Genomic DNA, 72,089 nt, shown 5'->3' with positions numbered 1-72,089 from the left:
TCGACTTCCACATCCACAATTGTCTTTTTTTTTTTTTTGATACCAGAAACGGAAGAAATACAAACAGTAACATATGAGGCCAACAAACATGAGTTGGCACATTGGTAGCCTGACTAGCTAAGTGGTATACAATTTCAAGGACAACCTTGGATAAAAAATCAGCTTAAACACTACACCAGCTTGTTGTATGCAGCTAAGATCTGCGCCATCATTGTTCTTTCTCTCCAATCAGGCTTAGCACACCCATTAAAGAGAAGGACTAACTTTCTGCAGTTGCTGAGAACCAAAACTTGCTGAAAACCAAGGGTCCTTGCCTGGATAGAGGCTTCCACCAGAGCTTCATACAATGCCCCAGCAGCTGAGCTTGCTACACAGCTTCTGACCCCCCAAAACACCACTTCACCTTGTCTGTTCTTAGCCTCATAAGCAAAAGCACTACCAAAATGACCCTTCCTTCTTGCTCCTGCTAGTTTAAGAACTATTTGCCACTGATCCCCAGCAGGATTGGGATCACTTGAGTGTTTGTACTCCTTGAATTGTTGAGACTCTTCCTTGCTAAAAGCTTCCTGGTACCTGCAAGACAGAGTTTGAGCCATTGTCTTTAATTTTAAAGCAGACTAGAGCAGGTCAGTCCTATATTTTAATGGGCCTCATGTGAAATGAATTCCCAGCTTTTTATTTTATTTTATTTATTAGAATAGTAGAATTTTTTTATATGATTTAAAAAAAAATAATACGAAATCCGTGTATTACATGCATTTGGACAATCTCCCTTAACCCAAGAGGCGTTTCATCAATCCACATCCTATCTTCAGCAACAGCTTATTAATGACAACTTGGCCAGCTATTAACTGAAATGCTAGAATTAGACAAATTTTACTAAATTAGGTTTAAAAATTGATATTGAAATAAATATAGTTGATGGATTTCAAAAACTTTCATTTATTTATTTATTATTATTATGATTTATTAGTAGCACATAAATTTGTTTGTATTCTAGCATTCTAGCATCACAATTTTTTAATTCTTGAGCGTTTTATAGTGGAAAATGATGTGTTTTACTTTCTAGAAAAAAATAGTTTCAAATCCAAGACATGGGTTAGTTAAGGTTAATGTTTTTCTGTCAAGAGCACTCCATTGGATTAGTCAAAAGGTTCAAAAATTAATTATAGAAATCATATATATATTTTACTAATATTTAACTACTTACTCCCCAGATATACTTTACAACAACTTTTCTATTTTTTCTTCTCTACCCTATTACAATATTTGTTTCAAAAATGGGTATATATATATATATATATATATATATGTATATCGTAAGGTTGAATTTATTCAATCATGTGTTAGCTTTATTTTGTGCCAAATTTACTTGCAATTTAGGAAATAGATACTCGTATTTAGGTGGGAATTATGTAAGGGTTGTGTGTGAGATAGTATGAAGAAAACTCAAGATGTGTGTACTTAAAGGAGTCTTGAGACTGGATCTCACGATTGGTAAGTCGCCAAAGTGGCACACATGTGAAGCATGCATGGAGTTGAAGGGTCATGACAGCTGGAGCACTACAAAACAAAAAGTATAGTCTGGCTAAACAGTTATCTCTTGACTTAGACTCGCGACTAGTTCTAGTCGCGAGGCCGAGTCGCCAGAATGCCCTGTTTGAATGAAAAATGTCTTTTCACATTCCTCACGTACCCTACTATAAATACCCTTATACCCACGAAATGTACAGAGCTTCCAAAGAGAACTTTGAGAGAGAAACCTTAGAGAAAAACAAGATTGACTCATCCACAATCTTAATTTTTTGATTCTCCAAATTCCTATTCTCTCACCCTTTCCATTGACATACCCTTGAAAGATTTATTAGCCAAATCCTTATCTCACCATACCCATATCAGTGAAGAGATGTTTTGGTGCTTGGGAAGCAGTTCAGAGAGGATTAATTTGTTTGGTTGATGCAATGGGCTTATTGTGGGATCCAGTAAGCTAGAAAAGACAAGATTCGATGTAACCCTATTGGAACAAGAAGCTTGGAGGGCTTAGGTGTATTGGGTAGATTAGGCTTGGAGGGTCTATTGCTATTCATATATCCCAACTTAATTCTCTAGTGGATTATTTGACCACTTAGAGGGCAACGGAGAGGTTTTTCGCCGACTACTTGGGTTTCCTCTTCGATAGCACATCGCCGTGTTATTTTTGTGTTTATATCTCTCTTTCCTTACTCTTTATAGTTTAATTGCTGCTGTGTTTGTGATTAATTTTGGTTTAGAGTGTTTTACCAATTTGGGTTTAGTTTATATTCATCATTCCTCACATATATTGTTTGTGTATAAGTTTGTGTTGGTAATTTTGTTATTGGGGGTCTAACCGTTTATTGGTGTTTTATATGCTAATTGAACTTTCATGTATATATATATATATATATATAACGCTGTATAAATGTAACCCTTTTCCTTCCCCTAAATCTTCTCGCATATCAAGATCTCTATCAATACAAAAGGTCATCGATAGCCACCCAAATTTCCATGAACCCTAATTGTTGCTACACTCATCACCACCACCCAATTGTTCCCTAAATTCATTACAAAACAAATCCACTCAATACATCGACCATGACCTATTGGGTTATAGATTGACTCCGGTTAATTAATTCAATTACCCAAGTTGATTACTTAAGTTAAATTACATGCAAATCATGGAGGCATAAATAAATCACCAAATAAACTAAAGTGTTGTGGAAATTAAATTGACACAGTGATTTGTTAACTAATGAGAAAAACCTCTCGCAAGGTAAAAACCTCCACCGGGTGATTTTTAGGTCATCAGTCCCAAGAATCCACTAATCAATAATCAATCAATTACAAGTATATGAAATTTTACCACTATTCTAGCCTATCCTAAAATACCAACCTACAATTGAACTTTCACTCCAATACCCAATTGGACTTGATATTGTAAAGACTTCTTCCTATATGCTCGGATCCTAGTATCTGTTTGACTTTGCAGCAACTGATATTTGTTGTTGGATACAAAGTTCTTCACTTTAAAGCTCGTTGAAGATTTGGAAGCACTTGGTTACAAAACCCTAAAGCGCATAATAACATAGTAGCTTCTCTAAAAGTATATGAGTTTTCTAATCCGTGTCTCTGCATCTTTAAGGACTATAAAGTTATAATGGGCTGAAATTCTGAATTGAGAATTCTGGATCTGCATAGCTCGATAGGTCGAGAGGCATTGATCTAGTGTCAAGATTTCTTCATTAAGTCTCGATAGATGTTGTGTCAAGCTTGTGTTAAGACTAGTGTTGAGCTTCATTATTTTAGCTTTTTTTTCACTTGTTTCTTGGTTCAATTTTCATGTCTTCAATGATATCACTTGTTCTGATTCATCAACACACTTATTGATATTCTAAACACATCTACATCTTAGATCTACCAAATTACAAGTAAATTGCAGTTTGTTAAAGAATATGCCAACACATAACAAATATGACCCTAACATGACCAAAAAAAACCCATCTAATGGACCAACATAATTAAACACTAAAATACATCATCAACAAATCCATATTACCATTAAGATCATCATGTAATATTAAAACCACCATCTTTCGTTGTCCCTACATTAATGGCCATGATAGTACCAAATTCCTCCAAAATATCCTCAAATTCATCCACTACCATTTGAGCTGACAAAGGACAACTCAAAGCTAAGTACATTGCTCATATAAGCGACAGACACAAGGTGAAACTAACACCCCCCTTAAGCATAAGGTGAAACTAACTCCCAGGATGAATGATGGACATGATGGTGTAGGCTAGGAGAAGAACCAATTGACTAATGGGGTGACATAAAAACTTATATATTCTATTGAAGAAACTCAAAACGAAGGCAATCGAGTGGTTTAGTGAAAATATTTTAACGAGTTGGTGTTCAATATGAATGTACTTAAGAGACAAGACCTAGTTTGATACAACAAGATCCCTAATAAATATTACAAGAATGTTTGATAGGGCTCCTAACCTCTTTGAGATGTTAATAGCACTTATATTTGTTAAAATCAATCATGGGGCCTTGAGTAATGCTAGTCTTGGAGCAAAAATTTTCATCCTAAGAAGTTGAGTACAACAACTTCTAATAGCAGTGTATTTTGTTTCAACAAGTATAAAATTATATTGCTTTTTCTATTATTTCTTTAGATTTGGTGAAAAATTATTGATGAGTCCAAAAACTTGGAACCTTCTCACATTCATTGGCGAAGCTAAGGTACATTAAACATTTATTAAAAGCATTCAAGCCAAAAAGTAACGCATGAAGCAACGGTAACAAAATTATATCCATCAAGACATCAACTTGTAACGAACTAGCCGTTGCAAAGTGAATACAGAGACCTGTTGCTCATCAATGTGGAATTAGCTATAAAACGAGAGAAAGATCCAAGCATTAAGGTACACACAAAATTCCACCCAAAAACTACTCCTAAGCCAAACCTTTTCTTTGAACTCCTTTTCTAACTTAATCATCAGAGGTTTTTGGCAAACACCACACCGGTGTACTTCATTTCTAGTTTGAATCTTATTGTAGGTTTCTACGTTAGAGACAGGCTTAACTACTTTTTCTATCAACATAGACGAGGAACTCAATTGCTAATTTCCACATCATTCAAGCCATTTTCCTTTCCTAAGAGACAAAAGAGATCCTTATAATATGAGATGGACCTCGAATAGGTTGCAAAACAGATTTAGGCTCTTGTAGCCTATGTGGAGGAATTGACTCGCTAGAATGATGAATTGTGTAGGGCAGCTGAATCCCAGAATAGGGATCGATAGCGGACTATTGAGAACCAGAATGAAGAAGAACAACCTCGAAGAATCGAAGGAAATAACAATAAGGAAGAATCAAATAGCTAGATCAACAAGAGGACGAAGGTGTTAAAAGAGAACTCGTCCAAGACGGAGAACAAACTCTGTATCATAAGGAGGGAAATTGACGAACTCAAGAATGCAGTGAAGGAAAAAGCTATGGAAAACTTTAATGGAATCATTCGAAGAACAGATTCGCCATTTACCACTGAGGTGTTAAATCGTCCTCTCCCACCGAAATTTTGCCTTCCCTAGCTAGAGTCATATGACGGTTCAAGGGATCCTTTGGACCACATTGAACCATTCAAAACTTTAATGCTCTTGCAGATGAGCTCAAATGAAGTAATGTGGAGGGCCTTCCCAATAACACTAAAGGGTGCATCTAGAGTTTGGTTTGGCAAAGTATCCCCAGGCACCATTGCCAACTTTGAGCAACTTAGCAAGGGCTTCGTCCGTCATTTCATTGGAGGACAGAGACAAAAGAATCCAATTGGGCATCTTCTCAACATCTGTCAAGCGGAAGGAGAGTCGCTAAGATAGTACGTGACTCATTTAAATAGAGAGTTGCTGCAAATGGACAAAGCAGAGGATCAGGTCATCTTGACAACCCTCCAAGTAGGGCTACTACTCGGAGATTTCTTCTTCTCAATCACCAATAGCCCACTAAGGATAGTGGCGGAGCTACTCCATAAAGTTCAAAAGTATATGAATGTAGAAGATGTAGTGACCGCGAAAGAGATGACAAGTAAAAGGAAGAGAGACAAAGGAACCTGCGGCAAGCCCAACAAAAAGAAAGAAACACGAAGCACAAGGCATACCACAGATAAGAAGAAAAACCTCCTGGAATGAAGATCAAAGTTTACCAACTTCATTCCGCTAGTAATGCCCATTGAACAGGTACTGATGCAGATAAAAGATGAAACTTCCTTACAATGGCCAAAGCCTATTTATGCTCCAACAGAAGTAAGGGATAAGAACAAGTATTGCAGATTTCACCAAGACCACGAACATCACATTGTCAAGGAAAAACTACAAAAGTTTATACAAAAGACGGAGCCATATAGACAACAACAAAAACAGAAGAAAGATAAAGAACAAGAGATGGGTGGCAACAAAGAAATAAGGATGATAGCAGGAGGACTGGTAATAAGAGGATCTTCCAAGTCACTAGAGAAGGCATACGTAAGAGAAGTGAACAACGTTCATTTATGATTCTTATCTTCAAAGATGCCAAGGAGAAACGAGCCAGACATTGTTTTCTTAGAAAGAGATGCCTGCGACATTAGGCAACCTCATGACGATCCCTTAGTGATAATGCTAAGAATGGATGAATTCAACATTCACAGAGTATTGGTTGACAATGGGAGTTCAGTAGACATCATCTATCTACCCGCATTTCAACAGATGAAGTTGAGTCAAGAGAGGCTTCGACCTTTCACTTATCCTTTGGTGAGTTTTGTTGGAGATAGGATCCCTCCTAAAGGCGTCATCAAATTGACTATGACTACAGGGATGTGTTCAGCCCAAGTCTCCAAAGAGATTGATCTCCTTGTGGTAGATTGTGTTGGAGTTTATTCCTTAAAATCCAATTTTTTGGTATGTCATAAATAATTAAATTGTTAATTATATGAGACTATTTGCAAATGAACTAATGGTACATTATTATAGTCCATGAGATGCATTGTATGTGATTTATGTCATTTAGTTACAGAAGATATAAATCACAAGTTTCTTGTAAACTCAAAACGTAGTTCGTAGTCGGTGATAAAATTGGGCGTTTCATCTGTGAAGACTATAACACATCAACTAAGATGGTTTGTCTTGATCATGGAAGTGGAGACTTCTAGTTGATGTGTTGATGTGTCTTAAGTGTCTTAAGTGTTAAGACATATTGAACTGGACCGCTGTGAGATTAATTATTCAATCAACAACTGTCACCTGAATGATTAATCTCAAGACTTCTAATTTCATAGACTCTCAATCTTGAGAGGACATGAACCCGATTATGAAATGTAGGTTACTTTGATATATCAGGAGTGAGATCTAATATTGACGGTCAAAACCTTAGTATGTTGGGTAATCACACATAGTGTTGAGGGAACACATATTCTCAAGATGGAATCCATAATCTCTTTTTATAGAGACACGAAATATCCCATTAAGATAAGTTTAATGAGAACTGTTTATTCAGGGTACCCACTTTAGTAAAGAGTTACTAAAGTTTATATTTATTGAAATCGGATTTCAATAAATATGAATGACTAAAATATTAAACCGGGTATTCAAGGATAAAATAGTTGTTTACATAGTGACAGTTCATTATGACTTTGTTCACTATGGATATTTCATGGAGGGGTCAAATGATATCATTAGAGTCTTGGGATATAATTTATTAATAAGACTTAGAGTGTAATTATATTTATATAGTGGTATTAAATATAATTAATGGTAATTTTGGACTTGTCAAGAGTTAACAGATAAGCCCAAGATCTATTGGAGCTAGAATCTTATTTGTTCCCTTTGGTCCCATCTCAAGCCACAAACTAAAGCCCAATTGGGCAGGCCTAAAAGGCTAACCCAATTAGATAATCATTTTTTATTTAATAAGAGTTATTAAATAAAGTAACTACCAAGACAGTTAAAACGTACGTATGATTAAAAGAAGAGAAAATAGTTTTTCTTTACAGATTTATGGGAATACACTTTTCCAAAGGAAAATCACTGTACATAAAGACTGATTGAGAGACCTCTCTTCTCGAGCACCATGTGGAATTTAGATGTTTATTGAAGGTATTCTCAAGTCTTGGTTTTGAATTTCACTACATCAAGGTACGCTTGCTATTCTTTGTTTTGGAATTCAAGGTTATATGTTATCTCTCATGAATGAAGTAGATCCGTGTTTTTTGCTTCCGTTGTGTGTTTTGTATGAGATGAAAAACCAGATTTTCCAACAATTGGTATCAAAGCCAGATTTTCAATATCATGCTTGTATAACATGTGATTGAGTTTTAGAATTAAAGATAAATCATTTTCTTGGTGTTCTAGTTTTCTGCAGTAAAGTTTCCGCATATTTTTGATGTTATTGTGATCTACGATGTGGATATCTTTAGATATTCATAGCATCAGTTTTAAAGTCTTAAATAAAACTGGTATATATATCAAATGTGAGCATTACGGTTTTGCACCGTTTGGATGTTTTGCATCGCTTGGATATAGTAGGCAATTGGGTATAGTTGTTGCATTTTATTCAATAACTATTGTTGATGCTATTAACGTGTTAACATTTGTTTCCTTGGCCATCTTTGTTTTCGTTATTTAAGGATAATGATAATAAGACTATTTAACGTTAATGCTTGTTGGCCATCTTATAAGCATGTGTTAATTTCCTTGGATCCGTATGTTAATTTTGATGTGTGTTTCATATGTTGCAAATTATATGGAGATACACATATATTGAAATCTTTTAAAGAGATCCATTCTTAATGAGATTAGGATATTATTTTCAAGTGTTTTAAGCATATTATTATGGTTCTTCATCTTGATATTGAAAACCCTAATGTTTGATTTGTAAATCTTTGTTGATAAAATAAAAAAAGTGTTTTTGATGGAAGAACAATGAATATGTCAAAAATGGTTACCTGAAAATTTTGGAAAAATTCATTTTTGCGAGTTTCGATTGATCGAGAATCCCTTTCGATCGATCAAATGTTCTTTTCGATTGATCGAAGAGGAATCAGGAACTGATCGATTTAGGCAGAAACTCTATGATGAAATTCTACATTGTCTCGATCGATCGAGAATCCCTTTCGATCGATTGAGCAGGAATCGAGAATTGATCGAACGAGGCAGTGGCTTGGTGATGAATTTCCTTATTTTTTCGACCGATTGAAGCCACTGAATTTTGAATTTTTCACTTGTTTTTGACAAAGTGTTAAAACTTTGATATAAGGAAATATAATGTGTGATGCGATTACACATGGTTCTATATAAAGTGATCAATTTTTATGGTCCTTAAAAGTTAAGAACATTTATTAATCATTATCTAACTAAAAGACCTAATGAGATCAAAGATATTAGTTAAATAGAACTCTTATTCCTAAATTGTTTAGGACTCATCTTTTAAGAAACATTCTAATGAGATTGTAATTGTTGTATGATTAAAAGTCCTTAATATATTTTAATTAGACGTTTTAATGAGATTAAAGCTTTAATTAAAAAGTATATAGTTTCTAATGAGGTTAGAATATTTTATTTAGTAAATTAAGGATAGAGTTCTTCATAACTAATTTTGATCCATTAGAGTCTAAGGAATCCTAAATAGTTTAGAACTTCCATTTTAGTTAGTGATTCTAATGAGATTAGAGTTTTCAACAAGTGCAAGGTTATTAGTTGTGATGGGATCACAATTATTTAAAGAAAAACCTAAATAACGAGTAGGAGTGCTGAAATAACCATTTTGTTAAGTTTATTGTAATGTGAGTAGGTACCTTGTCTTGGCCTTGAGCCTTGCATTCCATGCGGAGGTTATTTGCTTCATGGATTACAAGGTTAAACTTCTTTGTGATTACGTGAATGTTTGTTATGCTTTTGTGACGTGACTTAGAAAGATCACATCTAATTTAAACAATTAAACACATTTGATGTGTAGGGTTAAAATTGTGATGAGATCACAATGATTTCAAGACAATTCACTTGTTTTAAAATTTCTAGTGGGAGAGAGATTCAAGGGTTGGATCTCACAGCCTCCATTATTGATTCATAGTGGTGTGGGGTAAACATCTCGTCTTAGCCTCGAGCCTTGTGTTCCATGCGGAGGGTGTTTATTTCATGGTACTACAAGATTGAATTTCTTGGTTTATAGTGGTGTGGGCAAGCATCTCGTCTTAGCCTTAAGCCTTGCATTTCATGCAGAGTGTGTTTTGCATCATGGTACTACAAGATTAAACCTTACAATGGTAGATTATTGGGATTCATGCCCTAAAATCCAATTTATTAGCATGTCATAAATATTAAATTGTTAATTATATGAGACTATTTGCAAGTGAACTAATGAGACATTATTATAGTTCATGAGATACATTGTATGTGATTTAGTCATAGAAGATATAAATCACAAGTTCCTTGTAAACTCAAAACATAGTTCGTAGTCGGTGATGAAATTAGGCATTTCATCTGCAAAGACTATAACACATCAACTAAGATGGTTTGTCTAAATCATGGAAGTGGAAACTTCTAGTTGATGTGTTGATGTGTCTTAAATGTTAAGACATATTGAAATGGACTGCTGTGAGATTAATTATTCAATCAACAACTCCTGAATGATTAATCTCACAATTTCTAATTTCATAGACTCTCAATTTGAGAGGATAGTGAACCCGATTATGAAATGTAGGTTACTTTGATATATCAGGAGTGAGATCTAATATTGATGGTCAAAATTGCAGTATGTTGGGTAACCACACGTAGTGTTGAGGGAGCACATATTCTCAAGATGGAATCCATACTCTCTTTTTATAGAGACACGAAATATCCACTTGAGATAAGTTTAATGGGAACTAATTATTTAGGGCGCCTACTTTAGTAAGGAGTTACTAAAGTTTTTATTTATTGAAATCAAATTTCAATAAATATGAATGACTAAAAGATTAAACTAGGTTCTCAAGGAAACAATAGCTGTTTATAAAGTGACAGTTCATTATAACTTTGTTCACTATGGATATTTCATGGATGAGTTAAATGATATCATTAGAGTCTTGGGATATAATTTATTAATAAGGCCTAGAGTGCAATTATATTTATATAGTGTTATTAAATATAATTAATGGTAACTTTGAACTTGTTAAGAGTTGACAAATAAGCTCAAGGCCCATTGGAGCTAGAGTCTTATTTGTTCCCTTAGGTCCCATCTCAAGCCATAAACTAAAGCCCAATCGAGTAGGCCCAAAAGGCAAATGATTAAAAGAAGAGAAAATAGTTTTTCTCTACAGATTTTTGGGAATACACTTTTCCAAAGGAAAATCAACGTACATAAAGACTGATTGAGAGACCACTCTTCTCGTGCACCATGTGGAATTGGGATGTTGATTAGAGGTGTTCTCAAGTCTTGGTTTTGAATTTCATTGCATCAAGGTATGCTTGCTATTCTTTGTTCTAGAATTTAAGGTTACATGTTATCTCTCATGAATGAAGTAGATCTGTGTTTGTTGCTTCCGCTATGTGTTTTGTATGAGATGCAAAACCAGATTTTCCAACAGATTGCCCATCGACATACAACATCATCCTAGGGCGAACAACACTCAACAAGTTGAAAGTGGCAACATCGACATACTACATAAAGGCAAAATTCCCTACAGCCCATGGTATAGGAGAAATTCAAGGAGATCTAGTCTTCGCAAGGGAGTGTTACCAGGCCGCCCCAACGTCAAGGAGAAAATGATACATAAATGATAGATAAGCTGAAGCCTATTTTTGAACCATCAGAAGTGTCACATGACATCAAAGTCGTCCTAGGAGATCCATCCAGAGTTCTAAAGATAGGGTTAGCTCTTTTAGCTGTAGAGGAGATGAAGATAACTGCCTTTCTAAGAGAAAACTAGGATGTTTTCGCTTGGAAACACGAGGACATGCCAGGAATTGATAGGGAGATCATTCAGCATCATCTCAGCGTAAATCCAGAGTGCAAGCCGGTGCAACAAAGACGAAGGATATTTGCACCAGAATGCAATAAGGAAGTGACAGAAGTGGTGGAGAAGCTTCTAGAAGTAGGCTTTATAAGGGAGATTTTTTTTACCCAGATTGGCTAGAGAATGTAGTGATGGTGAGGAAGAACAATGGCAAATAAAGGATGTGCGTCGACTTCATGGTCCTCAACAAGGCTTGCTTGAAGGACATCTTCCCCTTACCTAGGATCGACTAGTTGATGGATTCAACTATTGAACATAAGCAATTTAGTTTCAGGGATGCTTTCTCCAGCTACAACTAGATCCTAATGGACGAAGAGGATTAAGAGAAGACCGCGGTTACAAAGTAATGCCCTTTAGACTGAAGAACGCAAGGGCCACATACCAAAGGTTGGTGAATAGTATGTTCTCTTAGCAGTTGGGAAAAAAATGTGAAAGTATATGTAGACGATATGCTAGTGAAGAGTAGAGACAAAGTGGGTCATTTGGATGACCTAAAGAAAACTTTGACACACTACATAAGTACAAAATGAATTTGAACCCAACAAAATGTGTTTTTGCTGTCTCCTTAAGAAAATTATTAGGTTTCATGGTACCTCAATGGGGCATAAAGGCAAATCTTGATAAGGTAAAGGCAATAATGGAGATAAAATCTCCAAAAACTGTGAAGGAGGTACAGAGTTTGACAGGAGAAGTGGCGGCCCTAAACAGGTTCGTCTCAAGAGCAATAGACAAGCGCTTAACATTCTTCAAAGTCCTTAAGAAGGCCTTCCAGTGGATTAATGAGTGCGAAGATGCATTGACGAAGCTGAAGTTATACTTGGCACGACCACCATTGCTGAGTCCATCAATAATGGGGGAAAAGCTATTTCTCTATTTAGCAATATCTAATATAGTGGTAAGCTCGACACTAATCAGAGAAGAAAGAGAAATACAGAAGCCAGTGTATTACACCAGCCAAGCTTTTCAAAGAGCTGAAGCTAATTATCCAAGACTAGAGAAGATTGCCTTGTCCCTAGTAGTCGCCTCCAGAAAACTCTGCCCCTGCTTTTAGGCACACTCTATCATTGTCATGACAGACCAACCAATAAGAAAGACAATGAACAAGATAGACGCAACAGGACGACTCATCTAATGGGCCATAGAGCTGGGTTATTTCGATATAGAATTCTTGCCTCGGGTGGGGATCAAAGCCCAAGTCCTAGAAAATTTCATTGTAGAGTTCATTTACACCCAAGGCCCAAGAGAACTTGGATGGCTTAAACGGACGGGTTCGCCACCAAGAAAGTTGGAGAAGTAGGTGTGGTCCTTATATCATCAGAAGGAGAGATCTTGAAATACGCAATCAAATTGTAGTTCCTGGCAATAAACAACGAAGATGAGTATGAAGTGCTCCTAATAGGCTTAAAACTAGCAAAAGTATTAGAAGCAAAATCTCTTATCGTCCAAGTGGATTCTCAGCTTGTAAGTGGTCAAGTAAGAGGAGCCTACGAAGCAAAGGAAGAAAGGATGCAGACGTATCTAAATATCGTCCAGCAGCTTCTGCCGCACTTTGATAGTGTCGATTTCCAGTAAAGTCCCTGAGAAAAAAATGCAGAAGCTGATTTCCTAGCATGACTAGCTTCGTGGGATGACCATAACATATCCCCTGCGTTATGAATGGAAAGAAGGGAATAACCTGGCACAAAAGGAGAACAAGTACTGACGGTACAAAAGCAGGATGATTGGATGACCCCTATCGTCCATTTTCTGAAAGAAGGATGGCTCTTAGAGAACAAGATAGAAGCATGAAAGGTCCAGAGCAGAGCTGCTCGCTTCGTCATTATTGATGATGTCTTATACCGACGGGAACACTCCCTCCCATATCTCCGTTGTGCTAACTCAAAAGAAGCCAACCATGTATTATGGGAAATCCACAAAGGGATCTGTGGTAACCACACAAGAACAAGATCTTTGGCAAGAAAAACACTTAGAGCAAGTTACTATTGGCCAACACTGCAGAAGGATGCACATGACCTCGTTAGAACATGCAATAGATGCCAATGTTTTGCGACTGTTTAGACACAACCAAGAGAGCCAATGACACCAATAAACGTGCCTTGGCCACTCGCCCAATGGGGGATTATAGACATCACATTTTGCACACCTTATAACTCGAGCCCTCGTTACTAAATGATGCTGAATTCTAAGACCCAAGGTTGATTTAGAGCCCAATCAGAAGTTAAATTGACTTGAGAAGTGTTAAAATGAAAAATATAACTTTTAATGAGCAAATAAATCAATTTTTCAAAAATAAGACCAAAGGAAACCCTCGCTATGCACACGCATGAATCAGCTTGCGCATGCAGGCCCAATCTTGCGCATGCATAGCGATTTCCAAAATACTATACAAGGGAAGTTTTCTGCATTTATGTTGAGGTTTGGAACAAATCCCACATCGTCTAGGGATCATTCCAATCCCCTTTTTTCACACTATAAAAAGCCTTACATGGTAATTTTCAAAAAACAAAGAAATCCCACGTAAAAACACTAAGATTCATTAGAAATAATCAAATAATGAATCAAAGAGGGAATTTTTTCACTAAACACTCTCAAGTCAATTTTCTTTTGATTAGGGCATTTTCTAGCCTTGATCTTTGAGTTTAAGATTACTAATCACTATTTTATTGAATTGTGAATAGATTTGACTAAGGTAAACGGTTAAAAATCAAGCTTGAAGAGCTTTTATTTGAGGTATTAAGTTTAAACCTTTTATTTATTTTCTACTTTAAATCTTCTTGATTGCTTGATATAATATGTTTTCATATTTTTATCTAGGTTAGGTTTATGTAGTTGTATGTTTTAAATGTATGTTAGGTTGTTAGAATTCCCGTCTTAAGGTTTCGCCCTGTTTTTGTGTTTTTAGGGTTTTCAAGGCAAGACTTGCGTATGCATAATCTTGCTTGCGCACACATGCTTGTTCTTGCGCAAGTAAGCCGCTGCCTAGAAATCCGAATTTTTTATTTTGTTTGTTTTGCTTCTACTTTCATATGTTTGTTTGTTTAGCTTCTTTTCCCATGCTTTTATTGTTTCAATGTCTATGTTTCACATGTTTAATTGCTTGGTTTGTCTCACATGTTAGAATTAGGGCTTACTTGGTGTTTCATTGTTTCAATTCCATGATCATGTATTCACATGCTCATGCATAATGCCATAGGTGTTGAGTTGCTGCAAGGTATGTAAAGATAAATCATGCATTCAAATGAACATTGATGGTAAATTTAGACCCCGGTTAAAAGAATTAACAAGTTTTCAACCCAAGTTGTTAATTAGATTTATTATGAATAAAACTTGTTAAAACAAACAAACATCAATATCGTGTCACAAATAATATGCAGCGGAAAAATAAATAAGACAAGATATAATGACCCAGGAAAATTAATGAAACCAACAAGTTTCACAATAAAAAACTTGGGGGGGAAACCTTCCCAAAAAGCAATTCACTATAGTAAAGAGAAGTTTAAGATCTAGTACAAGACCTTTGTCCCTAGACTTTACAATCTCCGTAGATGAACTTACAGCAGAAACCTTCTACTGCTTCAGAACCTCTGAACTCTTCAATATATGAACGCCACCCTTTGATGCACGGATCCCAGTCACTCCTTTGCACGAATCCCAGTACGTGACTCACTCACCAACTTGAGAAAGAAGAATGTTGGCTGCAAAGTTCTTCACTTCATCAACAATGAAGATCAAGAAGCACTTGGTTACAAAACCCTAAGGCGCAAAGACGCAGTAGCTTGTTTTTGAGAGAATAAGGCTTCGGTCACCTTTTGCATATGTTCTCCTTATATTCTCTTATGTGACGGCCTCTAGAATAAGCCTTATATATGTCTAGGATTGTGAGAAAAGAAACCCTACACAAATACAAAAGCTTGGCCCAAAAATCAGATATGAAAATTCTGATTTCCGTAACCTCGATAGATACCTCGATAGATAACAGGTATCGAGCCTCATTAAACCTTGATAGATAGCTATCTGTCGAGCAGCTGTCCACTAGGTGTCCAGCTATCTGTCTGCAGGTGTCCACAGGTGTCCAACTATTTGTCCGCAGCTGTACACAGGTGTCCAGCTATCTGTCTAGCTTTAGTAAACACCTTTTCTTCACTTGTTTCTTGGTCTAATCTTCATGGCTTTAATACTAGACTTGAACAACATGTTCTTTGAAGTATTAAACACATCCTAGATCTACCTAAATACAAGTAAAGTGCATTTTGTCAAAGGATTAGCCAACTACATAAAATATGTCCTTAATAATCTCCGCCTTTGGCAATCCGTGACAAAACCACAACAAACAAATGAACATATGAGAGAAGTCATAAATCACTCAACTCATACTCACTTGTTGAATACAATAAAATCTATCCTAACACAAACTCTTGAAAAACTTTGCAAGAAGAGAGTTCATGGCATGGAAGACTTTGACAACCTGTATTTCTGAAACACTTTAAATAAAACACATCAAGGCATATTTGTGTGAAGCAGAAATAATAGATTGCATACAAATAAAGAAACATGTTTATAAAGAGAGAAAAGAAACAACATATGTAGAGATAGGTGAAGAAAACATACATCATCACATATACCACTTGATAAGCATCATGTATGTAAGAATGGTCACAAGACCTAAGGTACAAGAGCAAGAAGCTAAAAATAGCTTCTACAACAACAAGGAGGTAAACACTCCCCCTAACAAGATGAAACGCATCTCCCCCTTACAAGGAATGTATTTCTCCCCCTAACTTGAAGAATCTTAAAGAAAGAAACCACAAATTCTCCAATTTCTCTCCCTTTTTGTCACGATTGATAGAGGGTACAAGAAGCTATAAAGCTTTACCCGAGAAACATAAAGATGATCAAGAATGATCAAGGGGATACAAAGAATCCATAAAAATGCATGAATGTAATGAAACAAGATTCTATGGATAACAAGATCAGAGAAACATGCAATACATGTGAAAAACAATGCATGCAAAGGATCTTGATGGGTCAAGAGGTGTCGAGTCATCTGTCGAGGAATGTGTCGAGAAAAAAAACGTCGATAGATAGAGCTATCGAGAAGGTGTCGAGGAACAAAGCAAAGACACGAGAACAGAAGCTCGATCGATCCACCAGGTGTCGAGAAGCTATCGAGAGGACAGAAGTTTTCTCAATCGATCCACCAAGTGTCGAGAAGATGTTGAGATTGCGATAAGAAAAAGCTAAGAAGCTCGACAGACAGCCAGGTATCGAGAAGGTGTTGAGGAGGTGTCGAGCCAGCTTTTAAAAGTAGTTTTTCGAGAAGGGAAAAACACAGACATGAATGCAATCATGCATGCAACTCAACCAATAATCCAATCAACATATTAGACTCTCAAAATCATCTCTCAACAACAATTTTGAGCACATGGATCCCAAAACACACACACACATACACACACTAAACAAGTCTAACCGATTTTATATTTTAAAAACAAGTCAAGATAGTTTAATGAGTATACATCAACACATGTAAACCTTGTGATGACCAAATCACATTGTGCCTGCACATGTATCAAAAGTAGCAAAGAATATTGCATGTTGTGTGTGAAAACATCGCAAGAATGCATAAGTGTCTCTATGTTATGACAATTTGAGATATGAGAAAATCACTTTAACTCACACACAATCATAACTTTTTGATGGGGACTATCACCTTCGAGGTACATCCTATAACTCCTACATCTCCTAGAAAACACGCTTGCAATCATGTTTTAAAGCACTTTGTTCTTTTTGCTTTTATTTTCTTTGCATATTTTCTTTTATTAAGCAAACCATGCATGGGTATGCAAGAGAGAGAAAAGAAATACTCAATTATGTTAAGCTTTGACATTGCACTTTTGCTATGCCGAAGCATACAGATGTCATTGACATTGCACTTTTGCTATGCCGAAGCATATATATGTCATATTATGATTGGCGGGTAACAGTGGTGAGATGGTTATTTATGCATTTCTCTTAGGATTTTCTAGTCATTCCCGTCAAAAAGAGTGATACGAGTGTTAAGTACAAGAGATCACTTAACCTTACTCATCACAAACAAAGAGCCACAAGCTCACTTGCTTAGTTGTGCATAGAGATGCTAATCTAAGATACAAGAGATACAAAGTTTAGAAAACTCTGTTTCAATAGCCATTTTAAGGTTCACAAGAACTGATGTACACAAACACACACTGTTTTTGTATTTTTCTGATTTTTCCTTTTTATTTTTATTTTGAAAACAAACAAAATAAAAACTAAACAACCAACCAAAAACAGACAAACAACATGAAAGCATGAAATAAAGATGCAAATGCATGAAGGCATGATAGAAAGAAGCAGATGCATGAAAACAAGCAATGAGAGTCCTACTTTAGAGAGAAAGAATTAAAGCAGAGGACAAACAGAAAGACATTTAAGTCCTAGGCTCCTTTTTCACCCACACAGCACGTGTCTTTGGCTGGGAAGATGAAAAGACACGTGCCCTAATATCACTACTAAAGGACATAGAGGAATTAAAATTCCCCTGAAATTGAGTTAAAAAGCTCAAAAATTTTAATAACTCACCAAAAGTTTCCATGACAATGGGGGTCAAGGATCACACTCAGGAAATTAATCTAATCAGAGTGTACCCGCTCTAATACCACTTGATGAGAAATTTAGACCCCGGTTGATAGAATTAACAAGTTTTAAACCCAAGTTGTTAATTAGATTTATTATGAATAAAACTTGTTAAAAAAAAAATATCAATATCATGTCACAAATAATATGCAGCGGAAAAATAAATAAGACAAGATATGACGACTTAGGAAAACTAATGAAACCAACCAGTTTCACAGTAAAAAACCTGGAGGGAAACCTTCCCGAAAAGCAATTCACTATAGTAAAGAGAAGTTTCAGATCTAGTACAAAACCTTTGTCCCTAGACTCTACAATCTCCGTAGATGAACTTACAGCAGAAACCTTCTACCGCTTTAGAACCTCTGAACTCTTCAATATATGAACGTCACCCTTTGATGCATGGATCCCAGTACGTGACTCACTCCTTTGCACAAATTCCAGTACGTGACTCACTCACCAACTTGAGAAAAAAGAATGTTGGCTGCAAAGTTCTTCACTTCATCAACAATGAAGATCAAGAAGCACTTGGTTACAAAACCCTAAGGCGCAAAGACGCAGTAGCTTCTTTTTGAGAGAATAAGGCTTCGGTCACCTTTTGCATATGTTCTCCTTGTATTCTCTTATGTGACGACCTCTAGAATAAGCCTTATATATGTTTAGGGTTGTGAGAAAAGAAACCCTACACAAATACAAAAGCTTGGCCCAAAAATCAAATTTGAAAATTCTGATTTCCGTAACCTCGATAGATAGCAGGTGTCAAGCCTCATTAAACCTCGATAAATAGCTATCTGTCGAGCAGGTGTCCAGCAGGTGTCCAGCTATCTGTCCGCAGGTGTCTACAGGTGTCCAGCTTTAGTAAATACATTTTCTTCACTTGTTTCTTGGTCCAATCTTCATGGCTTTAATACTAGACTTGAACAACATGTTCTTTGAAGTATTAAACACATCCTAGATCTACTTAAAAATAAGTAAAGTGCGTTTTGTCAAAGGATTAGCTAACTACATAAAATATGTCCTTATCAAACATGGATAGGGAAGAGATGATGACTGATTAAAGGAACATACTACTAGAATTATAGATTTGGATGGGGAAGAGATGCTTCACCCAATCAACATGGATTGGCTCTGAAGATACCACATTTGATAAGAAAAAAAAAAAAAAAAAAGCCTACTAGGTTGAAAACCTGAAAGGGCGGCCTAGACAAAACTTAAGGCAAAAGGATCCTGCTAGGTTAAAAGCCTGAAATGGCAATCTAGGCAAAAGATAGGGGTAACTACCATGGGCATGGCAAAAATTCCTCAAAGGACGTCATGGGCAAAAATTACATGGCTTGGAAAAAAGAAGAAGAAGAAGAAGAAGAAGAAAATGATTACCTTAAGCAAAGATAATAAATGAGTGGTTCTCTCATTGCTCAAATTGAAAGATGATTATTTTTTCTATAGGGGATGTTGGAAATTCCAGCTCTTTATTAAATTCATAAGAAAGGACATGAGAATCATAAAATGCAGAAAAGTAAAATTTGTGGCATATCAAGGTGGTCGATCAGTCTTTATTTCTTTTGACTAGACTTTTTGTAAGCTTTCTTAGCTATGTGAGCCCACTTCATGGCAGGCCTAAGTCATTTCTTATATGCTAAAGTTGGATGAAGCAATTAGAGACTCTCATATGGCCATGTTTGGAAAAAGGGGAAATAAAGAAGGAAAGAAGATGTGAGAGAAAGGAAAAGAAAATAGAGGGAAAAATAAAAGAAAAATAAGTTCAAAGGCAATACAAGGAACCTTGATAGGTTGAAAACCGAAAGGCGACCCATGCAAAAGTTAGAGGAATCCTACTAGGTCGAAGACCTAGGCAAAAATTAGGGATTGAGAGAAAAATTTCATTCATTGTGGCTTGGTGAAATGGGAAGTTACAAGGGAGAGATTGAAAGGATTACTCAAGGCACCATTCAAGGACAGAATTTTCAAGAACAACAAAATGGTAAAAAGTTTCCACAAGTTTATAATTTAAGTACGTATCCCAAATAAAAGCATAAATATAAAAGGTTTTCTTAAAATACAAGCTAGTGTCTCAAAAAAAGTATAAAAGTGCAAGCATGTGTACTAAAAGAAAAGTAATAAAAGCAAGAAAAGAAAGAAATTATGCTATGCTATGTTGTGTCTATGTCTTTCTGTCTACAGGATCATTAAAAGCGTCTCCTCCTCAGTTGACGGCTCAGAGTTGAGTTGGAACTTCTTGCACCATCACTGCCATCATCATCATTATCATCATCATCCTCTTCATCCCTGCCTCCATACAGCTATTGAGAGTACTCAATCAATTCAAGCTTGAGGTTTCCCGCAAGCAAAACAAGCTCGTCATGCTTATGGACAGTGGGTTGAATTTTAAAGGAAGGGTTGTTAGAACAAGTGTTAGGATGCAAAAGTGGAAAAAGAAAAAGGAACAAGGTTGAAAGAGAACTCATTGCTTGTGTGCCCTTAGGAAAGGGGTAGCCCATCACAAATATTGAAATGCATACAAATATTGAAAGCAATACACTTCTACCTTACATCCTTAGGAGAGAGCTTATCCGGGTGAGCCCGAAGAGGAGTGATCCTCCTCAAGTCCAAATCAGCTCCTTTTGCAATGAAACCGTACTCCATGACCTAGCGCTAAAAAAAATGGTAGTACAAGGTTCAAAAAAGAACAGTTTGCAAGATGACAACTTACGAGATGACAGTGTACAAGATTCAGAAATGGAAGTTTGCATGATGATAGTTTGTACGAGGCTATGGTACAGTTTGCAAAATGATAGTTTGCAAGATTCAAATATGGTACAGTTTGCAAGAGATAGATTGGCAATTTGCAGGAAAATGGTTTGCTTGATATGGGTATGAATGCAGGTAGGAAGAATATAGTACATGGTCCTAACCTATATGGCATGTGGATGTATGACTATAATGTGGCGTTTGGTACGAGGGAATCCACATTACTCCTGGTATCCAGATTCCTAGGAATGTGATTCCTAGAAATCACATTCTTAGGAATGTAGCTATTCCTATGTTTGGTTTTATTGGGAATGTGAGATGGTAATGTTTGGTTTATTCCCAAGAATCTTAAATGAATTATTTATTTTTCCCATTCTATCCTTAAGATTTGAATGTGAACTACCAAGTCCTTTTAAAAAAAAAAAATCTTCTTCTAAATAAATAATGAAAAGCCAAATATAAACTATTAATTATGATAACTTTATTAAAATTATAGTCTAATATTTCAAAATGACAAGTACAATACAAAAATAACTATTTAAATTCTCAAATGCTTTTATTTTTAATAATAACTTTTAAAAGAGTTTAATCCATAACAAAACAACCTGACAACTTTTTTTTTTCCACACGTGAAACATAAATAAAACTTTGTTAAAGAATATATCAATAGAGTTGTCTATCCTGTTTATATTATTTTGGCGGGAAAAGATATTGATGATTTTTTTTATATTTTATCTTAATTGCTTAAATGATAAGAAAAAATGGTTAAAATTGTCAAATTATAAAAAATAAAATTTCCTTTAAGCTTGGGAATCTGGATTCCCACCTGTTTTAGAGGGAATCCACATTCCTACTGAGAGGGGTTTAAGGGGGGAATCCAAATTCCCTTGGCATCTGATTCCCTAGCGTGATTTGCAACCAAACATAGGAATCTTTAAACATTCCTGGGAATCCCCATACCAAACCCCAAATAAGAATGAGAATGCATGAACTACAAGAGAAAAGAGAGAGAAACTAACGTCAAGGAGCTTCCAAGGTCCCACTAGCTAGCGCAATGTCCCTCGACTAAGAGTGTCCAAAGAGGAGTAAAGTAAGCCAAGCATATTGACCCCTAGTTGGTAGCCTGAGCATTCTCAAAGTCTCGAAAGAGAGCCAACCACCTCAAAGATACAGTCTGCCCACCGTTGGTAAATACGTACACCCCTACCAGGAACAACAAAAAGGCCCCAACTGAACACCCAACTCATACTCTAGACTAATCGGGACTCCATCAAACCGCAAGCTAGCCATTCGGTGGAAGTTATGAGGAGTGATGGTCATCTCTCGGCCAGCAATGTGGAAGGTGTGGGCAGTTTCCCACTTCCTCTCGGCCAAGGTCTGCGCCAAGACAGCACTAGTAAACCTCTCGCCATCAAATGGGTAACGGGCTCGAAACCCCTAGCATGACCATAGCCCAGAGTCTCCTCGTTCAGAACAGAGTACCATACCAAGACATGGCTAGTACTTCCTGTACCAGATAATGGGGTTGAGACTTACAAAAGAGAATGAGATTAATTCATGATTAGGAGAAAAGAGTGGTGAGAAAGTGATATTGGATGCATAAAAGGATGAAATATAACATGAGACATACATTTGAGTTCAAAAATGGCGAGGGATAATGTTAAAATTGCAAACAAATGAAAAACGGGTGAAAAGGGAGCTAAAATGTTCAAGTTAGGGTTTCTGCCTAGTGCCATGCGCACACAAGAAAGACCATGGTATGCAGAATTCTACACGTATACACAAAGAGGATCCTGCGCATGCATAAACTGAAGAAAAGATACACGCACAAAAGATCAAGCTTGCGTATGCATGAATTCAGGCTATGCATGCAAGAATAAGTCTGCGTACGCAGGCCCAATGCTGCGCCCTTAAGAACGAACACACCATCAGATAGTCTCTAGTAAGCTATCTTCTCCTTAGTGAGCCATACACCATCAAGGCTTCGTAATGAGTCGGAATCATTACCTAAAGCTTATTTCAATAGAATCATACTCCCCAGTGAGTCCTTCAACATCCCTAGTGGATCTTTCATCCAAAAATAGTTAAGAAAGTCAAAATGCAAATCTTATACACATATCCTACGGGAATTGAACATGCAAGCACATATCTTGTACAAGTTAGAGTGGTGGACATATCCTCTGGAAATTGAATATGCTAGCATTGATCCCATGTAACACAGAGTTTGTGCACTTATTCTACAGGAATTGAACATGCAAGCATGAAATCCCATACAAGTCAAAAAGTTAGAATGCAGATCTTGTGCACATATCCTTTTGGAATTGCATATGCAGGCAAAGATTTTGTACAAGTCAATGTGGTGCACATATCCTGCGGGAATTGAATATGCAGGCACAAATCCTATACAAGTCAGAAGTTGTGCACATATCCTTCGAGAGTTGAACATGCAGGCACACTATACAAATTTTGCGCACATATCCTACAAGAATTGAACATGCAGGTGCAGTAGAAGATGTATAGATAGAGATAGAAACCAAAGCTAACCCAAGGCAAGAGCTTCACTCGAATAGGTAAAGATGGAGATGGAAGGCAAGAGCTTCTTGTTTTCTTGTTATAATATCTTTTAATATTTCTATCTAGGTTAAATTTATGTAGTTGTATGTTTTAAATGCATGTTAGGTTGTTAGAATTCCCGTTTTGAGGTTTTGCCATGTTTTTGTGTTTTTAATATTTTTTGGGCAAGACTTGCGTACGCATAATCTTGTCTGTGCATGCAGGCTTGATTATGCACATGTAGACTTGTTCTTGAGTGTGCAAGCAACTACCCAGAAACCCTAATTTTTTATTTTGTTTGTTTTGCTTCTGCTTTCACATATTTGTTTTTTTAGCTTCTTTTCCAATGTTTTTATCCTTTCGATGTCTATGTTTCACATGTTCAATTGCTTGGTTTGTCTTACATGTTAGAATTAGGGCTTACTTGGTGTTTCATTGTTTCAATGCCATGATCATGCATTCACGTGCTCATGCATAATGCCATAGGTGTTGAGTTGTTGCTAGGTAAGTAAAGGTAAGTCATGCATTCAAATGAACATGCATGGTTGGGTTTGATAATTGTGATCTTGATGCCTTGGATGATAACATGTTTTGTTTGGCTTTTTTCCTACTTTTGATCTTTAATGCTCACACGCTTTTGCCTTGGATAAATGTGATATGATATGATTGAGTTTGTGATGAAGCATGCTTAGATGTATGATTAAGTTTTGTGATGTGATGAATACTTTGATGCCATGCTAGATGAATGTTAGGGACTTTGATATGTGATACCATGATTAGATGAATGGTAGGGCTTTGTTTGCAAGCATGATAGGTGTATGGTTAGGGATGTTTGATGCCATGCTAATTGCTAGATGTTTATGGAAAAATGCATGTGCGCAGCGGAAAAACAACGGATCTACTTCATTCATATAAGTTAACATGTACTATATAAGTTTCAGAATTTAAGAACAAGAGAGTGTATCTTGAAGCGGTGAATTTCAAAACTGAAGATCAAAAGCGCTTGGGAACACTTTCAATCTTCACTCTAATTCCACTAACGCCCAAAATGTGTGGTCTCTCAATCAGTTCCAAAGGGAGAAAATGTCAAAGTGTCTAACACTTCCATGCACTACTTCACAATGGTGTTCTTACAAAATTCTCTACAGAAAATTCTGTGTGTATCTCCCTTTGTGTCTAACCGATTATCTAATTGGGCTGGCCTTTTGGGCCTTTCCAATTGGGCTTAAGTGTGTGGCTTGGAGTGAGACCAAAAGGGACCAATAAAACACTAGCTCTAATGGGCCTTGGGCTTTTCTATCAACTCTTGACAAGTCCAAAGTTACCATTAACTATATTTAATACCACTATATAAATATAGTTGTACTCTAGGCCTTATCTATAAATTATATCCCAAGACTTTATTATACATGCAACCTCTTCATAAAATATTCGTAGTAACACAAAGTCATGAATGTAGACTGCCACTTTGTAAATTACTACATCTTATCCTTGAGTACCCGGTTTAATCCTTTAAGTTATTCATCATATATTTATGAAATCCAATTTCATAAATATATACTTTAGTAACTATTTACTAAAGTAGTTAGGCCTAACATTCTGAATAACAAACCCATTAAACTTATCTCAATGGAATATTTTGTATCTCCATTAAGAGACTATGAATTCCATCTTAAGAATATATGTTCCATCAACATTAAATGTGGTTGCCCAACATACTGAGGTTTTGACCGTTACTCTAGATCTCACTCCTAATATATCAAAGTAACCTACACCTTATGATCAAGTCCATTATTCTCTTAAGATTAAGAGTTCATGCAAATATAAGTCGTGAGTTTATTATTCATTTGATAGTCGTTAGGAGAATAATAAATCTCACACCGGTCTTGTTCAATATGTTTTAATTCTTAAAACATATCAACTAGAAATCCTCATTTCCATGATCAAGACAAATTATCTTAGTTGATATGTTATAGTCTTCGTAGATGAAATGCCCAATTTTCATCACGACTACGAACTACATTTTGAGTTTACAAAGAACTTGTGATTTATATCTTCTGTGACTTTTCACATAAATCACATACTATGCATCTCATGGACTATATGATAATGTCCCAATGTTCATGTTACCATTATTTTAGACAATAGCAAAACAACTTTATTAAACACAACATTAAGTCATACATAATAAAATACATAGTATCATACAATAGGATTTAAGGATACTAATCCTAACAGATGTATGCTAGTGTGTGTGTGAGTTAGATACAAGTATTGAGTGTGCTTTTGTAGGGTTAAGACATAAGACACAATGATGGGAAGCCAACCCTAGGGTTGGGTGGTTTTGGGTGCCTAACACCTTTCTAAGACCGTACCTTAACTTCAAACCCATATTTCTGATAGTAAGATCAAAAGGTCATTCCTCAAAAGGATGCTATATATATGATTTCTAGGCCATTGCAAAAACTAGGTGGCAACTCTATTTTGCCCCTTGCTTCCATAGGGATCACAGAGGCCAAAATCACTAGCTTCGTATGGAAGAACATAATCTGCAGGTTTGGGATCCCTAATGTGATAATATTGGATAATGGGAAACAACTTGACAACCCCAAGTTTCAAAAATTTTGTTAAGATTTCGGAATCAAAAACCACTATTCTTCTCCAAGACAGCCTCAAGCTAATTGTCAAATAGAAGTGACAAACAGTAGCCTGTTAAAAATTATCAAAACTTGGCTTGAAGGGACAAAGGGTGCATGGCTTAAGGAACTACCAAAAGTCCTATGGGTATATAGGACAACCACAAGAGTTTCAATGGGAGAAACGTCATTCAGACTGTCATTTGGCACTGAAGTCTTCATACCTAGTGAGAGTAGGACTGATAAGCATTCGTGTTAAGGCCTATGAAGAATGAAGGAACTAGCAGGAGCTTAGCAACAATCTAAACCTGATTGACGAAGTTCGAGATGAAGCTATGAAACGAATGACGAAGTACACGGGAGCAATGGCCAGATCTATGACAAAAAAGAATGGTTTTAAAAACCGATATGGTGAAAGAACTGAAAAATGGACTGGTTATTGGTTTTCTGGTCGAACCGGTGATGTCATAAATAATTTAATTATTAATTTAAAATAAAAAATATATTTTTTAAGTTTTTAACTAGGAATATTCAAGTTCAATATATATATAATTTAAAAAAAAAATTGAGTTTAGTTTTCATGTATTAAATTTACGAAATAAAAATAACAAAACCCACTACCTCTATATAAAAGTTTATGACAGTTAAGAATCAGATTAAAAATATATAATATATATTTATTATTATATATATTTAATACTTATATATTTACTGAGTATGGGCATGGCCTTCTTCTTCTTTTTTTCTTTTTTTCTTTTTTTTACCCTTCCCTTACATTAAATGAGTTGTCCTTTAAAGTCACTTTGCCTCTTCAGCTATCTCATCAATTCATGTACCATACGTTTTTCATAGCCAGCCACACACACATTCCTATGCTTTTCACATTCTCATAGCCACACACACGTTCCAATACTTTAAAAGTAAGCTCTACATGGCTCTAGAAGGTGAAGGCAAGACATTGAAAAAGAAAAAAGAAACACTCACTAATACTCTGCCTATCCCTCTTTTTTCAAACTCTCATTTCTCCTTTCTTATCTCTTTTGGTTTTAAACGGTGCTCTTGAAGTCTCTCAAACTCTCAGAGTCTCATGTTTCTCAAGTTTGCTGCAAATTTTAAAATAAAAAAAATTTCAATAAGTTGAAGCTGCTAAGGTAATCCACGATCCAACTAAAAAATAATCAAGTATCACATTTCAATTTTTAGTTCTTTACCTCATCTTATCTTTCTCTCTCTCTTTTTTCTTGAAGTTTTTGCATTTCCATAGTCTTGGGTGATCATTCTTATAGTTTTTCATGGTGTATTTGAGAAAAAAAATGCTTTATTTGTTTTTTTGTCTTTTTGCTACAAAATGCATATTTCAGTGTATATTACAAAACCGGTTCAACCATTCTGGTTTTTACTATTAACCGGCCGGTTCTCAGTTAATTCCGGTTTTTTATTATTTTTTGCCTTTTAGTCATAACCAGACCGGATTAGTGTCCAGTTCTCGGTTGAACCGACCGGTCCGGTCCGGTTTTTAAAACATAGCAAAAAGGTGAAATTAAGAAGGTTCGACACAGGCAACCTTATCCTTAGGAAGGTTTCACAGGCAACAAAAGACCCATCTCAGGGGTAATGAGGACCAGTGTGGGAAGGACCCTATGAATTTATTCGTCATTCCAAAAAAGGGTCATACTACTTGAAAACATTGGACGGTTAAGAACTATCTTTTCCATGGAACGTAGAGCACCTAAAGAAATATTATTAATAAGAAAACCAAACTATTCCAAAGTTCCTATCTTTATCTAAATGTATTTTCGTCTATTTTTCCATTTCATACATGATGAGATGTTTTTATCTCTCTATCAATAAAGCATGAGGAACAGTATTATTCAGAAGTCATTATTGCAGATATTTCTATTATAAAGCTGTAAACTACATAGTCATTTGTACATGATTTTGGAAAAGTTATTAATACATAACAAAATCTTCATTTAAACATGACTTAGAACAAAATTATTAATACATAACGAAATCGTCATTTATGCATGACTTAGAAAAAAGTTATTAATACATAACACAATTATCATTTAAACATGACTTAGAACAAAGTTATTAATATTGTGGGGAGTTGGGCCCAGGTGGCCATGTTAGCCCACTTGACTAAAGCCTAGCATGAAGCCTGAGGCCTGTCAAGTGAATTAAGCTTGATATGCATGGGGGGAGTTAGCCTTAGGCCTTATTACAGTAGGCCCAATCCTGAAATAAGGACCATAGTCGTGGGGGATGGCACTTGTGAAGTTCCTAAGTGGTTGGCTAGATATTGACCGATAACAAAGGTGGTTGGGGTAAGACGCGACCCTATTGAGATCGATAGCTGAGGATTAATAGTGCCAATGGGGAGCCACCCCCGAACACTATTCGGCATTTGGAACAAGTTTAAGGGAATCCTCTAAATTTATGAGGATCCCTTGGGGTTCTGATGAATATAGGAATATGTGTATAAGTGGGGAGATAATGATGACAACCCCACTAAAAAGAGACTATAAGAATGAGAAGAAGGCAAAGGAAAAGGGTTTGGAAGAATTGGAGAAAGGGAGGAAGTGAGTTATAAAGAGAGAGACATAAGGAAACGCTGAGAACGGAGGGAAACCAGGGAGAGCGAACCAGACTATGGCTTGGAGGAGACACACCAAGCTAAGTTGGGAGCCCCATTAGTAGGATTACGAAGTAGCCCACATAGAAATTAATTGGGGGCCCCAATACCATTATCCAAGTAGTATTCGGTGCTCACAAGTACATAAAGAAATCATCATTTACACATGGCTTAGAAAAAAGTTATTAATACATAACGCAATTGTCATTTATACATGACTTAGAGAAAAGTTATTTATACATAACGAAATTGTCATTGATGCATGACTTAGAAAAAGTTGTTAATACATAACAAGGTTGCTGAAAGTTCCATGAAAAGATAAAACTGAACCTTGAACACAAGGTAGAATATAGCAGAGTATCAATAGAAATAAGCTTGCCCAAAACAATTGGGCCTAGAAATATTGTTTCAAAGAAGCAAGAAAATAAACGTGCTTAAAACAACGAGCCTAAGGAACAGTGTTTTTGTCTTACAAAAATGATAAAGGTAAAAAAAAAAAAAGGCTCTAAGAAAAGTTAGAAGAAGACGGGTCTACTGGAGCCTTGGCAGCTTCTTCCTTCACACCCTCATTCTCTGCTATGGCCTTGGAAGGATGGTCTGCCAAGATCTCCTTCTCCACCTCTTCCACGTCAAGCATGGTGAAGTCTAGCTCTAGATGATGCTTAGCCAAGTATTTGCCAAAGAGGTTAAAGCCCTCCACATAGTAGTCGCATAGCTTATCAGAATACTCATCAGAGTCCTTGAACTTCTCTATTGCCGCGACCCCAGCCTTCGGAATCTTAGCCAAAGCTTCCTCAATTTGCTTATCTTTCAGTTTGGAGAAGGCTTTCTCAGTACTTATATCCTTCTCTAGAACCTTGAGACGATCTTGCTTTTTTGTCGCCTCGCTCTCAAGAGAGGAAACTTTCTCTTTCAGTAGGGTAGTCTCTGAAGAGAGGGACTCCATTTGGGGAACGAGAGATGCGAGCCTCTTCTCATAAGACAAGTACTTCCTTGAGAGGTACAAAGATTCACCCAACACCTGGAAACAAAGAGAAGGATATATATATATATATATATATATATATATATATATATATATATATATATATATATATATATATATAGGAGAAAAGAGAAAAGGTCTACCTACATAACCTTGTGAACATGAGATGACATCAACTCTTGAGATGATTTGGTTGTCAAAGGCTCAAGGTCGTCTACGTCGATGGCATCGTGAGCCTTCGTTACTACAACATCGGCATTATCCCAGAAGGTACCAAGGACGAATTTAGCTTTTCCACGCATCTTAAGAACCTCGTTAGTAGGAATTATCAATTCTAGAGACGAGGTAGGCGACGCCGAGCACTAGATAGCAGACTTAGGAACTGAAGAAACGACCATAGTCTCCTCCTGAAGAGGTTCACTGTCCTTTTTCCGCTTCCTTGTTAGAAGACCCTCCTTTAATCCAGTTTTAGCCTTTTTCTCCTATACCTCAAAAAGTTTTCCCTTCCTGAATCTAGTAGCCATCCCTGAAGACAAGCAAGTCCACACATGTTAATTCCCCATGATGAAGTTGTATTTCGTTGATTTGCTAGGATTCGTCCAGATGGCTCCTGGAGGCACTCTGACGGACCTGTGGGAGCAGGGATTTAATCAAATGGTCACCGGTGTGGTGCCTGCCACAACACCTCCGATGATAAAGTCAGTACGGAAAAAAGACAGTTGTTGAGATATTAGGAATAAAAATAGCTAAAATTGTGATGTAGTTCTTTTTTTGTATGTACCTTGTTTTGGTGTTGAAAGGGTTTTATATACCCTTGGGGATTGTATCCGTTGGGGCATTAATGCCTCTTCTGATAACGTCTTCAGGGGAGTAATGGGAGTTAATGCCTTCCCGTTAGTTCGTCCAGCTGGTCTTGTAACGGTTGAGGCTTTATTGGCAGCATTCAATGGCCTTAACTCTTCCTCTGATGATGACGATAACGGGTTATGTTCGTCCTTGAGGCCACCTCGTCCATGTTTCACCTCGTCAGTCCCATCAGATGCCCCCCGGGTTTCACGGTCGTCAGTGACGATTGTGGAAACCGAACAGTTTTTATTTTATTTTATTTTTTATGGTTCCGTGCCGCATTGAATGCGTGGTGGCGGCGTTATGTGGGTTGTGGCCACGTGGCATGATGTGGTTGGCGGAGAATTATGTCCCTTGGGTTTCCCGCCGATTTTCAGTTTCACCTTCATTTGGTTTTTAAACTTCTTCTCCCTTGCTTTATCTTGCATTTTTCTCATTCTTATTTTGTCTTAGCTATTTCTTTCTCACCCATTCCTTCATCTCCCTCTGAGCTGGTGCGCGTTGGGCTTCTTGTTTCTTTTTTGAGGTATGCTTCTTATTCTATTTCTCTTTTTTCCCTTTTTTTTTTTTGTTTTTGCAGGCGTTTGATTCCCTTTTCCTTTTGGTTTCTGCTTGTTGTTGTTTTTCAGTACTTTCCTATTTTCCTGTGCTTTGTTTGGGTGTCGATGGTCGGTAGCTTAGAAGTTAGAAAAACTTGCCCTTCGATTTCCTTTCTTTTTGCTCGTTTAGGAGGGTCCTTAGGTGTTTTTCCCAATTTGGAGGGTTTCGTTTTTGCGGGTAGTGGCTTAGGCATTGTTTTGGGCGATTTGTTTCCCCTGCTTCGCCGGTCAGTCGACTGGTTTGAGGGTTTGGTGAAGAAACAACGGCCGATGTCTGAAGTTAGGTCTAGCGATCTTGAGACGGGGTTATCGTCTAGTGGGGATCTTATGGAAGGGGATACTGCCGCGTCGTCCTTGAGAGAGATTAAGGCTTTCCACGCCCTTGTGGAGGCGTGTGGGCTAGATGCCGATGCCGTGGGTAGGTTTAGGGATAGGTTTCAGTTCCAGGAGCGAGTTCGGGTTCGTCGGCCTTCTGACGATGATAGGGCCTGTCAGTTTTTCCCCGGTGAAGTGTGCTTCTATGAGGCCGCTTTCACTTGTGGATTAAGGCTCCCCGTTCACCCGTTTGTGATGGAGCTTTTAGCTTACTTGGGTATTGCTCCTGGGCAGCTTATGCCCAATTCGTGAAGGATAGTAGTCAACTGTATGGAGATATGGTTGGCTGCTAATGGGGATATGATCAAGGTGAACGAGCTTGTGTACTTGTACCGTTTGAAAAGTCGAAGGAGTATGGGTATTATGAGCTAGTACCTTGGGAGAGAAGAACCAGAATCGTCAAGGGCTTACCCTCGTCCTTCAGATACTGGAAGTCCAGATTTATATTTGTGTCAGGGGACGACTTTGAGACCCCCTCTAACCAGGATTGGGGAGATATCCCCCGATTGCTTCGTCGGTGGGGAACCCCGACTTTAGGTGCGTCAGTATCCTTTCCTTTCCCTTCTTTATTGAATCCGATGTTATCGTTGCTAATCTCTCCTCCTTTTTTTGTAGTCAAAAGGAGACCGAAACTAAAAAGCAGGTACAAGGAGCGTGTCGAGGCAGCCATTGTGTATGCTCAGTCCATCGAAAACTGGGACGACTTGGTAGATCCTCGGACGCTCGCTTTTTACAATTTAGGCCCCGATCCATCTCCCTTCGTCCTCCGGAGCCTCGATATTGAAGGGAAAAAGAGTAAGTGTTTGGGTTCGTCAGATCTACATTCGTATTTATTTGTTCTGTTTTTGACAATACTTTCTTCTATGGCAGAGATGACGACTAAATTTAATAAGGGTATGTACGAGAAAATGCGATCCAAGAAGGACGAACCTTTGTCCAACATAGGGAAGAAAGTGGTCCGGGTGAAAGGGAAAGTTACCTCCGTCACCCCGATTACTTCTTCTACCCCCGTGGTTTCGGGTGCCGACACTACGAGGACGGCCTCGCCGGCTACTTCAATAGAAGAGATCCCGACCCCTGCTTCGAAGAGGCCTCGTACAGCGGAGAGGGGGAAGGAGACTACAACTTCGTCGACCATTTGGGATGACGAGAACCTGGCGATGGACCGGGCTCGTGGAGTCGTGACCGGAGAAGACCTGAAAGTGTTCTCGGGCATGCCCACAAGTGAATTGATGGGTCGTCATCTCCAGAAGCTCGTCCAGGTAACATACGTGTCTTTTACGTTGGTTTATTTTGAGCTAAATGTCGCTGTGTATAAACTAACATGTATATTTTTAGGTGCTGGGGGAGACTGTTCACCTCTGTTCTGAGTATCTTGCTCAGGAGGTTAAGGTTGAGTCTTCGCTGTCCCGGATCAAGGTCTTGGAGATGGAGAATTCAAAGATGAAGAGAGAACTAATTGCTTCGATGGAGAATGCCCAACAAGCCAGGGAGGAAGCTAGGAAGTTAAGTGACGAACTGAAGGTAGAGCAGCAGCTCGTGCTTGAAAAAGACGGGGAGCTGGCAGCTGCGAAGGAAAAAATCAAAGTCGTTGCTTCCAGAGCGATTGAAGGTTTCCAGCAGACGGAGGAGTACAACTCTGTACTCTTCAGCTGGTACTTCAAAGGGTTCGAGCTTCTACGGAGGTACTGCCTCAAGCATCCTTCTGGGATCGACCTGGAGACCTTGGATATGGAAGAGGTAGACAGGGAAATCTCAGCTGACGAGGCTGCTCAAGCCGCGGCTGCTGACGCTCCTGAAGGCCTTCCTGATGTCCCAGTCGCTGAAGCTCCTGCTCCCGACGTCCCCGCTGAAGACGATATTGATCCGGACGTTTGAACCTGTTTTTGACCAGCAAAAATTATCTCTCTCTTTTTTTTTTTGTGCCCGATGTTGTAAGGCTTGCTTTCCAGAACATTTTAAAGGTTTCTATGTGTATTTTTAGCCCAGTGTTTATGGGTTTCTTTTTCGTTTTTCGCACAAACAATGGCCTCTGGTTTTTAGGCTTTTATAATATAATATCTACTTTCACATGTTCTGCTATATAGAATTTTTTTTTTTTTTTTTTTTGCATCCGTCAGTAATGTTCGATCATTTGATGGGAACGTTATTACTTAAGCCTTCTAATGTTTTTTTTTTTTGTGGTCTTCGTCAGTAGTGTACATCCGTCGGTGCAGAATTTTATTACTTAGACAAAAGTTCTGTGCTTTTGTCTTCGTCAGTAATGTACATCCGTCGATGCGGAATCTTATTACTTAGACAAAAGTTCTGTGCTTTTGTCTTCGTCAGTAATGTACATCCGTCGATGCGGAATCTTATTACTTAGACAAAAGTTCTGTGCTTTTGTCTTCGTCAGTAATGTACATCCGTCAATGCGGAATCTTATTACTTAGACAAAAGTTCTGTGCTTTTGCCTTCGTCAGTAATGTACATCCGTCAATGCGGAATCTTATTACTTAGACAAAAGTTCTGTGCTTTTGTCTTCGTCAGTAATGTACTTTCGTCAATGCGGAGTCTTATTACTTAGACAAAAGTTCCGTGCTTTTGTCTTCGTCAGTAATGTACATCCGTCAATGCGGAATCTTATTACTTAGACAAAAGTTCTGTGCTTTTGCCTTCGTCAGTAATGTACATCCGTCAATGCGGAATCTTATTACTTAGGAAAATTTTGTATTTCTAATTCTCTGATACTTGGTACCTGTATGAGCACATCGTTTGAACCATCATTTCATTAATTTTGAGGAATTGGTACATTCTTGATCTATATCTATTGGTGGTACTTCTTCAAATGTTCTATGTTCCAGGGTCGTGGGAGTCTTTGTCCGTCTAGGGTCTCCAAATGATAGCTACCTTGTCGGGAGTAGTGCACGACCCTATAAGGTCCTTCCCACGTGGGACCGAGCTTCCCGTGGGCGGAGTTTTTAGTTGCAGTAGTCATCTTGCGTAGGACGAGATCGCCAATTTCTAGTCTTCTGAGCTTGACCCTTTTGTTATAATACTCATTCATCTTCTGTTGGTACTTCTTCGTTACGTCCGAGGCCTTATCCCTAACTTCGTCTAGGCAATCCAGATTGATTCGAAGTTGGTCGTCGTTGTCCTCCTCGTGGAACACTTCTCGCCTGATGCTGGCCATCCCTACCTCGACGGGAATTACAGCTTCGGTGCCATAGGTGAGCCTGAAAGGTGTCTCTCCCGTTGGGGTTCTTGCCGTCGTTTTGTAGGCCCACAAGACATTGGGCAATTCTTCCGGCCATGCACCCTTGGCTTCGTCTATCCGGGCTTTGAGGATCCTGAGCAGGGTTCGATTAGTTACTTCTGTTTGTCCGTTTGACTGCGGGTGTCCAAGTGACGAGAATTTGTTCTTGATGCCGAGTCCCGAGCAGAAGTCCCTAAATCCCTGGCTGTCGAACTGTCGGCCATTATCCAAAATAACTGTTCTTGGAATCCCGAACCTGCAGACTATATTTCTCCACACAAAGTTACGGATTCTTGCTTCTGTGATCGTTGCTATTGCCTCGGCTTCGACCCATTTAGTGAAGTAATCAATAGCGACGAGCAAGAACCTTACCTGTCCTTTTCCCTGGGGTAATGGGCCGACGATATCAATCCCCCATTGTGCGAATGGCCACGGGGAGGTAATCGTCGTCATCTTTTCTGCTGGCAGCCTTTGGACATTCCCGAACCTCTGGCACTTATCGCACCTCTTGACGAGCTCCGTGGCATCTTCCTGCATGGTTGGCCAGAAATATCCTGTTCTAACAACTTTGCTTACCAGGGATCTAGGCCCGGCATGGTCCCCGCAAATCCCTTCATGGATTTCGTGGAGGACGTACTTGGCTTCTTCCTCGTCGAGACACTTCAGGTAAGGCAAGGAAAACCCTCTTTTGTATAAGGTATCATTCAAAATTGTAAACCTGGCCGCTCTTGCTTTAACCTTCCTGGCTTCCGCTGGGTCACGAGGGAGATGCCCGTCTTGGAGATATGAGACGATCGGTTCCATCCATCCACCTATGTTCTGGATGGAGAATACTGGGACTTCTTCGATGCTGGGGTGTTTCTGAATCTCCATGAGAATTTCCTTGTTCGTTGGTTCTTCTATAGACGAGGCCATCTTGGCGACCTCGTCCGCCTCTCGCATTCGGCTTCTCGGGATCCCGGCGAAATTCAATTTGTCGAACCCACGAGCTAGATGTCCGACCAACTCGAGGTACTTCGCATCCTTTCTTCCTTCGCCTCATACTCTTCCATGATCTCGCCCTATCACTAGTTTCGAGTCACTCGAATGAGCAAGTTCTTAATCCCGAGAGCATTGCCAAGTCTTAGTCCCGTCGCATGCCTTCGTATTCGGCCTCGTTGTTGGTTGCCGGGAATTTTAATTGGACACCATATTGGAGTTTTTCTCCATTGGGGGTGTTTATAATGATCCCTACTCCTCCCCTCTTCCGGGCCGACGATCCGTCGCCTCCGAATCGTCCACCGTCCCGCCTCGTCCATGCCGTCACCATCGTCCGGGAGGGTGAATTCTGCTATGAAGTCCGCTAGAGCTTGCGCCTTGATGGCCGTTCGGGATGGTATTCGATGTCGAACCGGCCGAGTTCGATTGCCCACTGGACCATTCTCCCAGCTGCTTCAGGCTTGTTCATGGATTTCCTGATGGGTTGATCCGTCATTACAAGGATAGGGTGTGCTTCGAAGTATGGTCGTAGCTTTCGCGAAGCCACTATTAGGGTGAAGACAATCTTCTCAATCCTGGGGTATTTGGCCTCTGCTCCTTGGAAGGCTTGACTGACATAATAAACTGGAAGCTGCTTCTTGTTTTCTTCCCGGATTAAGGCTGCACTGACGGCTGTGGATGAGGCTGCCAGGTATAAATAAAGGCTCTCTCCTGTTTTTGAGGGACTCAAGATGGGAGGGCTGCCTAGGTAGCGCTTGAGTTCTTGAAAAGCTGCCTCACACTCGTCAGTCCAGGCGAACGCTTGTTTCAACGTTTTGAAAAATGGGAGACATTTGTCCGTCGCTTTAGAGACAAACCTATTCAGGGCAGCTATCCTTCCTGTGAGCTTCTGGACTTCTTTGGTGGTTTTGGGAGATGCCATGTCGAGTATCGCTTGCACTTTCTCCGGATTTGCTTCTATTCCCCTTTGGGATACCATGAACCCTAAGAATTTTCCCGAAGCAACCCCGAAAACACACTTACTGGGGTTGAGCTTCATCTGATATTTTCGGAGGGTATTAAATGTCTCTCCCAGGTCGTCCAGGTGAGTCCACTCTTCTTTGCTCTTGACGAGCATATCGTCCACATACACTTCCATATTTCTTCCAATTTGCTCGCTGAACATCTTGTTCACCAATCTTTGGTACGTTGCCCCTGCGTTCTTCAGTCCGAAGGGCATTACCTTGTAGCAGTAGAGTCCTTGGCTTGTGATGAAAGCGGTTTTTTCCTGATCATCCTCAGCCATTTTTATCTGGTTGTAACCTGAAAATGCATCCATGAATGTTAGTAATTTATGTCCAGCCGTAGAGTCTACCAACTGATCTATCCTCGGCAGGGGAAAACTATTTTTCGGGCAGGCTTTGTTTAGGTCTGTGAAGTCTACGCACATTCTCCACTTTCCATTTGCTTTCTTCACTAACACGACGTTGGCCAGCCATTCGGGATAATAAACTTCTCGGATGAAGTCTGCCTGCAACAATCTGTTAACTTCTTCCATGATTGCTTGGTTTCGTTCGGGGGCAAAGACCCGTCGTTTCTGCTGGACGGGTTTCTTCTCGGGATTTGTCTTCAACTCGTGCTGGATTATCTGGCACGGTATGCCCGGCATATCTTCGTGACTCCATGCAAATACGTCCAAATTTTCTTTAAGGAAACGAACGAGTTCATTCCTCATCTCGGGAGTTATGGTTGTACCTATCCTCGTCACCTTTGAGTTTTCCCCCTCAACGAGTTCCACCGTTTCCAGGGCTTCTATTTTGTCTTCTTTTTCTCTCTCGATCGTCCATGTGTGGTTTTCTCCTGCAGCTAACACGGCCTGGTAGCATTCTCTGGCCAAGACTTGGTCTCCTTTTACCTCACCGACTCCATCTTCGGTTGGGAATTTTATCTTTAGGCAGTAGGTGGACGTTGCTGCCTTCCACTAGTTGAGCGTGGGCCTACCAATGATCACATTGTACGAAGAAGGGCAGTCCACAACCAGGAAGTCCAGATGGCGGGTCTGCTGCTTCGGGTAGGCGCCTATCGTTACTTTTAGTGTCACAATGCCCTTGGGGTATACCCTGTCACCGCTAAAGCTGACGAGGGGGGACTCGAACGGACGCAGTCTACTAGGACCTAGCTTCAATTGTTGGAAGGCCGACAGGTACATAATGTCCGCAGAGCTACCGTTGTCGACGAGGATCCTTTTAGTATTGAATCCTTCAATTGTGAGTGCTATCACTAGAGGGTCGTTATGGGGTTGCCTGACCCCCCTTGCGTCCTCTTCACTGAAGAATATATCTTGGTTCGTCCGTCTTTGTTTCAATGGGGGTCCCGTATGGACACTGTTTACTTGTCTCTGGTATGCTTTCTTGAGGGACTTGCACGATCCCCCCACAAAAGGTCCTCCTGCTATCGTGCTTATTTCTCCGATCACTTCTTGTGGTTGGGATTGGCGACCTTCATTTTTGGACGAGGGCTCTCGTTGGCTCGTGTTGCCCTCTCTGAACCTGTTGGAGTCCCCCTTCCTCACGTACTTCTGAAGTTTTCCTTTCGTATCAATTCTTCTATCCGTCCTTTCGCATCTCGGCAATCTTCTGTGTAATGGCCGTGGTCCTTGTGGAATCTGCAGTATTTGCTTTTGTCTCGCACATTTGGTGACGAGTGCAGGGGCTTCGGCCACTTCAGGTGGTGTTGATCCTGGATCTGTGCCAAAATTTTGTCAACAGGCATAATTAAAGGAGTAAATTTTACCGGTCGTGGAGCTTTCTCGTCTTTTCGTCTGTCGATGTCACCTCCCCGGCGACTTGGACGTTCCCTCTTTTGCTCCCTGCGTTCGTCTTCCTTCCTTCCTTCCGTCCTTAGCTTTCCCTCGTCTACGATGGCCGCCAGTGCGTCCTCAGCATTCATGTACTTTTGAGCTTTCAACAACATCTCTGCCATCGTCCGGGGTGGATTCTTTGCTAACGAGACGACGAATTCTCTGGACTTAAGTCCTGCCTTAAATGTCGTCAACTGGACTTTATCGTCTGCATCGTCCACCTCTAGAGTCTCCCGAGTGAAGCGTTTCACATACGATCGCAAGGTCTCCCTCTCTCTTTGCTTAATAGTGAGTAAGTGATCCGCTGGTCTTTTGGGACGTTGCCCCCCGACGAAATGGCGCAGGAAAGCACTACTCAGCTGCTCAAAATTGTCGATGGATGAAGTGGGCAATCTCGTGAACCATTCTCGTCCAGCTCCCTTCAGCGTAGTGGGGAATGAACGACACATGATTTCGTCAGGGGGCTGTTGAAGGCCTAAGGTCGTCTTGAAGGTGTTAAGGTGATCTTGGGGGTCTTTGAGCCCGTCAAAAGGCTCAAGCTGAGGTAGTCGAAATTTCGCTGGTACTGGTCGTTCTAGAACTGCCATGGTAAAGGGGGAGTCCGTCGCTCTGACCATTTTATCCAGGCTTCGATCCGTCTTTTCTTTGATCGCGTTTCTTAATTCATCCATCTCCTTCCTCATTTCCTGGAGGATGTCAGAATGCTGCTCTTCTGGGGTTATCGTTCTCTGTCGGTCACTTCTCCCATGGCTATCCCCTTCGTCCTCTTGAACAGCTCTTGACCGGTTCTCTTCTTGTTGTAACCTCTGTCTCATCTCTTGATTCTGTCTTGTAAGTTCTTCGACGGTGGCTGCAAGATTTCGGACCTGCTGCGCCAAGGCCGCTGAGTCCTGGTTGGATTCCATCTCGGAGCCGGTAGGAACCGTGTTCTTGTTGTATGAGAAAGTCGTTCCCACGTACGGCGCCAAACCGATGAAGTTGTATTTCGTTGATTTGCTAGGATTCGTCCGGATGGCTCCCGGAGGCACTCGACGGACTCTGTGGGAGCAGGATTTAATCAAATGGTCACCGGTGTGGTGCCTGCCACAACACCTCCGATGATAAAGTCAGTACGGAAAAAAGACAGTTGTTGAGATATTAGGAATAAAAATAGCTAAAATTGTGATGTAGTTCTTTTTTTGTATGTACCTTGTTTTGGTGTTGAAAGGGTTTTATATACCCTTGGGGATTGTATCCGTTGGGGCATTAATGCCTCTTCTGATAACGTCTTCAGGGGAGTAATGGGAGTTAATGCCTTCCCGTTAGTTCGTCCAGCTGGTCTTGTAACGGTTGAGGCTTTATTGGCAGTATTCAATGGCCTTAACTCTTCCTCTGATGATGACGATAACGGGTTATGTTCGTCCTTGAGGCCACCTCGTCCATGTTTCACCTCGTCAGTCCCATCACCCCAAAAGTTAAAAAGAAACAAATATAAGTTTGAGCCACTTAATTTTTTTGACAACTTCAATGTTTTTTTGGACTTGACTTGACAGCTTCAGGGCCGAGAAAATGAAAGAAAGGAGATTGAGGGGAGATTAGTTTGTCAAAATCCTAAACGGTCTCCAAATACCCTCTAATCATCTCCAAGCGATCGTGATATCATCTCTTAAGATGAGGATGTATAGAAGTTACAAAAGAACAACACATGACAAGTCAAGATACACTCGAAAAATTATACAAACACAAAAATATATGATAAATGGACACACCAAACACAAGGGTACCCTAACTACGAAGCAACATGGGAGCGTCATCAGGATTCTCTCCAAGAATAGTTTCCCAACCTTCACCAGAGACAAAGAAAAAGCTTATTTTCTGGTTTCGAAGAGAAGATGGGGAATTAAGAATTAACCTTGAACTCCTATCCCATGGTTTAAACTCCCAATACTTTGAGATTTTGGATCGTCTTAAACGGTAAAAATGCAAGTACTCATCTATCCTAATGATTTCTCTGTCATTAGCATACATCCACACCACCATACAACAAATCACTATCCTTCAAGAATTCAAGACTAATTGAGCAGGAGTGAGTAAAAGATGATAAAAGAGTTCCCTAATGAAAGGATGAAGAGGAAAATGAAGACTGCTAGCAAAGTCAGCTTTGTAGAAACAAACTTTGTTAGCATATGAATGACACGCTCTATTGTTACCATCAGGAATCCTAACATTAACGGAGGGAGGGAACTGAAATCTATTTCTAATCCACCCCTCTTCCTTCTCTTTTAGAGCACAATGGATACTCCAAGCTTTGTGAGGAATATAAGGGAAGGAAACCTCTAGAGGTTCATGGTCCTCAGAAGAGATTAAGCTCGTTTTGAGCTCACTCGACCTAACCTCCTCATCAGACATTGCCAAAGTCTAGGCAATCCCTACTGAACAATGGACCAAGCAAAACGGAGCAGTACAAACAATCTCTCCCTACAAAAAAACCAACCCCAGAATGCTTTCTACCCATGGACTTAAGCAAACCACATAAACGAGTAAAGAAAAAGGAGATAAAAGGGCAACCTAGCCTAACTGGTGAGTACTCGACCATAAGAGAACGAAAATGGAGAAGGAGATAAAAGGACTTACCAGGATTAAAGGAAGAGTTGGTAAGGAAGAAGAAAGCTCCAGGCAGGTAGAATGGCAAAATGAGTGTGAAAAAGGAAAAAGAGAGAAAAACACTATGCAAGGGAAAACCGAGAAAAAAACTAACACGAAAAGTGTTAAGGACATATATTATGTAATTGGCTAATCCTTTGACAAAATGCACTTTACTTGTATTTGGATAGATCTAGGATGTGTTTAATACTTCAAAGAACATATTGTTCAAGTCTAGTATTAAAGCCATAAAGATTAGACCAAGAAACAAGTGAAGAAAAGGTGTTTATTAAAGCTGGATAGATAGCTCGACACCTGCGAACACCTGCGGACACCTGCGAACACCTGCGGACACCTGCGAACAGATAGCTCGACGGCTAGCTATCTATCGAGGTTTAATGAGGGTCGACAGATTCTATCTATCGAGGTTATGGAAATCAGAATTTTCAGATTTGATTTTCGGCTCATGCTTTTGTATTTGTGTAGGGTTTCTTTTCTCACAACCCTAGACATATATAAGGCTTATTTTAGAGGCCGTCACATAAGAGAATACAAGGAGAACATATGCAAAAGGTGACCGAAGCCTTATTCTCTCCAAAAAGAAGCTACTGCGTCTTTGCAACTTAGGGTTTTGTAACTAAGTGCTTCTTGATCTTCATTGTTGATGAAGTGAAGAACTTTGCAGCTAACATTTTTCTTCCTCAATTTGGTGAGTGAGTCACGTACTAGGATTCATGCAAAGGAGTTAGTCACGTATTGAGATCCGTGCATCAAAGGGCGGCGTTCATATATTGAAGAATTCAGAGGTTCTGAAGCGGTAGAAGATTTCTGCTGTGACTTCATCTACGAGGATTGTAGAGTCTAGGGACAAAAGTTTTGTACTAGATCTAAAACTTCTCTTTACTATAGTGAATTACTTTTCGGGAAGGTTTCTCCCTAGGTTTTTTACTGTGAAACTGGTTGGTTTCATTGGTTTTCTTAGGTCATCATATTTTGTCTTATTTACTTTTCCACTGCATATGATTTTAACATGATATTGATGATTGTTTGTTTTAACAAGTTTTATGCATAATAAATCTAATTAACAACTTGAGTTTAAAACTTATTAATTCTATCAACCAGGTTCTAAATTTCCCAACAAGTGGTATCAGAGCGGGTACACTTTGATTGGATTAATTTCCTGAGTGTAATCCTTGACCCCAGTTGTCATGGATCGTGGAAAATCTCTTTTGATTCCTCATTTATTTGATGGCACTAATTATGCATACTGGAAAGTTCTTATAAAAGTTTCTTTGCAGGCTCTAGGCGAACATGTATGGCAAGATGTTGATGTTGGCTGGATTTAAGCCAAAGGAATCGTCGGTGGATTGGGATGATGGAACAATCATAGCGGAAAAATTCAACAGTAGGGCCTTGAATGCTTTGTTTTATGGGGTGACCAATAAGAAATTCAAGAAAATATCATCCACGAAAGTTGCCAAGGAAGCATGGACCATTCTTGAGACCACTTATGAAGGTACCAAGGCAGTAAAGACTGTGAAGCTTCAAAGACTCACTAGTAGTTTTGAAGAAATAAGGATGGAGGAGGATGAGACCTTTGATGAGATCTATGCTAAACTCAAGGATCTTGTGAATTCTGCCTTTAATCTTGGAGAATTTATAGCATAATCCAAAATTGTTAGGAAAATCCTTAGGTCCTTACTTGAAAGATTCCATGCCAAGATCACTGTCATTGAAGAAGTGAAGGACATTGATCAATTACCTTTAACTGAGCTTGTAGGGAACCTTCAAACCTATGAGATGGGATTAGGCTCAATGGGAAAAGGTAGAAAGAGTAAAAACTTGGCTCATAAAGGTATAGAGGAAGAGATTGAGGACTCTGAAGATGAAGATGAAAGTGAAGATGAAGATGATGGGGAGAATGAGGATCTAACTTTCATAACTGATGAGATTATCAAGCTTCTTCAATTTAGGAAAAAGGATAAGGGCAAACCTCCAAGGAAATCAAAATCTTTTAGGAAGGGTAAGAATGAGAAGCCCATCATCCAATGCCATGAGTGCAAATGTTTTAGTCATATGAGGATAGAGTACCCAAACTACCTTATGAAGGAAAAGACCAAGAAGTCAGATGATAAAGGGTTGGTTGCCACTTGGAGTGACACTGAAAATGACTTTTCTGATGAGTATGTGGATGAATGTAGTCACGTTATGGCCTTTGCTGCCTCAACCAATAGCGTGATTGTGGAGAGTGCTAGTGACAGTGAGGATTCTTCTGATGAAGAAGTACCTAAGAAGTTGACCCTTCAGGAAGCCTATGATAAGCTATGCACTAAATTCATAAAATCTGAAAAGACTTCTCATCTTTGTAGAAAAGAACTTAATGAGGTAAAAACTGAAAAAGCTTATTTATTAGTCAAACTAGATGAGACTACAAGGTTAGTTGAACTCTTGTTGTGGAAAATACCTCATTAGAAGAGAATGTCAAGAATCTTGAGGTTGAGCTTAGTCAAGCTAGAACTCAAATAGAAAGGATGTCTAGTGCAAAGCTTGAAGAAGTCTTGAGTGCTCCAAAGCTTAGTTTTGATAAGACTGGCTTAGGATATGCTGTTTCCTTCGACCTCTCCTCTTCCAGGGCTTCTGGATCAAGGACTGTCATTGTGCCTCAATCCGAGAAAGGTAATAAAGGTATGAAATCCAAAACTGTTTTGACTAATTCTAAATCCTTTATTAGACCTCATGTTTGTCACCATTGTGCTGTTTCTGGACACATTCGTTCTAATTGCTTTAAGTTGTATCCTCAAAAGCAAGTGTCCAAACGGTCACAGGTTTCCTTTCAATAACCTACACCTTTGTTTGGAGAGTTATTAAAAGCCTTGAACTTTTTAACTCAATTTCAAGAGAATCTTAATTCTTCAATGTCCTTTAGTAGACATACTAGGACACGTGCATTTTCATCTTCACGGCCAAAGACTCGTGTTGTGTGGGTGAGAAAGGAGCCTAAGACTTAATTGTCTTTTCTGTTTGTCCTTTGCTTTAATTCTTTCTATCTAAAATAGGACTCTCTTTGCTTCATTTCTTATCTGCATTTTTCTATCATGCTTTCATGCATATGCATCTTTCTTTCTTGCTTTCATGATTGTTTGTCTATTTTTTGTTTGGTTGTTTAGTCTTTATTTTGTTTTGTTTTCAAAATAAAAAAATTTGAAAAATCAAAAAAATACAAAAACAGTGTGTTTGTATACATCGGTTCTTGTGAACCTTAAAATGGCCATTGAAACAAAATTCTCTAAACTTTGTATCTTTTGTAGCTTAGATGAGCATCTTTATGCACAACTAAGCAAGTGAGTTTTGTGACTCTTTGTTTGTGATGAGTAAGGTTAAGTGATCTCTTGTACTTAACACTCGTATAATTCTTTTTTATGAGAAGGACTAGAAAATCCTAAGAGAAAGGCATAAATAACCATTTTACCACTGTTACCTACCAATCTTGATATGACATCCGTATGCTTCGGCATAGCAAAAATGCAATGTTAATGACATCTGTATGCTTCGGCATAGCAAAAGTGCAATGTCAAAAAGCTTAACATAAATGGGTATTTCTTTTCTCTCTCTTGTATACCCATGCATGATTTACTTGATAAAATAAAATATCCATAGAAAATAAAAGCAAAAAGAACAAAATGCTTTAAAATATGATTGCAAGCGTGTTTTCTAGGAGATGTGGGAGTTATAGGATGTACCTCGAAGGTGATAGTCTCCATCAAATAGTTATAATTGTGTGAGTTAAAAGTGATTTTCTCATATCTCAAATCGTCATATAGAGACACTTGTGCAATCTTGCAATATTTTTCACACACAACACGCAATATTCTTTGCTACTCTTGATACATGTGCAGGTATAATGTGATTTGGCCATCACAAGGTTTACATGTGTTAATGTGTGCTCACTAAACTGTCTTGACTTATTTTTGAAATATAAAATTGGTTAGACGTGTTTAGTGTGTGTGTGCTTGTGTTTTGGATCAAAATGCATGACATTTTTCTTGTTGAGAGATGTTTTTGAGAGATCAAAATGTTGTTTGGATCTTTGGTTGAGTTGCATGTGTGATTGCATTCATATCTGTGTTTTTCCCTTCTTGAAAAACTATTTTTAAGCAATCTCGACACCTCCTTGACACCTCTTGATACCTGGCTTATCTGTCGAGATCTTCAGTTGATTTTTTTTATCACAATCTCGACTTCTATCTATAGCTAGGTGGATTGATTGAGAAAGTTCCTATCCCCTCGATAGCTTCTCGATAGCTGTTCGATCCATCGAGGTATGCCCGATAGCTTCTCGACACCTCTCGATCCATCGAGATCCTCTGCATGCATTGTTTTTTCACATGTTTTGCATGTTTCTCTTATCTTGTTATCCATAGCATCTTGTTTCATTACATTCATGCATTTATATGGATTCTTTGTACCCCCTTGATCATCTTTATGTTTCTTGGGTAAAGCTTTATAGCTTATTGTACCATTTGTCAATCATGACAAAAAGGGGGAGAAATTGGAGAATTTGTGGTTTCTTTTTAAGATTCTACAAGTTAGGAGGAGAAATACATGCTCTTGTAAGGGGGAGATGTGTTTCATCTTGTTAGGGGAAGTGTTTACCTCCTTGTTGTTGCAGGAGCTACTTTTAGCTTCTTCTTCTTGTACCTTAGGTCTTGTGACCATGTTTACATACATTGGGCTTATCTTTGATATATATGTGATGATGTATGTTTTCTTCACCTATCTCTACATGTGTTGTTTCTTTTCTCTCTTTATACACATGTTTCTTTCTTTTTTTTTTGTATGTAATCTATTATTTCTGCTTCACACAAAGATGCTTTGATGTGTTTTGTTTAAAGTGTTTCAAAAATACATGTTGTCAAAGTCTACTTGCCATGAACTCTCTTCTTGCAAAGTTTTTCAAGAGTTTGTGTTAGGGTAGATTTTATTGTATTCAACAAGTGAGTATGAGTTGAGTGTTTTATGACTTTTCTCATATGTTCATTTGTTTGTTGTGATTTTGTCATGGATTGCCTAAGGAGGAGATTGTTAAGGACATATTTTATGTAGTTGACTAACCCTTTGAAAAAACGCACTTTACTTGTATTTGGATAGATCTAGGATATGTTTAATACTTCAAAGAACATGTTGTTCAAGTCTAGTATTAAAACCATGAAGATTGGACCAAGAAACAAGTGAAGAAAATGTGTTCATTAAAGCTGGACAGATAGCTCGACACCTGCGGACAGATAGCTCAACAGCTAGCTATCTATCGAGATTTAATGAGGCTCGATAGATACTATCTATCGAGGTATCAATCGAGGTTACGGAAATCAGAAGTTTTAGATATGATTTTCGGCCCATGCTTTTGTATTTGTGTAGGGTTTCTTTTCTCACAACCCTAGACATATATAAGGCTTATTTTAGAGGTCGTCACATAAAAGAATACAAGAAGAACATATGCAAAAGGTGACCGAAGCCTTATTCTCTCAAAAAGAAGCTACTGTGTCTTTGCGCCTTAGGGTTTTGTAACCAAGTGCTTCTTGATCTTCATTGTTGATGAAGTGAAGAACTTTGTAGCCAACATTCTTCTTCCTCAAGTTGGTGAGTGAGTCACGTACTGGGATCCGTGCATTAAAGGGCGGCGTTCATATATTGAAGAGTTCAAAGAATCTGAAGCGTAAAAGGTTTCTGCTGTGAGTTCATCTACAGGGATTGTAGAGTCTAGGGACAAAAGTTTTGTATTAGATCTGAAACTTTTCTTTACTATAGTGAATTACTTTTTGGAAAGGTTTCCTCCCAGGTTTTTTACTGTGAAACTAGTTGATTTCATTGGTTTTCATGGGTCATCATATCTTGTCTTATTTACTTTTCCACTGCATATGATTTTGACATGATATTGATGTTTGTTTGTTTTAACAAGTTTTATGCATAATAAATCTAATTAATAACTTGGGTTTAAAACTTGTTAATTCTATCAACTAGGGTCTAAATTTCCCAACAAAAAGAAAATCCTAACTGTACATGTGTCATAGGATAGATGAAATGCATACTCACAATAAATGCACCATGCATGGAACGCGAAGTGACAAATCTCTCTATTCCTACCTCATCCCACAAACAAAGGAAGGAATAAGGGGACAACTGATGAGTCCAAAAACTTGGAACCGTCTCACATTCAATGATGAAGCTAGGTGTGTTACCCATTTATTAAAAGCATTCAAGCCAAAGAGTAACGCATGGAGGAACAGTAACAGAGTTATATCCATCAAGACATTAACCTGTAACGCACTAGCCATTGCAAATTAAATACAGAGACCCGTAGCTCATCAATGCAAAATTAGCTATAAAAGGAGAGAAAGATCCGAGCATTAAGGTACACAAAATTCCACCCAAAAACTACTCCTAAGCCAAACCTTTTCTCTAAACTCTTTTTCTGACTTAATCATCGAAAAGTTTTTGGCAAACACCACATAGGTGTACTCCATTTCTAGTTTGAATCTTATTGCAGGTTTCTTTGTCAGAGATGCGCTCAACTACTTTCGTCCATCAACATAGACGAGGAACTCAACTGCAGATTTCTGCATCATCAATTACTATGGTTGAACAACAATAACTAGAATACACATAAATTGTTCAACTAATATCACGTAATCTATTGCATAAATAATTTTGGGTCAAAATAGGATTTTCGAAAAATGTTTTCCTAATAAGCCAAAATGGTGAATAGCATTTTCTACTTTTGAGAATCGGGAGAAGTTTTCAACAATTTCCCTATATCCACCCTCCATTCATTTCTTCATGCTCTTAACACCATTACCACTACCACTTTCACCATGACTACCACTACCATTATCTTTGAGGCCACCACAAACAGTACTCCCACCTATACTAGTATTCTGTCTACATGAAATATTAATGATTTTTTAAGCATATTTGATAGGCCAAAAATGTGTTGACCCCTTGTGATAAATTAACCAATTAATTAGCCAAGTGAATTAATTAGGTTCAATTACATGTAACAAGTGTGGCAGCACAAACAAATCACTAATTTACTAAATATGCTGTGAAAAATAAATTTACACGGTGATTTGTTTACGAATGGGGAAAACTTACACGGCAAAAACCCCACCGGGTGAGTTTAAGGTCATCACTCCCGAGAATTCACTATTATCACAACAAGCGGTTATAAGTAAAGGAATCCTAGTATCTTATACAACCTACAGTTGAACCCTTACCCCAATACCCAATTGGACTTGTTCTGTAGTAACAATCTCTCCTTGTATTGCATGGCTTCTAGTACGTGACTAACTAATAAATGTGCAGATCTCAGTACGCAACTTTATCACCAACTTAAGAAGGATATTGGCTGCAAAGTTCTCCTGTTCTTCAACACATGAAGATCACAAAGTTGCTTGGTCACAAAACCCTACGGTGTACAAACACAGCAACTTTTTCACGAACTAAGACAAACTAGGTTTTCGGTCACACTTGAGGAATTATGCTCTTGTGCAATTGTGCTCTTGGCTGTGTAACCTGGTATGGCCCTTAAAATAATCCTTATATATGTTTAGGGTTGTGAGAAAAGAAATCCCAAACATATATTCACGGATTGTATAAAAAATCAGAACTAAAAATCTGAATTTCATAAACCTCAACAGATACCTTAGCTGTCGAGCAGCTGTCGAGCCTCGGGCTGAAACAACTCTTTTAAACCTCGATAGATGCTAGCTGTCGAGTTTTAATGAACAGCACTTCTTCACTTGTTTCTTAGACAGACTTTCATGGCTTTAACACTTGGACTTGAAACCTTATTTCTTGAAGCATTAAACACATCCTAGATCTACCTAATTACAAGTAAAGTGCGTTTTGTCAAAGGATTAGCTAATACATAAAATGTTGACATATGTTCCTAACATCCAATCACATATGTCCTAACAATATTAAATGATGTATATAAAAGGTTTTGAAGATCATATTCAGAGTCGCAACAATACACATAAAATTAGTCATTGTATTTTGGAATTTTTTTTTTCCACAAACAATGTGTTTTCAAGGAAACTATTTTCCACCCAAGCAATAGGAATTTGAGACAATACAATTATCATATCTTGTCGATAGAAATACAAAAAAATTAATTTGAAATTAAAAGGGAAAATGGAATTGGATTGGAAACTCCAACGTTTCACCTCCCCTTGTGTGGATTGTGCCTATTTCATGGGTCATGTACTTAAGCTAATAACATCATCAATTATAACTTAATTTAAATTCATTCTCTGTTAATGTAGGAACCAATTTTCTTGACATGATACCTCATGAAAATTCTCTCATAAATTTTCTTGCTTATTTTCGGTAGCTTATTTATTCGATAAATATGAGAGAAAAAACTAAAAGTTAATTTATTTTCAAAACAAAAAATAAAATAGAACTTGCAAATAGTAGATAATTTAAGCAAAAAGATAACTTTTAATAAGTTGTGAAACGCACACTGATAAATATCTCATTTATTCAATTAATATGAAAATGTGCCAACACACTAGTTCAGCAAATATGGATCAACATTAATTCCCTGGTAGTTCTTGATTTCTTGCATAGCCTTGTAGATGGAATCTATGCCTTCATTGTACCATGGTTGAGATGTACTAAATCCTCCCTCTGCCAAGGATACTAGATAGTTATTCTGGATGTAGGTATTGTCCATTATAAAGGGCTCAGTCCAAAAGTCACTAAACGATTGTTCAGGTGTTTCCAATGTAGTGAGATTATCTTCTGCAATCCAGTTTATGCCAAATAAAGGAGCATTATCAAAGCTCAAGGAGGGGAATTCACTGGAAGACGTTTCTAGGGGTAATTGGGAGCTCTCCATAACTTGGTAAGAAGGGGAACTGCTTACAGAATTGTCAGTTTCCGTTTTCCTAGCTATATTAGCATCATGCTGGTAAGCTTCATTGGACAGGGTTTTCATCCTGGATATTGTAGGATTATTCTTGGTGCACTTCTTCAAGTGAGCGTGCCAGTGGTTTTTTATATCATTATCTGTTCTTCCTGTCAAGCTTGCCGCAATCATAGACCATCTACAAAGAAAAATACATGGAGTTTAGATGGAAGTTTTTTTTCTTTTTGGATGAATGAGAAGATTGAATTGCATCAAGTGAATAGAGTGTAAAGATCAAGCAACAACACCTATTAGCAAAACTGGAACACCAGTATATACATTAAATCTGTTGGGTGCACGTGACACCCTTTTGGGTTCCAGCACACCATTAATCAAAGCTCAATTGATGAGCTTGCTTCCTCAAGCTTCCAAAGTCACCTTTTGGTTTAATGCAAAAGCAGACCAATGCATGGGAAGGTCTGACTTCTCTTATTGAGAAGTGATGCAAGGCGTCTCTCACACGCCGAGGAGAAAAGAAAGAAAAAGAAAAGAAAGGCCATTCGGCCTGGCAGAGTGCTGAAGAAAACAGAGAGCCCTTCCGTCATTTTTTTGAGTGAGTTACAGAGAGAGCAAGACACAGAAAAATGGAGAGAGCTTCAGCCATTTGAGAGGTGCAGTCCGTTTGAACAAATAGAGAGAAACACAGTGAGAGTGTGAGAGAGTGAAAAAGAAAAAAGAGACATTTTTCTTTGCTCAAGTTACACACAAGGAAGATAAATTGGTAGAGTTTTCATAGAGTTTTTGAATGCTACAACTATGGAGTGTTGGAGTATTCAGAGGAAGATTTTGCTACTAGTTTTGTGGTGAGATTGTATTTACTTCTTGAGTTTTATTTGTTATATATTCAATTTATTGTGGACTTAAGTTTAGCATAAACTTGATAGTTGTAATCTCTATTTTATAGTGGATATTTTTCGGAGCTGCCCGTGGTTTTTTCCTCTACACCGGAGGATTTTCCACGTAAGATTTGGTGTGATTGTGTTTATGTGGTGCTGGAATTTTTTTTTGTTGCCATAATGTTGCTATTGCTTGGTAGTCATTAATTTTAATTCACGCATAGACGTAGGGGAGATTAGGATTTTTCCCAACAAAATCTAACTCAAATACAAGGGTTTATATATAAGTTCATTGAAGAATTAATTTTGAATCATTTCAAAGAAAAGCTGACTAATTATGGTCACATATCTTTGTTACTTACAGACAAATTTAATGCAAACATAAGATGCTTTTGAGTTTCACCATGCCTACATGTTTATGCTAAATTCTTCAAAATGACTGGCATGCGTGAAGTAGGTTAGCTCATAAATATTTGTTATCGAGTATGAAAACATGCAAACAAGCAAAAGCGCATGGAAAGATGGGGAGAATTTGTATATAAACTTATGTTCATCTACAAAGTCTTCCTAAATTCTTGTTGAAGAATTTGAAAGTTTTTAAGTTCGTACTTATTGCCTAGTTCTTCATGCAATTTGATGATTATACGCTCTTCTTCTTCTGTGTAGTTTCCTCGTTTTACACCTGGCCGGAGGTAGTTCATCCATCGCAGTCTGCAACTCTTCCCACACCTCGATAAACCTGTAAACCAATTTATAACCAAAAAGGTTGATTAGCATGAAGTACAATACCGCAATATTCCATTTATTTATTTATTTATTTATTTTTTATATATTTGGATTTTCTCAGGAAAGAAAAGTATTACAGAAAATGGAAGACAATGATAGTTGATAAAACCGTGCATAAAAATGAACAATAAAAGTCAAGGAAAATGTTCGCAGAATAGTTTTCTTTGCCATAAAATTAAAACTAGAAGTGCTTAAACACCATGTTCATCTTTTATTAATTTGAGAGAAGCTGAGTAATTAGACAGCCTTAATTAGTTAAACATTTCATGAGACAGTAAACATGATGACCACTAAAGATACAAATAGTGTTCTCTTTTTTCTTATATAGAAAAAAATACAAATGTGCTTGGATTGATTACTATCAGCTCCAAAATATAATAGTTTCTTAAATACCTGCAAATTTGGGAAGTTCCCGCCAGTTCCAATGACCAAATCTCTGAATATAAGCTCTTAATTTATTATCTTCTTCTACACTCCATGCACCTTTCTTTAGTCCATTTTTATCATAGAAGGGAGCTCTCACCATCTCTCTCTAAATAAAAATTTTGAGGTCAAGTAATTCCCTAGCTCTGAGTAGCACATTTATACAAAAATTTTGAGTTGAAAAATGTACATTATTTATACAATGATTACAACCTTTAAGGGGGGGCCTATCATATGTTCGGTAAACATAATAATATAAAAAAACTAGGGTCCAATCTGAAGTTGCAACGAAAGGGCTTTTGATAAATTAACGATTCCATGGGTGGAAAGGTAGTCCGTACTCCTTAGAATGTGTTACATGCAGCAGCATAAGCTGAATTTCCATAGTACCATATATGTGTGACTGGTAAGTAGATAAACTAAAGAAAAATGGCCAAATTAGACTAAAATTATGTAGAGCCTAATGTGAATGGTAAGTGAGGTTGAGATCAAGTTTTGGCAAGCTACGTTACCTCAAACATCATTTCATGTCGAAGTAAGTTCCATCCAGTAGTCCATGGGTGGAAAGGTAGTCCGTACTCCTTAGAATGTGTTACATGCAGCAGCATAAGCTGAATTTCCATAGTACCATATATGTGTGACTGGTAAGTAGATAAACTAAAGAAAAATGGCCAAATTAGACTAAAATTATGTAGAGCCTAATGTGAATGGTAAGTGAGGTTGAGATCAAGTTTTGGCAAGCTACGTTACCTCAAAACATCATTTCATGTCGAAGTAAGTTCCATCCAGTAGTCCTGTTGGTGGTCCCTCATCGACGTCATCGTTATACAATTAAAGACAGAAAACAAAACAATCACCGATGGAAAATTTACAAACAAGCACATGCAGACTATAACATAGCCAGAGTCGGTCAAAAGTATTGACTCGAAACAGTGATCAAATGGAAGATGATATCATTGTTAGATCAATTTCCCACATTTTCATTTATTAAAAGAGGGACCAAACTGATGTTGCGACGAAAGTGCGGTGATGGATTTAATAAGTACTCTTCACAATGTGTTACATGCTTCATTCGACATGTGCATTATAAATAATTGTCCTCTTGATGAATTCTCATAGTAGTCATTACTATTAAATAAAATTAAAATAAGCTCCTATTCTTTCTTGCCCTGACATATATAGGAAAACATTATTTAAGGCATCTGAGAAAAAAAAAGCAAGAATTAAGTACGTGCAAGAATCAATTTTTGGAAAAGGAAAGACAAAAAGAAATGATTACTAACCATAAGTACTTGCTGTGCGGTAAGATACGTACAGTCAACAATATTGTTTTGAATTCATGGTTGCATGGTCAGATGAAATGAATTTGAGACAATTTCTGACACTCCAATTTGCTTTTGAACCAAGAATTTCGCAACCTTCTTAATAAATCACTTAAAGCTCAGAAAGGCCATCACATTACTATTAGTTTCAGCATCCAAATTTTTACGTGCATTTGCGTCAAGAACATGTTGCGCACGTTTGACAAAGCATGCCAACCCATTATGCCTCGTCATAAAATATTGACTAAAAACAGTTTTTTCTTTTCTTTTTGAGACTTTTGTAATTCAAAATCTAAATAATTCATGTCATTGTTTCAAATATAGTACATGACTTATGAAGGTAATAATTACTTTAGTATGTTTTTATTTTAATGAGGAAGTTTATACGTATCATTGTCCTCTCCTCTTTTGGTTGGTTCTTTTTAATACATTATTTTTTGGAATTAATTTGCATAGTTGAGAATACAATTTCTCTCTAGTTACTCGCACTGAAATAAGTTTAGAAATCTCGCTCAGCTTTGTCAACCTTGCGAATGAAAATATCCACACTTTGGCAAATAAAAATAATGCATAATCGTGAATGGACAAATATATATCATGTGAATTTTATTTTTATAAAGATTGCCAGTGAAACTCAATATTATTATCCTTTTCTGTTATCTTTTGTGACATTACCTATCTGTTTGGATAAGAAAAAAACTGCGTCTACGTTTTGCATGTTCTGTTTTTTTTTTTTTTTTTTTTTGACCCACGCTCAATAGCTTTTAGGATACTGTGCACTATTCATGCACTGTTTATGTACTGTTCACGCACTATTTATGGGACTCACAAATATTTTATTCAGAAAAAAATATTAAAAATGAGTCACACGGTACTATTCACACATTTAAAAATTATTTTGCTACAGTGTTTTTAGTTTTCAGCAATAATTTCTATTCAAACAGACCCTATATTTTAATAAAGTAAAGAATGAGTTGTTTTGCAATAAATACAGCCTAATTACAGTAAAATAAATAGCAAATATAAAAATTTAAAAAAAAAGAGACAAAATTTTCTAAAGAGAGAGACAGGACAAGCCCAATAAAAAAAAAAAAGGATTAACGCTCAAGTTCAACATCTTTGCTTGACAAAGTCTACATTGAAAGGAATATGACGATTAAAATAAACAAAGTTTAATTAATATTTGAATCTTTTACGCTTAATTTCCTGTAAAAGTAGTTGAGATCCTCAATGCTGATCTGTTATAGTCGTAACGGGTCACTCTTTTTGTTTTGTGTTAGCGATACATTTAAAGTGTACAATTTTCAATAAAATTGCAAATTGTGTCTAGATAATAAAAAGCATTTTTCAAATTCAAATAACGTTTTCTTATAATAGTTGAGTTTGCAAGGTTTTACAAGTTTTTATCTTGACATTATTTTTTTACTTACAACTAATATTTTGCTACATCAGTTGGATGTGTAATTTTTTGTCAAATTCTTTGTATCCATAGACTTTCTCAAATAGTAAAGTCTCTTAAGAAGAAAAAAAAAATCTTTTCACCAATCAAGTCAATTGACCCTTGGATTCAAAACCAATCCAAAACCCCAATTGAATTGGCCATACAAGTAACAAACCAGTGTAAGCTAGGGTAGTCAGATGGATGAGTTTGGGTTGGGCATAAGTAAGTTGAGTACATAAAACTCATTTAATCAACTAATTATAACCCAAACTTGACCCAACCCAATTATAATAGGTTAAACCCAACCCACCAAATTACCCAATATTCAATGAATATATACAAAAATGGGTAATTACACTCTCGTCCCTTGAGCTTTTGGGGACATGAGACTCCACCACAAAATTGAAAGGAAAAAACACTTTCTCTCCCTTGAAATTCGATTAACCAAACTTTGTTAAATTAATATTAAAAATGTTATATACTAACTTGCCCTTTTATTAAAGGCTTGTTTCAAAAATTATCCTCCATTTTAGTATTAAAATTCATTGTTTAAAATTTTTAACTAAACTTTGTTATTATTATTTTCTCATTTTTCAACGGTTTATGGAGAGCTTTGTTGTAAAAATTAATTTGTTGCTTGAAATATTTTGCTTTTTTATTCTAAATTTATTAGTTATTTTTTTACTAATCATGATTAAACTTTTGTGGAGAGATTCTTATAGAAATTTAGAATATTTACTTTTATAAACGAAAAGAATGGGAGTGTTAATTTCTTTAAATCTCAAGGGAAGGAGGCATTTTTTCCCTTCAAGTTTGGGGTGGAGTGTAATTCTCCCAAACCTTAAGGGAAAGGACTGCAATTACCCTTAACAAAAATATACCTAAAACCGGTAAAATGACCAAAATGCTCTAAAAACCTCAAAAATGACCAAAATACTCCTAAACCTCAAAAATAACCAAAATACAACCTAAAACTTAAAAAAGACCAAAATACCCACAAAACCCCCAATTGACCAAAATACCCCTAAAAATGACTGAAATACCCCTAAAATCCCCAAAAGGACAACAAAAAAAAAACCCCAAAACTTAGAAATACCCCTAAAACCTAAGAAATGATTGAAATACTTTGAAACCTTTAAAATGATCAAAATAACATTGAAACCTTTAGAAAGACAATTTAAAAAAAAACACCAAACTCTCTAAAATGACCAAAGTATCCCCCAAAAACCTTAAAATGACCAAAAATACTCGTAAAACTTCTATAATGAACAAAATATTTTGAAATCTCTAAAATTACTAAAGTACCCTCTAAAACCTCAAAAAGACAAAAAAAAAAAAAAAAAAAATACCCATGAAACCTCTAAAATGACAAAAAAAATAAACCCAAAATCTGTAAAATGACCAAATTACCCCCCTCCCCCAAACTTCAAACAAACAAAAAATACCCATGAAACTATAAAATTATCATAATATCCCCAACCCCAAAAAATTCCCCCCCCCCCCCCCCAAAAAAAAAAAAAAACCCACAAAACCTCTAAAATGACCAAAAATCCCCTAAAACCTCAAAAACGACCAAAAAATTTCCTAAAATCTATAAAATAACCAAAAATACAACTTACTGGTCATTTTTGAGGTTTTGAGAGTATTTGAGTCATTTTTAAGTTTCATGGGTATATTGGTCATTTTAGAGAAGGTTTGTGTGTGTGTGTTTCCTCATTTGAGTGGTTTCTAGTGTGTTTTGGTCATTTTAGATTTTTCGAGTTTATTTTGGTCATTTTAGAAATTTCAGGGGTGTTTTGGGGTATGAGATTTTTTGGTCATTCTAGTTGTTTCAGGGTATTTTGGTCATTTAAAGGTTTTAGGTGTGTTTTGGCTATCTTAGTTATTTAGGAATTTTTTGGTCATTTTAGAGGTTTGGGGATATTTTGGTTACTATAAAGGTTTCGGGGGTATTTGGTCGTTTTAGATATTTTGAGGGTATTTTGGTCGTTTTAGAGGTTTTGGGTTATTTTGTTCATTTTAGAAACTTTGGGTTTTTTAGTCATTGTAGAGCTTATGAGTGTATTATAATTATCTTAGAGGTTTGGGAGTGTTTTGGTCATTTTATAGGTTTAGGGGTATTTTGATAATTTTAAAGGTTTCAAGGGTATTTTTGTCGCTTTAGATATTTTGGGGTAGTTTGGTCATTTTAGAAGTTTCATTGGTATTTTGGTCATTTTAGAGGTTTAGGAGTATTTTGGTCATTTTAGATTTTTCGAGGGTATTTTGTTCGTTTTAGAGATTTTTGAGTATTTTGGTCATTTTAAAAATTTTAGGGTATGTTTGGTCATTTTAGAGATTTGGGATGTATTTCGGTTATTTTAGAAGTTTAAGGGGTATTTTGGTCTTTTTAGAGTTTTTTGGAGGGTATTTTGGCTCATTTTAGATATTTTGGAGGTATTTTGGTCTTTTTAGAGGTTTCAGGGTATTTTTGGCAGTTTTATTGATTCTAAGGGTAATGTGGTCATTTTTGTTGCTATTTTGGCTCATTTTAGAGATTTTGGGGCATTTTGGTTTGTCTATTGGTTTTTGGATATTTTTGGTCATTTTCGAGATTTCAGGATTATTTTTCATATTTTATGTTTCAGGGCAATTTTTGTTATTTGGAGTGTATTTTAGTCATTTTGGTAGCTCCAAGGGTATTTTGATCTTCTTAGTGATTTAGGTTTAGTTAAGAGTTGAGTAATTTTGGTAAATGATACTTTGGTCATACTTAGGTCTAATTAGATTCCTAGTTAAAACTCAATTAATATTTATATTAATTGGGTTAATATCCATATGACCCAATTAATAATTGGGTGGGTTTGGGTCTTACTTTAGTTGGTTGGGTTTGAGTTGACCAATAAGAATTAACCAAGCTCACATATACCCTAGCTACCACATTAAATCACCAACCAAACATTAATAAGTCTATCATTTCATATGACAAAATCGTCACCCGTTTCCTTACTCTTTCTCTTCTAGGGATTCTCTCTCACATAAAAGAAAATCCTTTTGTGATGCCCCGCACCAATTAGGACATTAAATTAAACTAAGAGACCCTAATGGCTAGTAATGGGAGCATTAATTCTTAACTAGCATAAATCATTACACTAAGATTGCTACTTTTATATATATATATATATACACACACACACACACACATACACATATATACAAGCAAGGGAACTAGTGATCATAGATTAGATTAAACCTAAAAGCTAAGCTTTAATTGATATGCACAATTTACTACATATATGTATAAGTGAGTAAATGGCTAATTGTACTATGATTATGTACTAAGTACAAAGCAATATATGTGGCTATTAGGTGGTTAAGTTATTAGATATACAGTTCTTGGTGTTTTAATTAAGTACTTAAAGTGAGGATATTATAGTAACTTCCTACACATTGACTAATAAAAATCAAGTCACTTGGGACAACCTTGTGAGGACATTTGTCCTCCTTGTCATGGATGTGTGACATGTGGCAATGCCACTAATTATCACCTAACCCCACCCTACAAATCCAGCTAGCAATTCAAAGAACAAACACCACTTTGATTTCTCTTGCACGGGTCCACACAACAAAAGAAAAAGTTTCATCTCATTTAATCTTTCTACTCTCCCTCTCATACCCACGAGTCCAGCAGCGAGGACCAAAAACTATGTAAGGGTTCTAGCTACTCTCACCTTAAAATCCATGATTTTGTCATGGGATTTTTAGTAATAGTATTTGTGGTTTGTAAAATTAGGAAGTTGTGAACTTGTAAGTTTACAAACACTCAAGTTGCACTCAATTTTTGTATGGTGTACTCATTTCAATGACATGTAAAGTTGGAGAGAAGTGAAGCTATATGTGTTAGGATGTGTGCCTTCAAATCCTATTGTATGATGCTATGTATGACATTATGTATCATTGAATGTTGTAATTAATAAAGTTGTTTTATTATAATCTAAAATAATGGTAACATGAATATTAGACATTATCATATACTCCATGAGATGCATAATATATGATTTATGTAAAAAGTCACAGAAGATATAAATTACAAGTTCTTTGTAAACTCAGAATTATAGTTTGTAGTCGGTGATAAAATTGGGCATTTCATCTACGAAGACTATAACATATAAACTAAGATGATTTGTCTTCATCATGGAAGTGGAGACTTCTAGTTGGTATGTTGATATGTTTTAAGAGTTAAGACATATTGAAATGGACCACTGTGAAATTTATTATCCTCCTAATAACTGTCAAATGAATAATAAATCTCACAACTTCTATTTACATGAACTCTTAATCCTGAGAGGATAATGGACTTGATCAGGAAATGTAGGTTGCTTTGATATATTAGGAGTGAGATCTAAAGACATGATCAAGACCTTAGTATGTTGGGCAGCCACATTTAGTGTTGATGGAACATATATTCTCAAGATGGAACTCATAGTCTCTTAATAGAGATACAAAATATTCCCTTGAGATAAGTTTAATAGGTTTGGTTATTCAGAGTGTTAGGCCTAACCAATTTAGTAAGGAGTTACTAAAGTATATATTTATGAAATTGCATTTCATAAATATATGATGAATAACATAAAGGATTAAATTGAGTACTCAAGGATTAAGATGTAGTAATTTACAAAGTGGCAGTGTACATTCATGAATTTGTTTTATTACGAATATTTTATGAAGGGGTTGCATGTATAATAAAGTATTGGGATATAATTTTTAAATAGGGCCTAGAGTGTAACTATATTTATATAGTGGTATTAAATATAGTTAATGGTAACTTTGGACTTGTCAAGAATTGACAGAAAAGCCTAAGGCCCATTGGAGCTAGTATCTTATTGGTCTCTTTTGGTCCTATTCCAAGTCACACACTAAAGCCCAATTGGAAAAGCTCAAAAGGCTAGCCCAATTAGATAATTAGTTAGATATAAAGGGAGAAATATACAGAATTTTGAGTAAGTGTGACATCATTGTAAAATGGTGTGTATGTGAGTGTGAGACACTCTTTTATTCTCCTTTTGAAAACTAATTGAGAGACCACACTTCTTGGGCATAAAGTGGAATTAGAGTGAAGATTAAAAGTGTTCCGGAGTATTTCTAATCTTTTGTTTTGAATTTCACCGCACCAAGGTACGCTCTCTTGTTCTTGAATTCTAAAATTTGCACAGTACATGTTAACAATTGTGAATGAAGTAAATCTGTTAATTTTTCCGTTGCGTATGTTTTATATGCGATACAAACATGTATTTAACCAACAATTGGTATCAGAGCGGTCTTCAATTTTGAATCTGTATAACATGTTTTGTGAGTTTTGAAATTAGAGATAATAGTCTCATGATGTTAGAAGATCATATATTTAATTTTCTATATGGTGGTTGAAACTATAGTTTGATGAAAACTGATATTGATGTCATGATGTTGTTTAAATTTGAATTTAAGTATGTTAAATTGATCTTTAAGGCTATAGCGTCAATGAAATTTAGTTTTGATATCAAATTCTATCTATTATGTTCATATGGTGGTTCTTTGTATATGAAAAACCGTTGAAAACTGTCTACATCTTCCCTTTAAAAACTGAAAACACCCATTTTTTGCGGGTTACCTTCTCGCGAAGTTACTCATGAAAAATGCCTCTGAAGTACAAAACTTTTCACGGGTAAGCTTTACTCGCGAAACAGTCGCGAAAGTTTCTGTCTGAATTTTGTGTTTTCACTATTTTGCTTTAACTCATTTTCGTGGGAAGAGCTTAGTCTCAAGATTCTCGCGAAAATGCCTTTGAAAGGGAATTTTTGAATTTTTTCTAAGTGTATTCTAATAGGCCAAAAATGTATTGGCCCATTGTGATGGATTAATTGATTAGTTAGCCAAATTTAATTAATTAATCAAATTAACATGCAATGTATGTGGCAACACAAATAAATCACCAAAGAACTAAATATGTAGCGGAAATTAAATGACACGGTGATTTGTTTACGAATGGGGAAAACCTCCAAGGCAAAAACCTCACCGGGTTTTAAGGTCACCACTCCCGAGAATCCACTATTATCAAAACAAGTAGTTACAAGTAACGGAATCCCAGTACCTTATACCAACCTACAATTGAACCCTTACCCCAATACCCAATTGGACTTATTCTGTAGTGACAATCTCTCCTTGTATTGCATGGCTCCTAGTACGTGACTAACCAATAGATGCGCGGATCCCAGTGCGTGACTTGATCACCAACTTGAGAAGGATGTTAGCTGCAAAGTTCTTCTATTCATCACACGATGAAGATCATGAAGTTGCTTGGTCACAAAACCCTACGGTGTACAAACACAGCAGTTTCCTTAAGAGAAAGAAGAACTAGGGCAAATATTGTCTCCGGTCATAATTTGCATGAACTAGACGTTGCTCAATACTCACACAACCTTAGACGGTTCTCAAAATAATCCTTATATATGTTTAGGATTGTGAGAAAAGAAAGTCCAAACATATATTCGTGGATAGGATGAAAAACAACTCTGAAAAACTGAGTTTCATAAACCTCGATAGATACCCATCTACGAGCTAGCTGTCGAGCCATGGGCTTCAGCAGCTTTTAAACCTCGATAGATACTAGTTGTCAAGATTTAAAATCCAACACTTCCTTACTTGATTCTTGGACAGACTTGCACGGCTTTAACACTTGAACTTGAAACCTTGTTTCTTGAAGTATTAAACACATCCTAGATCTACCCAATTACAAGTAAACTACGTTTTGTCAAAGGATTAGCCATATATAAAATGTTGACATATGTTACTAACATCAAATCATATATGTCCTAACATTTTCAAATGTATAAAATGCAAGATTGTGTGTGATTAGATTACACGTGTTTACAAATTAAAAACCTTTCTTTTAAAACATCTAGTGGGAGAGAGATACAAGGGTTGGATCTCACGGCCTCCATTGTCAGTTCATAGTAGTGTAAAATATATACTTTGTCTTTGCTTCGTGCTTAGCATTCCATGCGGAGAATATTTATTTCATGGTCCTACAAGATTGAATTTCTTGGTTTATAGTGGTTTGATCAAATACCTTGTCTTAGCCTCAAGCTTTGCATTCCATGTGGAGGGTGTTTTGTATCATGGTACTACAAAATAAGCTTGTTAAGGGGATGAAATGTGGCTACACATGATTCTAGACAATGGTATACACTAGACTAAATATTATAGTATCCTCTATGCTGAGTTCTTACTATTATTATTTAGAGGCCAAATGTAAAACGACATATTATTAGTGTTTGATAAGAGTTATCATGATAGCACTAATAATGAGAATAGTTTTCAATCAATCATAGTAGTTAATATTCACTCTATGCTGAGGGATATCAAATATGAGATTGGGTTGTCATTGCATGTATTATATTATGGTTTTATTAAGGTTTCATACTATATGTTTATATTCTAAATTGATAATGTCCAGTTTACTTATTATATTCATGTTTATTATTTTCATATTTAAATCATGGCATCATTTAGCCCACTTGTTGCTGTTCTTAATCAAAACAAACTAACTGAATCCAACTATGTTGACTGGAAAATATATTTGGACATTGTTCTTATTGCTGAAGAGCACAAATATGTGCTTACTCAATCATGTCCTAGTTTTCCATCACTAGATGCTCCTCTTGAGGAAAAAAAACGATATGATCGTTGGCAGATATCTAATGAGATGGTCAAGTGCTATCCTAGCATCTATCTCAAATGTTCTACAACATCAAATGCAGGATGTAGAACTGGCTTCGGACATTATGCTAAGTCTAAAGGAGATGTTTGGTGAGTAAGGCTGTTCGGTAAGGCAAGAAACTATGAGACAAATTTATAATACCAAAATGGCTGAAGGTACTTCAGTGAGGGAGTATTGTCTTAGAATGATCTCTAATTTGAATACATTAGAAGTTTTAGGTGCCGATATTGATAGAGAACCCCAAGTGGATATGATAATTCAGTCACTACCAAAATCATTCAAGGAATTCAAAATTAACTATAATATAAACAAAAATATTTATTCATTGTCTGAACTAATGAATGAGTTGGTAACGGCAAAAGGCATCCTTGGTAGTTCTAGTGTTGATGCCAATATAGCTGAAGCTTCTACTTTTCAACCTAAGTCGAAAGGCAGGGGTAAGAAGAAAAAGAAGAAGGACTTCGCCAAGCAAGATAGTAAACAAGTTGCCTTAGGAGTTGCCAACAAAGGAAAGAAAACCAAAGGAAAGTGTTTCCATTGTGGTGAGAAAGGACATTGGAAGATGAATTGTCCAATATTTAGAGCTGCCAAGAATAAAGGTATGAAAAGTTCATTTCTTCTTGAAATATGTTTGGTACAAAATCCCACGGATTCTTGGTGTGTGGATTCAGGTTGTACTAATCATATCTACAATTCTTTGCAAGGGTTCCAGGAGACCTAAAAGCCGAATGAAAGGAAAATGTTTCTTATCTTGGCTGATGGGAGTAGGATTCCAGTTATAGCTGTTGGAGTGTTTAATTTATGTTTTGAATCTAGAGTTTTAATATTGGAAGAATATCTGTATGTACCTAATGTTCATAGGAGTTTAATTTCTTCAACTTATTTAGGTAAACATGGATATTGTGTTATCCTGAAAGACAATATTGTAATAAAGAAGGGTAAAGTGTTTATCTGTTTTGGCAATATTGTTGATGGTCTTTATTTTTTAACTCTTGATAAGTATGAATTATACAATTCTGAATTAGATAATAACTCTCATATAAAATCATTAAAGAGAAAGTTTCATTCTACAAGTGATGCATATCTTTGGCACTTGAGTTTGGGTCATATTAATTCAAATAGAATTCAAAGACTTATCAAAGATGGACTCTTAGGGCCCATGGACTTTGATGGTTTTCCAGTTTGTGAATATTGTTTAGAAGGTAAAATGACCAAACGACCTTTTAATGCAAAAGGTAGAAGAGCCCAAGAGTTGCTAGAACTAGTATATTCAGATGTATGTGGTTCTATGTCAATCCAAGCACGAGGTGGCTATGAGTATTTCATTACCTTCACTGATGATTACTCTAGATTTGGTTATGTGTACCTAATGAAATGGAAGTTCGAAGTTTTTGAAAAGTTCAAAGAGTTTAGGGTTGAAGTTAAGAATCAATTAGGTAAACGCATATAGGTCATTCGATCTGATCGAGGTGGAGAATACCTTCTTGGGGATTTTAAGGATTACTTGAATTAAAATGGGATTATATCCCAGTTGACTGCACCTAGAACTCCATAACAAAATGGTGTAGCAGAAAGAAGGAATAGGACTCTTTTAGATATGATTAGATCCATGTTGAGTTATTCGACTCTACCAATTTCCTTTTGGTGATATGCCTTAAATACTGAGTACCTTCAAAGTCTGTTCCTAAAACACCTGTAGAGTTGTGGACTGGGCGTAAGCCTAGTATGAGACATTTCCATATTTGGGGTTGTTCAGCACTTGTGTTGAAAGGAAAGTTTGACAAGTCACAGTCTAAAACAGAAGTGGTATTCTTTGTAGGGTATCCAAAAGGAATTGTTGGAGGTTTATTCTATAGTCATAAGGATAATAAAGTGTTTGTTAGCACAAATGCTAAATTCTTAGAAAATGACTATATGAATGATTATACTCCTAGAAGTAGAGTTGTTTTGGATGAAATAAATGAACCTGTAGTTGAACAACCAATGAATGAAACTAGAGATGATGTGGCTGTATTAGATACACCACAAGATATTACTTATGAGATGCCTAGTACACAGGTGCCTCGACGTAGTGGGAGAATTATTCGGCTTCCTATAAGATTTATATATTTGGGAGAAATTTATGAAGCTATCTCAGAAGAGGTTGAATCGGATCCCTACACTTATGAAAAGACAATGAATAATATAGATGCACATCATTGGGTCCAAGCAATGAAATCTGAATTAGATTCTATGTATTCCAATCAAGTTTGGGATCTTATAAAGACGCTTAATGGTATTAAACCTGCTGGTTGCAAATGGGTTTACAAGAGGAAGAGAGGGATAGATGAAAAAGTTGAAACCTTTAAAGCAAGACTAGTGGCAAAAGGGTATACAAAAAAAGAAGGTATTGATTATGATGAAACTTTTTCGCCAGTAGCCATGCTTAAATCTATCAGAATTCTCTTAACCATTGCTGCTTATTATGATTATGATATTTAACAAATGGATGTTAAGACTGCATTTCTTAATGGAAATCGTGAAGAAGAAATCTATATGATGCAACTGGAAGGTTTCATAGTAAAGAACCAAGAACATATGGTATGCAAGTTGAAAATGTCCATTTATGGACTTAAGCAAGCATCTAGGTCATGGAACATCATATTTGATCAAACAATCAAGTCATTTGGTTTTGAACAAAATCTTGATGAACCATGTGTGTATAAAAAAATCGAGACAAAGTAGTAATATTCCTAGTGCTTTATGTTGATGATATTCTACACATTAGAAATGATGTAGGGGTAATGTCTTCAGTAAAGGTTTGGTTGTCAAGCTAATTTTATATGAAGGACTTGAATGAAGCTAACTTTATTCTATGCATTAAGCTTTGGCGAGATCGCAAGAATAAGATGTTAGGTTTATCACAAGCTCGATATGTAGATAAGGTTCTAGAACGGTTTAGCATGCAAAACTCCAAGAAGTATTACTTCCTTTTAGACATGGAGTTCCTCTGTTTGATGACCAAAGGCCTAAGACTCTTAAGGAAGAAAATATGATGAGGCAAATTCCTTATGCTTCTGCAGTGGGAAGTCTCATGTATGCCATTATATGTAGTAGGTTGGATATCTGTTATTCAGTTGGCATGGTCAGCCAATATCAATCAAATCCAAAACCAAAACATTGGCAAGCTGTAAAGTATATTCTCAAGTATCTGTGGAGAACGAGAAATTATATGCTTGTTTACCATAGTGAGGATTTGATTCTCATTGGCTATACAGATTCAAATTTTCAATCAGATCTTGATTTCAGAAAGTCCACTTCAGGTTGTGTGTTCACCTTGGAAGGTGAAGCCATAAGTTGGAGGAGTGTTAAGTAATCTTGTATTGCGGACTCCACCATGGAAGCTAAATATGTTGCTACTTGTGAAGCGGCAAAGGAAGCTGTTTGGCTCAAAAAATTCCTTTCTGATCTTGGTGTTGTGAGAATTGAGCAAGTTCTCATCACATTGTTTTGCGACAATAGTGGAGCAGTTGCATAATCCAAAGATCCAAGGAATCATAAGAAAGGAAAGCACATTAAGAGAAAGTACCACATTATTCGAGACATTGTTGCTCGAGGAGATGTAGTAGTAGCAAAGATTGATAGTGCAAGTAATCTAGCGGATCCCTTTACCAAAACATTGCCCCAAAGGACATTTGAGTCACATTTGGAGGGAATGAGATTTAGATTAGTGCACAATAGTCTTTAGGGCAAGTGGGAGATTGTTAGGATGTGTGCCTTTAAATCCTATTGTATGATGCTATGTATGACATTATGTATCACTTAATGTCGTAATTAATAAAGTTGTTTTATTATAATCTAAAATAATGGTAAAATGAATATTGGACATTATCATATAGTCCATGAGATGCATAATATGTGATTTATGTAAAAAGTCACAGAAGATATAAATCACAAATACTTTGTAAACTCAGAATTATAGTTCATAGTCGATGATGAAATTGAGCATTTCATCTGTGAAGACTATAACATATCAACTAAGATGATTTGTCTTGATCATGGAAGTGGAGACTTCTAGTTGGTATGTTGATATGTTTTAAGAGTTAAGATATATTGAACTAGACCGCTATTAGAGTTATTATTCTCTTAACGACTGTCAAATGAATAATAAATCTCACAACTTCTATTTATATGAACTCTTAATTTTGAGAGGATAATATACCTGATCATAAAATGTAGGTTGCTTTGATATATCAGAAGTGAGATCTAAAGACACAATCAAAACCTCAGTATGTTAGGCAGCCACATTTAGTGTTGATGGAACATATATTCTCAAGATGGAATTCATAGTCTCTTAGCAGAGATATAAAATATTCCCCTGAGATAAGTTTAATGGGTTTGGTTATTCAGAGTGTTAGGCCTAACCACTTTAGTAAAGAGTTACTAAAGTATATATTTATGAAATTGGATTTCATAATATAGAGGATTAAATCGGGTACGCAGGAATTAAGATGTTGTAATTTACAAAGTGACAATCTATATTCATGACTTTGTATTACTACGAATATTTTATGAAGGAGTTGCATGTATTATAAAGTCTTAGGATATAATTTATAAATAAGACCTAGAGTGCAACTATATTTATATAGTTGTATTAAATATAGTTAATGGTAACTTTAGACTTGTCGAGAGTTGACAGAAAAGCCCAAGACCCATTGGAGCTAGTGTCTTATTGGTCCCTTTTGGTCTCACTCCAAACCATACACTAAAGCCCAATTGGAAAGGCCCAAAAGGCTAGCCCAATTAGATAATCAGTTAGATACAAAGGGAGAAACATACAGAATTTTGAGTAAGTGTGACATCATTATAAAATGGTGTGTATGTGAATGAGAGACACTCTCTTATTCTCCTTTTGAAAACTGATTGAGAGACCACACTTCTTGGGCGTAAAGTGGAACTGGAGTGAAGATTAAAAGTGTTCCTAAGCATTTCTGATCTTTTGTTTTGAATTTCACCACACCAAAGTATGCTCTCTTGTTCTTGAATTCTGAAATTTGCATAGTACATGTTAACAATTGCGAATGAAGTAGATCCGTTAATTTTTCTGCTGCGTATGTTTTGTATGCGATGCAAACATGTATTTAACCAAAAATAGGAGTCCTCAAGGTTTTCTCTCTAGGGTTTCAATAAGCTCAACCTTCATTCTCTAACTTTTGGGTTTTATTTCAATTCTTATATTGAACATAATTAAGGTTGGTCGTGGCTACAAGAATAATTGGGAAAATCTTATATGGAAAGTTATGGAAATCTTGCTCCATCTAGATTTCTAGCCACTGTCAAACAACCTTCTCTATGTAATAGAATTTCAATTTTGAATGAACTCGCTTGACCAAGTTCCTTAATGCAAAACTTTGAACTTATTTTTTCAGCTCTTCAACTTAAATACAATTACAACTCAAATAAAATGAATAAACGGAAATATTGCAATTACATTAGAAATGAATGCAAATATTGGAATTGACCAACACAAAATTAATCATAACAATAGACCTGTCTTTCCTGAAATAAATGAACAAACACATCATCGTATGAGATACATGCAGATAAAAATTAATATAGTGCAATCAAATATACAACAAGATATATCAACTCAAAATAATGCTTGATCCTACATCAAATAGTCAGGTAATGACTACAATGATTAATAAGCAAATTATTAACCTTTTGAACATTTTCACCAATAATGCTTTCCACCATTATTATTTTTTTTTAGAATGAAAAAAGGAGGTTTTCGGTGTGGACTCATTAAACCCACGCCACGGGACGGTAATGAGTAATACCATATGTACCACACGGGCCTTACTGAGGCTATTACTTGAACTGCTCCTCTCTAGGTGCTGGGATAAAGACTCCTACTATCAAGCTACACTCCCGTGTGATAATGCTTTGTACCAATTAAGAATACTAGTATGATACTTAGTAAAAAGGCTATCGCTACAAATACTCATGTAGAGTCTTAGCCAACCTAATAATAATAATAATAATAATAATAATAATAATAATAATAATGTAAACATGATAGAATTATGCATTAAAAATGAGAAGTTAAGAAAACTAATATCTTGTGAGATGGGCATATGAGATACTTCCCTCACTGACATATGGGCAGTGGCGGCTCTAGGATATATTTTTTGGGGGGTCCATAAGAAAATGCATTTTGGGTAAAAAATGAATCTTGCAGTCTACGGGATTTCTTTTATTACAAAGTGCTATATTTACAAAATTTTTATAACATTTTTCTAATAATTTTAGGTGACAAGTTGTTATTAGTTCTAATTTAAACTCACTACTGAAATTACTTTTTCTTTTTTTTTTTCATCAGTAACAATTTGTTACTAAAGATTTTTTGTGAAAATATTATAAACATAACATTTTTCATGTAAGTTAAACTATAAGTTTAATGCATATTGTTTATTAATACGATTTTTTTATAATAGTTTATTTATATGATGAGGATACTAATTATTGTTGCTAAGATTAAATCTTGGAAATCATCCATTGTTTTTAAATACAATAAACATAAGAATTATTGTTGTTAAGTAAACTCCAAGCGGAATCTAAATACAATAAACCTTTATGTATTAGTTTATTTCAAATTTTTTAAGATCTAAATGATATTTTTTTTTTTTTAATTTTAAGAAGAATAAATTTATACTTTTCTTGTTAGGCTTACTATTCCACCCATATTTTAGGTAAAATTGGTTTGATGTTGTGTTTTTATTTTTATTTTTTAAAGACCAAGATATTGTCAAGATAATCAAATCAAGTTCATTTCAGCTAGGCTTCAAAAATATTTAGGTCTAGGGGGTTCAAAATTTTATTTTAGAAGGGTCAAAAAATAAATTAAAAAATTATATATATAGGCCAGCTCATGGGGTTCAAATGAACCCCCTGAATTGTTCCTAGAGCCGCCCATGCATATGGGCTCCACCCAATATGAAAGTTTCTCAGAATTAGATGATACCCCCACCACACCCCTTCAATTTCCTTCCCTCTTGAAAAAAAACTCAAACAAATTACGTTAAATCATATCTCTCTTCCTCCATCCAAACAAACTTTTTTGAGTTCAGACCAGGTCATAGCCCGGCATGGACAGAGCCATGGTTGGACTAGGGGGGCAATGGCCCCCCATTTTTAAAAAAATATTATTATTATTATTATATACATATATATATATAGGTACTAATTTTAGCAATTTTGTTTTAGAAAATTACACTTTTGCTTTTTTTAAAATATCATTGATTCTTTTAAGAGTATTGTTATAGTCACAAATTTTTCTATAACATTTTTATAGATAGTTAGGGTAGCAAATTCTTATTGGTTCGCATTTGGGCTCACTACTTACATTATCAATAATTTGTAAAAAAGTTTATAGTTCAAAAATTTTCTACATTTTAAAGACCATTAAAAAATATTTATAAATCTAAAATCTAAAATATAAATATACAAACCCAAAAATATTAGTACAACAACATAAATTATCAATAGTAAAAAAAAAAAAAAAAAAATTAAGTCTGGTCAACCAATTTTACTTAAAACAAAAAATCTGATCCTTTAAAAAATTTTAAACAATTAGCAGCTAAACGACTAAGTAGCAACAAAGTCAAACGCCGAAGTCATTACACACAGTCAACAGAGCTGCTATCTTTAAGTTTAAGTTCTGACTTCGTCCATGTAGCCGGTGGTCAAGTATAACAAGACAAATTACATTCTTGATGTGGGCAAAGATAAATTATATATATATATATATATATATATAGACACAATGTGGGCAAAGAGCACTTTTCGAATCGATTGTGTCAGAATTCACACGTCAGGTGTGGAAGACGTAGGCGAAGACAGATAATGTAGCATATTTGACATAGGATTAGCACTAATGACCTGTGACGACGGTAACTGTTCCTCATGCGGCGTGGTCTTGGTCTAGGCAGAATATAATTAATTCCGACCCCACAAATGGGCGGCTACTATTTCAGCATTGACTTTTGGAGATGAAAAGCAATTGATAAAAAGATAAAAATGTTCGGTTAGTATGTGCTATTAGTACACCCAATTAAACTTTTCATTTTTAAAAATATTTTATGGAGAATTGTACAAATTATAAATTTTTTTCAATTTTCAATAATTTTTTTAAAAGAAAATAGTATATGATGAAGCACATGTTCATCAGTCGCAGTGGAGTCGTCCAGATGAACTCGAACCCTAGTTCCCGCAAAAGTAAAATCGATGAAGTGGTCCTCCTAGTATGGTCACGGTGTGGTGCCTGCCACAACACCTCCGATACCAAAGTTAATATAAACAAAAAATTAAGCAATATAGTAAAAAATAGCAAGTAGTATTTCTCAGTGTGTCTAAGTACCTTTTTCTGGTGCTTGTGAGGAGCTTATATATGTTTTTTACAGCCTCTAGCCGTTGTGGTGGTGATTGGGGCATTAATGCCTCTTCTAATAACGCCTCTTGCTCTGTAATGTGGACTTCAATAGGCGTTCAACGGTCTAAATAGCTGTTTTGTAACCATTTGAGATATTATTGCTTGTATTAATTGCTTTGGGTATCCGCGTCACTAATGTGGGCGTCTGAGACAAGCTTGTCTCAGGGATTGTCTTTGTCGACAGCGATGATTTCGTCCGTGAAAGTTAAATTCGTCACTCCCATCAGTTGCCCCCAGATTCTACGGTCGTCATGTTTTATTGACGATCATGGAATTTGAAAGGTTTATGGATTGTACATGGCTCTTGGGATTTCGCTCCGCATTAATTGCGCAGTGGCTGCGCCACACGCAACGTGGCCACGTGGCTCATTTCGATTGGTGGAGTTAATGCTTCAGTTGCTCGACCCTTGGATTTCCTGCTGTATTTCAGTTTTTTGGGCTCTAGTTTTTAAGTTTTTTATTCTCCTCATTTTTATAAGTTCCCAATCATTGCTTTGAGTATTTTCTTCTCCCTTTGTGATTTTTCATTCCGAGCTGGTGCGTGGTGGAGCTTCCCATTTTTTCCGTTTTGAGGTATGTCTTTCATCTTTCCTTTTGATTCTTCTCCCTTACTAGCGCTCCCTATGCTAAATTTTTTATTTCTTTTTCTTCTTCTTTGGCGCATTTGTTCCTTTGGCTCTTTTGGGTTTTTGGACTTGTCTTTCTCCTTGGTTTTGTTGGTTTCTCCATGGTCAGTGGCTCTGAAGTTAGGATAGCTTGCCCTTCGATCTCTTTTCTCTTTGTGCGTTTAGGGGGGTCTTTAGGAGTTTTTCCGAACCTTGAAAATTTTGTTTTTGAGGGCAACAGCCTTAGCGTTGCTT

General features: G+C 36.8%; 2 protein-coding genes and 1 long non-coding RNA gene across 4 annotated transcripts; 1 reads left to right on the top strand and 2 right to left on the bottom strand.

The window, feature by feature from the left end:
* Positions 1-31,931: 31,931 nt before the first annotated feature.
* On the top strand, positions 31,932-32,686 carry LOC142638765 (uncharacterized). The gene is made up of 3 exons (XR_012845047.1): positions 31,932-32,111; positions 32,190-32,369; positions 32,445-32,686. It is a non-coding gene; the product is annotated as an uncharacterized LOC142638765 (long non-coding RNA).
* A 5,061-nt stretch (positions 32,687-37,747) lies between these two features.
* LOC142639846 (uncharacterized) lies at positions 37,748-39,531 on the bottom strand. The gene is made up of 3 exons (XM_075813983.1): positions 39,241-39,531; positions 38,601-38,985; positions 37,748-38,511 (listed from the first exon to the last, which is right to left on the bottom strand). The coding sequence occupies exons 1-3, from the start codon at positions 39,529-39,531 to the stop codon at positions 37,748-37,750; spliced, it is 1,440 nt and encodes a 479-aa protein (XP_075670098.1).
* Positions 39,532-49,770: 10,239 nt separating this feature from the next.
* LOC142641086 (transcription factor MYB30-like) lies at positions 49,771-54,553 on the bottom strand. Of its 2 annotated transcripts, none has more exons than XM_075815461.1 (5): positions 53,012-54,553; positions 52,774-52,918; positions 52,232-52,370; positions 51,662-51,791; positions 49,771-50,355 (listed from the first exon to the last, which is right to left on the bottom strand). In XM_075815461.1, exons 2-5 carry the CDS (start codon positions 52,882-52,884, stop codon positions 49,818-49,820), a joined length of 918 nt encoding a protein of 305 aa, XP_075671576.1. In that variant the 5' UTR covers positions 52,885-52,918; positions 53,012-54,553; the 3' UTR covers positions 49,771-49,817. The 2 variants fall into 2 exon arrangements, with proteins under 2 accessions (XP_075671576.1, XP_075671577.1); XM_075815462.1 differs by having other exon boundaries at positions 52,774-52,872.
* Positions 54,554-72,089: the final 17,536 nt, after the last annotated feature.

Source organism: Castanea sativa, chromosome 6 (assembly GCF_040712315.1).
Source record: "Castanea sativa cultivar Marrone di Chiusa Pesio chromosome 6, ASM4071231v1".
Classification (NCBI taxonomy): Eukaryota; Viridiplantae; Streptophyta; class Magnoliopsida; order Fagales; family Fagaceae; genus Castanea; species Castanea sativa.
This window is presented reverse-complemented; position numbering and strand designations above follow the sequence as displayed.

Coding starts and splice junctions, on each gene's coding strand:
- LOC142639846 (XM_075813983.1), bottom strand. CDS start 39,531: ATGGAATCCAACCAGGACTCAGCGGCCTTGGCGCAGCAGGTCCGAAAT. Junction 38,986..39,240: donor ATCGAAGCCTGGATAAAATG/GTCAGAGCGACG, acceptor AATTTTGAGCAG/CTGAGTAGTGCTTTCCTGCG. Junction 38,512..38,600: donor ACGTCCAAGTCGCCGGGGAG/GTGACATCGACA, acceptor ATTTTGGCACAG/ATCCAGGATCAACACCACCT.
- LOC142641086 (XM_075815461.1), bottom strand. CDS start 52,884: ATGGAAATTCAGCTTATGCTGCTGCATGTAACACATTCTAAGGAGTAC. Junction 52,371..52,773: donor GACATGAAATGATGTTTGAG/GTAACGTAGCTT, acceptor ATTTTTATTTAG/AGAGAGATGGTGAGAGCTCC. Junction 50,356..51,661: donor CATGAAGAACTAGGCAATAA/GTACGAACTTAA, acceptor TTTTCTTTGTAG/ATGGTCTATGATTGCGGCAA.